Source organism: Tachypleus tridentatus, chromosome 7, assembly GCF_004210375.1.
Source record: "Tachypleus tridentatus isolate NWPU-2018 chromosome 7, ASM421037v1, whole genome shotgun sequence".
Lineage (NCBI taxonomy): Eukaryota > Metazoa > Arthropoda > Merostomata > Xiphosura > Limulidae > Tachypleus > Tachypleus tridentatus.
In genome coordinates, this window is record NC_134831.1 from 180,247,998 (window position 1) to 180,320,086 (window position 72,089).

At 35.2% G+C, this 72,089-nt stretch overlaps 1 long non-coding RNA gene across 2 annotated transcripts; it reads right to left on the bottom strand.

Annotated features, from left to right (window-relative positions):
* Positions 1-25,367: 25,367 nt before the first annotated feature.
* On the bottom strand, positions 25,368-46,384 carry LOC143258252 (uncharacterized). Of its 2 annotated transcripts, none has more exons than XR_013032230.1 (4): positions 46,042-46,384; positions 36,447-36,780; positions 34,250-34,425; positions 25,368-25,622 (listed from the first exon to the last, which is right to left on the bottom strand). It is a non-coding gene; the product is annotated as an uncharacterized LOC143258252 (long non-coding RNA). The 2 variants fall into 2 exon arrangements; XR_013032229.1 differs by having other exon boundaries at positions 25,368-25,625.
* Positions 46,385-72,089: the final 25,705 nt, after the last annotated feature.

Here is a 72,089-nt window from a genome sequence, read left to right on the forward strand (position 1 = left end):
TAATGAAAACATAAACCATAGCACGGTTGTAATTTGTTTTTCTTCTCTTTAAAAGTAGGAAAGGCATTTTCGACACAACTACAATCTTCGTGTTAACCATACATAAAAAACACTCTTTAGAGCTCAACTAGTTTCTGGCAAAACGTTAAGTATCGATTTACAGTCTACACGATTTCACACACAAAAAAGCAATCGTATAGAATGTGAAACAAATTCAAAACAATTACGCGCTAACTTATGCTACTTATAGTATGTGCCATAAGCCTTGTACTATTTTATTATGACAGACACAATTGATTATAATCACTCTTTGCCAGCAAAGAGGCGATCACGCTGTAACACTTAATATCCCATTTATTCATTACTGCTATGCCGATAACCTATTAAGCTTATAATGTATTTGTAGTGTGCTAATAATATCATTATTGTAAGATTTCCTAAAACACATAGTTGCATTGCACAAAAAATATATATAGGCCAGGTGGTTAGGGTGCTTGACTCGTAATCTGAGGGTCGCAGATTCGAATCCCCGTCGCACCAAACATGTTCGCCCTTTCAGCCGTGGGGCGGTATAATGTGACGGTCAATCCCACTATTCGTTGGTAAAAGAGTATCCCAAGAGTCGGCGGTGGGTAGTGATGACTAGCTGCCTTCCCTCTAGTCTTACACTGCCAAAATTAGGGACGGCTAGCGCAGATAGCCCTCATGTAGCTTTGCGCGAAATTCAAACACAAACCAGTATTGACTTTCTTGATGACGTATGAAGTTTATAATCCGTATTGAGAGTCAACAACGTTTAGTTTACTCATAACAACATTATTATTGAATACAAGTCAGTATTAGCTTCCTAAATACGAGCAAGCAGTATTATTTTCAATACATTTTTTCTATGCGAGGATTTTTGAATCGACTACCATAGGTAATAGGTAATAGTCTAATTGACTGCTACAGGTAATAGGTAATAGTCTAATTGACTACTACAGGTAATAGGTAATAGTCTAATTGACTACTATAGGTAATAGTCTAATTGACTACTACAGGTAATAGTCTAATTGACTACTACAGGTAATAGGTAATAGTCTAAATGACTACTGTAGGTAATAGGTAATAGTCTAATTGACTACTACAGGTAAGAGGTAATAGTCTAATTGACTGCTGCAAGTAATAGTCTAATTGACTACTACAGGTAATAGGTAATAGTCTAATTGACTGCTACAGGTAATAGGTAATAGTCTAATTGACTACTATAGTTAATAGGTAATAGTCTAATTGACTACTATAGGTAATAGTCTAATTGACTACTACAGGTATGACCAGGAATAATCTTTGCAGACATCTCTTTTTATGGAAATTTTAAGATCGACAAAACCTAAAGTATCTTTATAAACTTAATATATAATTATCCAGTGTTAAAAGTTTTATTAATCTGATTGTAAATAACTCTATGCTTGTTTGTTCTTGAACTTCGCACAAAGCCACATGGGAACTATCCGCGCTAGCCGTCCCTAATTTTACAATATAAGACAAGAGCGAAGGCATCTAGTCATCACCACCCACCGTCAACCTTTGGGCTACTCTTTTACCAACGAATAGTGGGACTTACTGTCACATGATAACGCCCCCACGGTTGAAAGGATGAGCATGTTTGGTGTGACGGGGATTCGAATCCACGACTCTCAGATTACGAGTCGAGTGTCTTAACACCTGGTCATGCCAGGCCCTCGAGGTACTTGTACTTACATTCCCTCGTACTTTTTATTCCTTTATAATAAATATTTCGAGTAAACTGTGTCCACCTAACGGATAAATTGAACAGTAACATTAAGCTTCCAGTAACAAACACTCTGTAAAGATCGTTTTATCTCCATTAAACTAGCAATATAGTACAAAGCGGTTCCCCCAAAGAGTTTTCAGATGAACACTCATCTGAAAAACAAAACCAAAACCTATACTGCATCAAAATGACGTGAACTCCAACTAAGCGCTTCCTTCTAGGCCTTTTATCTATTGATTAATATTAAAATTTCAGTTTAAACCAAACATCGGTTTTTATTCTTTATAAGGATCGATGAGGTCAGACGTGAGCCTGGGTGTCTCATTCAGCTTTTTTGGTGTTTCATTTATTTCGCAACTTACTTTCACGGGTGAAGCTGAGCGCTGATTGGTTCAATTAAGAAAGTACTAGTTTCAAATAAACTAATCCAAAGTGCTGCAGCTCCGCGTCACATTATATTTAGAGTTAACCAGATAGTAACACGATAAGACGCGAATTACCAACACAAAGAGTTATCATAGTATTATAAATTTAAAAAAAAAAACCATTAAAAAGTTGAACTTAATTCATAATATCTCTCCTTATAATGGCATCACCCACTGGCTCAGCGGAAAGTCTGAAGGCCTATTATGTTAAACTTCAGGTTTCGATTCCCGCGACAGGCACAGGAGAGAAAGATCGGCCATCGTTTAGCATTGTACTCATAAAAAAAGAAACAGAATGTTTATGAAATAAAGCGATAGAAATGATTTTATTTCACACACACAGAGACACACATAGATATTAAGCCTAATTACTTTTACAAATTCGTTTGGTTTGGTTTGCTTTGAATTTCGCGCCAAGCTTCACGAGGGCTATCTGCGTTAGCCGTCCCTTGTTTAGAAGTGTAAGGCTAGAGTGAATGCATCACCACTCACTTCCAACTCTTAGGCTACTCTTTTACTAACGAATATTGGGATTAACCGTCACATTATAACGCCACCAGTTGAAAGAGCGAGCATGTTTGGTGTAACGGGGATTCAAACCCGCGATCCTCAGATTACGAGTCAAGTGTCTTAACCACCTGGTCATGCCGGGGCCTACAAATTCGTAGACCCATATCATTGTTTAATTGACAGTCACCCAATAAAAGCAAGTGTGATGAAACAAAAACAAGCAAACAAAATCACTGTTATTTATGTTATTCGTGTTTGAATTTCAAGTCGAAATTACTTTAATTTAATAAAACATTCTTTCTCTTCTACCCTATGCATTCACTAAACTATAGATGTGTTTGAACAGGATAGGAGCGAACACTGTGAGAACACAGTTAAGTACATACATTATTTGTTTAAACTGTATGATCAGTGACAAACCCCTTTCATTATTTGCCTGAGGCAAATAGTTCAACGGCTATATATTTGACTGGCAATTTAATCATGTAAAAATAGAACTGTTCCAAAGAACTAGCATGTTTTCTGAAAACGTTTAAAAAAAAATCTGATTTTTTAATCTCCGCCAGAGGCAACATAACCTTGTTCTATCATGATATTTACATAAAACATTTATCTAAAGACCATGCAAATGATACAATTATTTGGGGAAAAATATATGAAATAAATCATAAGTTACAAGAAAGTAACCCTGTTTTACATTTATTTTCGAACATATATATAATATTACAACTTTATTTCAAGATTTTAATTATAATATTGTAAGTTTTGAGGAAGTAGGTAATTAGAACGTATATATACAAATAGTAAACAGAGTAGAACCATGAAGTAGTTAATTTTAATTTACATTTAGAAGTAGTAAACAGAACAGAACTATGAAGTAGTCAATTCGAATTTAAATTTAGAAGTTTTATTTTTGTAACAGATATACTCTTATACATTTAGTTTAATAACTATGTTTGTTGTTATGCATGTGGCTTATATTGTTGAATGTGTATTGTGTAGTTAATTCGAATTTATATTTAGAAGTTGTAAACAGAACAGAACCATGAAGTAGTTAATTAGAACGTACATTTACAAGTAGTAAACACAACAGAACCATAAAGTAGTTGATTCAAATTTATATTTACAAGTAGTAAACAGAACAGAACCATGAAGTAGTTAATTAGAATGTGTATTTACAATTAGAAAACAGAGCAGAACCATGAAGTAGTTTGTTAGAATTTATATTTACAAGTATAAAACAGAACAGAACAATGAAGTAGATAATTAGGATTTATATTTACAAGTAATAAACAGAACAGAACCTGAAGTAGTTAATTAGAACATATATTTACAAGTAGTAAACACAATATAACAATGAAGTAGTTAATTAGAATTTATATTTACAAGTAGTAAACACAACATAACAATGAAGTAGTTATTTATAATTTATAATTAGAAGTTGTAAACAAAACAGAACCATGAAGTAGTTAATTAGAATGTGTATTTACAAGTATAAAACAGAACAGAACCATGAAGTAGTTAATTAGAATTTATATTTACCAGTGTTAAACTGAACAGAACCATGAAGTAGTTAATTAGAATGCGTATTTACAATTAGAAAACAGAGCAGAACCATAAAGTAGTTAATTAGAATGTGTATTTACAAGTATAAAACAGAACAGAACCATGAAGTAGTTAATTAGAATTTATATTTACCAGTATTAAACTGAACAGAACCATGAAGTAGTTAATTAGAATGCGTATTTACAATTAGAAAACAGAGCAAAACCATGAAGTAGTTAAATAAAATTTATATTTACCAGTATTAAACTGAACAGAACAAAGAAGTAGTTAATTAGAATGCGTATTTACAATTAAAAAACAGAGCAGAACCATGAAGTAGTTAATTAGAATGTGTATTCACAAGTATAAAACAGAACAGAACCATGAAGTAGTTAATTAGAATTTATATTTAAAGTAACAAACAGAACAGAACAATGAAGTAGTTAATTAGAATTTATATTTAGAAGTAGTAAACAGAACAGAACAGTGGCGTAGTTTCTTGTTATTCAGCGAAAGGCTACACAATGGGTTATCTTCGCTCTGCCCATCGCGGATCTTATTACTTTAAGTTCGTAAACTGTTCATAGCAATATGAAACATAAATAAATAAGATTAAAAACTCGGTTTTAAGTTGAGATCTTGCGTTTATCTGATACCACTCCGAATTATTTACCTATTCTGCATTACACCCCACTGTTCTCTCACTCCTTTAAAACTGATTCACCAGGTTTCACTGTCCTGTTAAAGTCACAAACTCGACACTAAGAACTTTGCACAAACTCAAACGACAGTAGTAATTGTTGACGCTGACGTCTGCCTTGTACATCTCAGTTATTCCGATTTAGGCCCCGGCATGGCCATGTGGTTAGGGCGCTCGACTCGTAACATGAGGGTCACCGGTTCAAATCCCCATCACACCAAACATGTTTGCCCTTTCAGCCATGTAGGCGTTATATTGTGATAGTCAATCCAACTATTCGTTGGTAAAAGAGTAGCCCAAGAGTTGGCGGTGGGTGGTGATGACTAGCTGCCTTCCCTCAAGTCTTACACTGCAAAATTAGGGACGACTAGCGCAGATAGCCCTGGTGTAGCTTTGTGCGAAATTCAATGCAAACAAGCATTCTAATTTACCCACTTTCATGGAGACCTCTCTGCACAGACCTTGTGTATCGTCTTTTTAACAGTTCCTTTTCTGTTATTTTATGCTGTACTATCTTAACTTTACAAAAGGTTTTATGCCTTTTTATTTATTTCGGTTTCTAAAGACTTCGAACCAGGAAAACTGGAAACGATAATTATTGGTGATAATTTATAAGTTGCATATCTTAATCCTTCCCGTTTATTCGCACGTAGATATGGTATTTCGTGAGCACGTAGCTAATAGTATTTGATAAATAAATATATGTTTTTTCATATTAGCTTAACTGGACCAACCTAAGCCACCGAACTACATGTATACGCTTGATCTGTGACATAAGGTTTCAAACTTTATTTGAATTAACTTTTGCTGGCTATTTTCTTATTTAAACCTTTAGAATAGTAAACATTAATATAAACGATTTATTTATTTTTTGTAGCACGTCTGAGGATAATAAATTTAAACAAGTTGAAGTCTGCCAAACTAGATATCTCTCGCTCACATAGATATTTTAATTATCATTACTAGCTGAAATACTTGTTCAGCTCACGATGAAAATACAAAGGCATCCGGAGGTGACGAAGGGGGTCATTAAATCCGACCTCCTGTGTCATACCTTACAGAAGGGCCGCGGAATACAGCACGTGCATTTTGTACAGAGTGGTAGGCTTTTGTTATAAAAAACAAGCATCAAAAATTATTTCTGTGGTTCAGCTTCTGTCTGGCTGAGCAAAAAATTTTCTCTTCAGACGGAAACGAGATTCTACGGTGAAACATACATTAAAACATGATGGGCCGTTCACAGATGGATGACTCATGGAAAGTTCGTTGAGGGGGATGAGAGGCGCACGCGGCGATTGTTACAGAACAGCAAAAGACGCGCAGACCCTGCTTGGAGAGTTTGGGGAGGTCTAATTATACTTGCTGAATTTGGTGACAATTGGTCCAGCGATTTGCCAGTTATAAGCTAATATAAACAGACATGGACTTTTGTCAAATAATAGACAAAGTACATATAAAACAATTCGACTTTTTAATATAAAACAAAAGGTTTGAAAATACAATAACAACTGTCGTAACAACTATTTAGCAATTAAAAGTAATAACAATACACTTTGTTGACCCTACTGTGTTATCTACTGATTGGAAGTTTTAATTGTGAAGGGGATTCCATCCACGGCTTATGCAAGTTCATTCGTAGGTGAAGCATGCACTTTAACGACGCTCGTGATTTGATATATCATTCCCAGCATATTCAATAATTGCTGCGTATTTGTAGTACTAGGTTTCGCATAAGAGTCTGAGAAGACAAACCGAATCTAATTTATACTGTTAGAAGTGATCAGTAAATAAGGCATTCCGTATAGAAAATACGTAAAGTAAAATTCAGCACGTGAGCCGGATGGACTTTTTGAAATACATTTTTGCCGGAAATGCTTTCTCGCTTCATCTCAAATTCTGTTCTCTTATATAGCCATCGTATCTTCTACATATAATTACTTAGACTTGGAAAACAACAATGTTATGGACTTGGCATATATTTTATCACAGTCTGAAATTGATTAAATTTGTCCTACAATGTATAAACGTGTGCCGTATATGTGGTCACCCCTTCTTTCGTGTGTTTTTTTTTCTCCCTATTTTCCAAGGGCTTCATGAGAGAGGTTGAATTAACAAAGCCTTCCAAACGACGCCAGCCAAATGTAGACTTTGATCTAACAGCATCTCAATTATGTACAATTTTCTGGCTTGAATCAATAACAACGTGCGCTATCCCTAGCAGCTATCTAAACGCTGAACCGAAGAAGCGAAGCTTGGTGGTGGTAGTAACTTGTGAGGGAAAACTCTCGACTTCATTACACTGCAACTGCATGAGCCCGAGGCGGAAGTGATAACGAACTATCAAGAAAAGAAATATGCTTTCTGATCGTTCAACGGGAAGGGGCCGTGTGACTAGCGCTATAACAAGTAGCCAATTAAGCACGTGCGCTTTTGTTGAACGAAAACTATTAATGCTATAGTGCAGCAAGTTCGCTTTTAATTCCTCGTCAAGTCGGCAACTAGCTTCAGATCAAATAATCGATTTTGTGACAATGTGTGAACTAAGAGTAAAGTATTTCATTAGGACAGCCGGGTACTTTAGACCACACGGCAACTAATAAATATAACAACGGCTAAAGCTTTGATGCATAGGCCGAGGTAACATCAGCATCGGATCAGTAAATCTCCCACTGTAATGATTAGGACTGGCTTATTCACTTATCTGTCTCCAACTAACTAGTTTTTAAGTTATTGTAATTAGAATACAGTTTGCAATTAACTGACTCGTAAAGAAATAATCTGCCAGAACCTAAAGGTTAATAAAATCAGACTCAGATAGTGTCAGAAGACGTTCTGAAGATATGAATTTTCAATAAGACTTTAACAAATGTTAATTATTACGCATTAGAGAAGTGACAAGAAGGAAAGAAAAACAACACAGATTTAATACCAATTCTGAGTACGAAGAAAAAAGACTTCAGCTAAATATATATGTATTATTAAATTCGTTTATTAATCTGATGTTGTTGTTGTTTTCACACAAACCAATGTGTTTAAATATTCACACATCTACTTCGGGAAAGTTCTCTCAAAGGAACAATCATCTCCTTGTTGCTATCATGGTAAACTGTAGTATATAGAGAAGACTGGTGAATATCAACACACACGACAATTATACTTTAACACAGAGAACGGACGTGCTTTAATACAGAGAATTGATGTACTTTAATACAGACAAGTGTTGTACTTTAACACGGACAAGTGTTGTACTTTAACACAGAGAACTTATGTGCTTTAACACAGACAAGTGTTGTACTTTAATACAGAGAACTGATGTACTTTAACACAAAGAACTGATGTGCTTTAATACAGAGAATTGATGTACTTTAACGCAGAGAACTGATGTACTTTAATACAGACAAGTGTTGTACTTTAACACAGACAAGTGTTGTACTTTAATACAGAGAACTGATGTACTTTAACACAGAAAACTGATGTACTTTAACACATAGAACTGATGTACTTCAATACAGACAAGTGTTGTACTTTAATAGAGAATATGTTGAACATATGAATGATAAATTATCTTTAACAACATTTTAATATTTTGTTTTACATAATATTTAATTTATTTATTAATATTTGCTCCCTGGTTTGTTTTTTTTATACACCTGTCTGAGTGGGGATGAGAAGTTTTGGTCTGTTACGTATGTTCCCTGATGAGTCAGTGGTAGCTTTACGGACTCACATTTTTAAAATCTAGGATTTTATTACCCGCAGTGAAAACCAGAACGCAATAAAGAAAAACATTGTGTAACTTTAAGGTTCATTCGAAACAAACTATTAAACGTTATGACGATTCCATCACTAGATGGCGGGCCATATAAGATAAACGTCTGAAAAAGCTGTAATTGTGGTTTGTTTTGAATTTCGCGCAAAGCTATACAAGGGCTATCTGCACTAGCCGTCCCTAATTGAGCAGTGTAAGACTAGAGGGAAAACAGCTAGCCATCACTACCCACCGCCAACTCTTGGACTACTGTTTTACCAACGAATAGTGGGATTGACCGTCACATTATAACGCCCCCACAGCTGAAAGGGCAAGCATGTTTGGCGCGACGGGAATTCGAACCCGCGACCCTCAGATTACGAGTCGAGTGCCTTAACCACCTAGTCATGCTGGTCCAGGAAGATTATTACGCGTAGAAAAACGTGTGTGTAAGGCCAACGGCAACACCAGAATTGAAAACATGTTTACACCAATGTGCATGTCTGAACCAAACATGTAGCGATTCAAACACAAACTGCAAATAGCTTTTATTGTTCATATTCTCAAAGTTTTTTTCAAAATACTCGAAGATTTAATGTTTACGTCTCGATTTCCTGAAAACGTCCTCTGGTGTTATAAAACGTGTGATTTGTTATTTATATTAAGGCACTGATTGTTCGAATTCTAGTTCAGGTGTTGTGGTAAGTAGTAATCATAGATATATCAAAATGTTTTATAAAAATATTCTTTGATACGAAAACCGCCATGTTGTGTACTGTTAAAGAGTTAAGAATTTTATGCTGTTTATGTCATTATAGAATAAATATAGCGTATTTAATTAATTTTGTAAATGTAATGTCTATCAGAATTATTAACAATAACTTAACATATATTAAAATTCTACCAAAATATTGTCCAGTCTCTAAATATTCTCACCGTTTATTAATGTGTACCGTGTTTCTTGGTGTGACAAATCAGTCAGGTTTCTGTTTCTTTGTACCGTGAATCAGTAGCTAACCAGTGACAGACAGGCGGCAAAGATATTCGTTGTTTTGCTGTCACTTCGACACATTTGTCTGTCAGTCAAGCCTGGCTATTAATATTATTCTAAAAACTCTATGGAAACGAGCCATAATGCTCGGCCCTCAAGACCTGCATGGGTCTGTTAGACATTTGAGTATCAGATACAAAAGGAAAGACGTAATCGAATACACTAGTCACACTCATCAAGCTTCGAGAGCTTGTTTTATCATTATTCGTGGGAGTTCGTTAATGCGTTTGTGATTTTATCTAAGAGGTAACTGCCAGCAGACTAAAGATTTTTCAATCGTGATTAGAATACTTGTTCGCTGAAGAAAACTCTTAAGTGGGAACCTTTAAAACGGTTCTTTTGAAGTACATGACGTCCGCTCGGTCCTGGTCTGGTCGCCCATTAGCTAATCAAATATCTTAACGGTGCTATCTCACGCTTCACGTGATTCGACTTATTTGTCCTGGCTAATTCTTCACTGAATCTTACTTCGTTTTAGTTGGACCGTTATGAATGTTTTTATTTATTAAACACTAATATATTGCATTTATTTGCTCTGAGAAAGGAAGTCAACTGTCTTGAAGAGGGGGGGTTTCATTTGCTGTAAGCAGGAACTCTTTAAATTACAACAACGAGACCATAATGTGTGGCGTGTGTGTGGGGAGGGGGGCTAATAAAAGAGCTACTGGTGTTGTGAGTAGACACCGCGAGATAAAGAGCTCTCTCTCTCTTTCTCTCCTTTTTTTTTTTTTTTTTCAGACGGAAATGGAAGAGCAGAAAAGAAAACGTAATCTGGAGGCTTAGCAACAAACCCTAGCTGGTTGACTGAACACTTGCCAAAGACAACATTAAGACAAGTAATGAGTCCACTAGGGAAACAAACTAAACATAAACGTTCAAGGAGAACAGGTCGGTCTTAGAAGGAAACTATGAATCAAAGAGACAGTTTTGTGTCAAGATGTTGTCTTCTTGCGCTGGTGTGGTTTACCATAATCATCAGGGGACGACATTAGAAAAGACATCTTTATTTAAAACGATCTTAAAGAGCTGTTTCTAGAAATGAAAACGTGTGACAATAAATACGTGAAAAATGTAGGATATTTTCCCCCGTCCTCCAAAATATTTTCTATAAATTCAAATTGTAAAATATTTTAGAAACATTCCAGTGATATGCTGATTCGAAATTTATCAAGGACAAAGCTTACAATCAACAACAAGGGTAAAGTTTATAATCAAAGACAAGAATAAGCTTTACAATCAACAACATGGATAAGGTTTATAATCAACAACAAGGGTAAGTTTTATAATCAAAAACAAGGGTTAGGCTTACAATTAACAACAAAAGTATGGTTAATAATCAAAGATAAGGGTTAGGCTTACAATCAACAACAAGGATAAGGTTTATAATCAAAGATAAGGGTAAGTCTTATTTATATTCAACAACAAGGATAACGTTTAAGTTTATTATCAAAGATAATGGTGAGATTTATAATGAACAACAAGGGTAAGTCTTATAAGTAATTTTAACGTGCCAGACTGCAATGCCTGAGAACGAGATATGTCATTGGAAACGCTCTACTCTTCCAGCTACAGGATCCTCTCATGTGTTTAGTTGTACAGGTCCAACAGTGGCATTCTGTAACATGAGTGGATCCTGTAGCTGGAAGAGTAGAGCGTTTTCTGCACGTATTCTGCACGTGAAAGTGCCGACAGGTACTGCTGTTCGAAAATAGAAAGTGAGTCGTTGCCAGTTTCAACATATCTTAGACCGGCCATTTCTATGGGCAAAGGTCAGGTGGTTATATCATCTCTGTAGGATTTCTTTTTGGAAATCTCAGCCATTTGATATACAGAATCAAAACGTATAACACTCGCGCACGAAAAGTACGTATTTAAATTTCTTTAAGAAACTTGAACTCATAATGTAGTTCGCCCGAATAAACTTTGTGGTCGTTTATTATATCTTCACTACATCCACACGAAGGAACCATTTTTTTCTCGTAAACATATTTATATAAACTAATCAGTGTTGGGAGTTGAACATCAGCCCTGGAATAACTGCATCGATCAGTTTTATGTAAACGTAAGTTAATGTCTAACTACGTGTAACAATAACGGGTTCGAATTTACGTGCTGGAAATGTGGTCAAAAGATATAACAAAATCTTCAAATTTTTTTCCCCAAAATGACGTAGAAGGAAAGGAGGGAGGCTTTGCTTTGTTTTTGAATTTCGTGCAAAGCTACACCAGGGCTATCTGCGCTAGCCGTCCCTAATTTAGCAGTGAAAGATTACAGGGAAGGCAACTAGTCTTTGGTAAAATAGTAGCCCAAGAGTTGGCGATGGGTGGTGATGACTAGCTGCCTTCCCTTTAGTCTTAAACTGCTAAATTAGGGACGGCTAGTGCAGATAGCCCTTGTGTAGCTTCGCGCGAAATTAAAAAAACAACAAAGCTGTTAAAAGTTTCTGCCCTACTGTGCTGCTACCTGGTGGTGTTTGACGTTGCTAAAACACAAACCCTTAACTCATAATTTGTATGTTATTTTTTATTTAACGTAGTTTATTTTGATTAAACTGCAAGATTTTACCTGATTAAAAAACACTTTCTTCATAAGCATTGATAACTAATTTCATTAATTTTTATGTTAATTAAGGGGGCGTCTTTTTCACTTTCAAATCTATTTAATTCGTCTATTTGAAGCTGCGAATTTGAAATGGTCGACTTGTATTGCAAAACGTATGGATGTCAGATGCGCTTTGTGGAACAGATGGAAGGCCTATTTAAAAGGACAACAAATTACAGCATCAATCTTGTGCGAAGCAAACGCTTGAAGTCTGCTACATGGCGTCGGCTCGATTGACACTATAGTGGCTAAATAATGTTCCCGTTCCTCTCGGCTGTCAGAGGCCTTCTCTCTGGAAATCGATATCAACCAACCGCGAGGTTGGAACTCACTGTAATTACACTCGAGCTCTCGGCTTTCAACCGGACATATAGCCCGAACAGCCTTAACTCGCTGTTGTGGAAACTCTAGCAAAGCCAAGTCTGACTTGGGAAGGCGCTATTGAACAGAATTTGAGCTGGCTTCCTCGCTGATGTCGTTCTAGATAGCTTCCAGAATAGAAGTTCTGACGAGAAAAAAAAAAAAAGGCTTGCCGACGCATAAGTTCGTCTTAGCTGAAGTAGGTTGGCCAATGTTACTTTTTAACAACTAGCTGTTCTCTCTGTTTTGCGTATCTTCACCTCCATCGTAGAAAGACTTGAAAACACGTGCTTAGTGGTGCGAATTTCTAAGTTTCTTTTCAGTTTCTGTTATCTATACATATATGCAAAAACGGTACACTGTATGGCGGTTTTTACTCACGATTGTTCAATTATATGAAACTTTATAATCTAAACCTCCAGGTGCAATTTAAAATTTAATAAGTCGTCTCTTCTCACAATAGAATTCAGAAAACAAAGCATGCGAACCCGTTTAACGCTACAGGGAATTAAAAACCCAAAATTTGTGTGTTATCAGAAGAGAATTTTTTTTTGTTAAGCTTATGTGTTTATGTTAGATCTTGTAAAAAGAAATGAAAATTTGAAACATGAATTGTAAATTGGTCTATGTTCAGAAGTATTATCTTTGCTGAGGAACGTTGGATTTTCGAACACTTGAAATACGAATTCTCTTGGTGACAGTAAACACGACTTAATTATTTAGTAAAAAGTGTAAAATCCATGTTAAGGTTTAGAAACGTGAATGAAATACAATAATTCTAAAGGCAGACAGTTTTGTTATATAATAACATTAGGATCAGGATTTTTTTAAGTACTTCATGTAAATAAGGCAAGGAAGAGAAAACAAAACAAAACAATTTTTAATCTCCAAATAATAATAAAAAAATGTTTCTTTTCACCCTTTCACCGTTAGGGCTTCGACAGAGCTAGAAGTACATAGAAACAAAATCTATATGGTTATGAAATCACAACGTTGCAACGGTATCTCAAATATAAAATTGTTGGTTTCTTTTTATCGTTTGTAAAATAAAAACCTTAATTTCTATAAATTTATTATCACCGTTTATCTGTCCCTCTAGTGTGCAAACTTCTAAAAAAACAACAAAATACTTTCATGTAAACAAAGTTGTCAAAAGATTGCGTCTTTTTTTTTTTTCGTTTACGTGAGAAAAATTATATGGATTTAGTTATTTAAGTGAGGAATGTCGTATTTTGGTCGAAGCTGTACTTTAACAAATTTAATGTTGATAACAAAAACCGGTTTTGATAATCTGTTGTAAGTCAAACAATCTCAGTCTGAGTTTGTTTGTTTTGTTTTTTTCTAGCAGACGTTTATTCATCATGCTACTCAAGTTGAATTGAATGAGTGTACGAAACGTCACAGAAATGTGGTTGTTTACTGTTGTACTTACATGTTACAAGTCTTGACGTTATACGAATAAGTTTGTTTTTTTTTAATTTCGCGCAAAGCTACACGAGGGCTATCTGCGCTAGCCGTCCCTAATTTAGCAGTATAACACTAGAGCGAAGGTAACTAGTCATCACCACTCACCACCAACTCTTGGGCTACTCTTTTACCAACAAATAGTGGGATTGACCGTATCATTATAACGCCCCCACGGCTGAAAGAGCGAGTATGTTTGGTGTGACGGAGATTCGAACCTGTGACCTCGGATTACAAATCAAGTGTCTTAACCACCAGACCATGCCGGGGCCTCCAAATAAGTGAAGGAATCTTCCCACATAAAACTCCCGTCCTTTATTTTCAAATTATGGGCTAGAGGGAAGGACAGATAGTCAACGTTACCTGACGCCAATTATCGGAGCTACTCCAGTCGAGTAGTGGGACTGTGGTTCTTATAATGAACTCAAAATACAGAGCGTATTTTTGACAGCGGTATTTGAACCATAAATTCTGTAATTCCCAGATCAGGCATGCTAACAACTGAGCCATGTCCGACCCCTCATTCAATGCTGTGATTATTGTAATTCTATCATAATATATGTACATAGATAAACAAATAGAGAAATACAGTATAGATAAAAAATTGAGAAATACAGTATGGATAAACAAATAGAGAAATATAGTATGGATAAACAAATAGAGAAATGTAGTACTTTTTTTACTCAGGTTGGTGGTTAATATTATCGAGTGAACGACAAATTTCAAAATTCTATATTCTAACTACACCAGTACAACTGTGTGTAAACATATAAAGAAACAATGTACAGAACTGGAACTCCAGTTAAGTTTCTCACATGACAGTTCCTAAAAATAGAGCAACCATAAAATAGTTGAATGAATAAGACATATCGTACAACAGCAATACATATTACATTCATCCAATACACATTACCTTCAACACATCTCACACTCAATACACATTACATATTACAAAGCCCGGCATGGCCAGGTGGTTAAGGCACTCGACTCGTAATCTGAGGGTTGCGTGTTCGCATCCCCGCCGTGCTAAACATGCTCGCCCTTTTAGCCGTGGGGGGCGTTATAATGTGACGGTAAAAGAGTAGCCCAAGAGTTGACGGTGGGTGGTGAGGACTATCTGCCTTCCCTCTAGTCTTACACTGCTAAATTAGGGACGGCTAGCGTTGATAGCCCTCGTGTAGCTTTGCGCGAAATTCAAAATAAACCAAACCAATATATGTTATACACAATACCTTCAACGCATCTTACATTTGCCAAAATATACAATATATACGTTACACTAAACACACATTACATTCAGTACCTACTGAATATGCTCTTGACTGCCAAGTACTTTTTTACTAATTAACTTCACGGTATAGATTTTTGTCTTTATTCTAATATATCTCACATGGTCTGGTGGCTATAAGATTCGAATCCCATCACCAAACAAACTCGTCCTTTCAGTTGTGGGGGGAGGTATTATAAAGTTAGGGCTATCCCATTATTCATTGGTAAAGAGTAACCCAAGAGTTGTCGATGGGTGGTGATAACTAGCTGCCTTCCCTCTAGCCTATAACTTCTAAATCAGATACTGCTAGCGCAGATAGCCCTCGTGTAGCTTTACGTGAAATTCATCAAAAACAAACAAAAAAGTATGGAACGCTGGACTTTGACCGGAGTTAAGCCAGGAAAATATCTAGGTCATGGCCAGAAAGTAGTGTCCTGTTAATTTTAGGGGCACGAATAATAATACCACGAGCCCCAGCTTTCTACATTGAGTATTAATATGAACAATTGTGAAGGCGGTAAGTTTTGGTATAACACATAAAACCACCACCTAATGACCTTCAACAACAACAAACAAAAATAAAAATAGGATATCAGAGTTTCTTTGAAGTCAAATACAAAACTGTGTAATAGGTTCTCTCTGCTATGTCCACTATGGATATCGAAACCCGATTTCTTGTTTTGTAAGTCCGCATACATACCGCTGTTCCACTGAGAGGGGTGGGGGCGTAGTATGAAGGAGAGGCTGTGTCAGCTGGACAGTCTCTATATAAAACCAAACTGGACAGTCTCTATATAAGAGCAAACGAGTAAAAGAAATATTTCTAAATTTATATAAAACTTAGCGTTGTTGTCTCTCCCAGCGCCTGTGACCAAATAGAATACTGTTACCATTCAAAACACACACGCTTGAAAATTGTTGAATAATGAAGGCGCGCTTGAAACCTGGTTATTCTTGGTCAATTTCTAATAAAATTTAAATCGCCATGAGTACCTGTATTAACCACTTCTTAAGTTATTAGTCTATGAAAGTCTGAGTCTGCGCACGTGTATTTATTTTCTTAAAACTGGCGGAGCGCCGGATCGATTGTCACCAAACCTGGCATGTAATCCTTAGGAACTCCGAGGAGTGACACTGGTATTAGATCCCTCACCTCGTATTATACGTGGGGAAACCTGTCTCGTTCTCGTGCGTCGAACGAGTTCGTAAGCTAGTAAAGAAACAAAGTAATGGAATTCTTGCAAATATGGCTATCCTAATAACATTTTTAACTCTTTAACTGATTCACGTATGGAGTTTTTCTTCCTAATATTATAATCTGAGTTCATTTTTGTCCCTTTTACGACTGGTACGGTGGCATTTCAAGTTTTAGAAATGGCATTGTATTTAGTATTTAAAGGCACATTTTAAATGTTTTTTTGTTGTTATTTATTATTTGATTAATACTAACACTAACAATAGCGTTTTCACAGTACTTTTATTTCTAATTTTCCTAGCTGCGCGAAGGTAATTTACATATCGCTTCTACCGTGTTTATATTACACTACGTTTATTAAGTTAAAATTTTCGAATCACATTTCTCAGACCGAATGGGAAGGCGAGAAGAGCACACGTGGCGGTGCGCATGCGCATAGAACTATGATACGTTATACGTTGTCAGGTGAAGTCAATTTCTCATAATTTCTTAGCAAGTCACGCTTGTGGAGTATATAATGAAGTTCTGTAGCTGTCGGGCTCTTTCCAGAAAGGAACTTGGATGACTCTCTCTCTCTCTCTTAATGAGAAATTAAACTACAACTAAAGTGTCGTGTCATGATTCTGTCAACGTTTCCTGTCTTCCTCGCCAAAATAACTTGGCTGTCTTCTAATACACTAACAACTGGGCCTGGCATTATAACGTCGCTAATTCCTGATGCAAAAGTTTCCCTTAAAACGCCACGGGCGAAATCTGTCAGTTGCAAACTTGCACGGAAGAAGAAGACAGCCCAGAAGTCGGAAAAGTGTTAATTACGTTTATAGACGACATCTTTTGTTCCAAGCTTCCTTTGAAAGTTAAGCTCGTGCACGTAGTACCAATCCACGTAGGTAGGAGTAATGTGAACGTGATGTCGTGGGATAATTACATTGTGGAAAACTATACACTGCACGTGACTTTAAAGTTCTAATAATGTTATTCTGTCCTTTCGAAAGAACTTCCAACTCTCGTGAAAGACTAAAATCCAACAATGTAATTTTTCTGTTATGCTATACTGTGTTGTAATTTATTAATGTCATTATTGAACTTCCATATTGTTTGTTTTGAATTAAGTACAAAGCTACGCAATGGGGTCTCTGTGCTCTGCCCACCACGGGTATCGAAACCCGTTTTTTTAGCAGTGTAAGTCCACAAACGTTCCGCTGTGTCATTTGGGGAAGGTGAACTTCCATATATAAATTGAGATAATAAACAAAGATCTTCACATTTTACACCTAAACGACACTTTATACAACCGAAGGGTTAATTGTTGAAGCCAAAGAACCCCAGGGTTTAATCCTATCTGTTCCCCATTTAGAACTGCTGTCCAGAAGCGGAAAAACCAACCAGTAAACGCTTATGAATCTACTCTTTACAGAATAGCAAGGTTGTTGTCATACGGTGTGCATTGAGCGCATATCGCGGCTCGAACCTTGGACCTTCCGATTTGAAGTCAATCTAAGTATCTATACACCCTTCAGAGATCTTTAAATAACGTTACTGTTTGAAGCATATTTATAATAAGGCTGTATTGTCACAGCTACATAACGAAAAATGAGGTTTAATCGTGTTTTTTGGTTTTCTTTTCTCCAATGAAACGTGATTTCACTAAAACCTTTTGTAAAGAAACTTGTAATACATGTCATTTTCTAAGCCTCGCGAATTTATTCTCGATATAGGATTGACAGATTTTTATTGGCATAATATCGTTGATAGATAGTGTCGCCATCTGTTGGCAAACATGACGAACTAAAACGAACAATATAACATTTCTGAGCGTCATGTCTCCACCCTACGGTGTACGGACTTCTAATAGTAAAATTCGGGGTTCGATTTCACGTGGAGAACACAGAGGACATTATGTATCTATGCCCTTAAAAAAAAACAATAATTGAGCATCGTCTGACTTCCTCTTCGAGGACTACGTAATAAAATTTGTTTTTTTATTTATAGCAAGGTCCTCATCCCTAATTTTACCTTTGAACAGAGAGTCAACAGTACTTACCTGCTAAAGAATTGACTATCACATTTATAACGCACCCACAGCTTAAAGTGAGGGGAGGGGAATATTTGTAAAGTAGATTCGAACCAGGCTTTTCAGGTCCTAAATACAGAGCTTTATTACGGAAACAACACGCACCCAGAAATGTTTGTTTGTTTATAATGGAGCGAAGTTACATTAGGTTATCTGCTATGCCCACGACGAGAATCGAACCCTATATTTTAGCGTTGTAAGTCCATAACTTACCTCTGTCGCATCTGGAAGGCGTTGTAAAGTTTGATTCTTTGTATCTTAAGATCATTAAAATACTTCACATCAGCCTTTTATAGGTAAACAAGTGAAATTACCTGGAAGCTTGTGTTGTTTTCATACAATGATTAAAATAAATAAATAAATAAATAATCAATAAAAAATTATTATAATATGTTATGAAAATCCATAACTCGTAACTTACATGTTATTGATTCTCTAAAGTTAGTTTTAATAATATGGCACTAACCTAAGTCTCCGAAGCTGTTCTTACCTCGTGAGATATTATTAGAATTATGGACGAAAACGTTGCTCTCAACGATGGTACCCAACGTGACGAGTTAATGTGTTCTAATTATTATAGAATGTTACATTATCGGGTTAATGATTTGTTCTTCATCTGTGTAGATGATATGCTCTGGTCAGCAGTTGACAATAAACTTTATCAACACAATTAATTAATTATTTTAAATTATTTTGTCCCAGTGTTATCAGTAGTTATAATAATTAAAACGAATGAAATCGCTCACTGACAGCAGTGATTAGTAGAATTAAATGTCGTAGTGATGATATATGTCTTTAAATTTGTGTGTTTGTCTCAAATGTTAAGGTACAAGCACTTTGACACAAATAATTTAGAAAAATGAGCCTCAGAAATAGATTGACTGTCTTTGATCTGAGGTGTAACTATTCAAACGATTGGAATAAAACTGAAAATCAGGTCAACAGCGACCAAGGTTTTGCTGCCCGTAGTGACGTAGCATTTAAGATGATTAGTAGGGGTATGTGAATAAAACTATTCAGCTTTGCCCGGAACGACCATTGGAAGGCAACTTAGGGCGCAAATAAAGAAATACCCACTGCGATTTTCTATTATCAGCTTGGTGTCTTGTTCGATAGCTTGACATGTATTGGATTCCATCTCTTCCTGGTCAAAGCTATTTGGCTTCCAATCCTGTTTCCCTCCCAAATAGAATGATGAGATTTCATGGCGAGACCCTTCATCAAGACACAGGACGTTTTATTAGCTCTTTCCAAGGTGACACCAAACTCTAAACGACGCACATACAGTGAGACAAACGTCGAAAGCCGAATCCTCGCATTACCGCGAGAGAAGGCAATCAGTCCAAATCAGCAAAACTATTTCGTTCGTGAACTGTCGCTGTCTTCCTTATTTTTCCCAATCTCGTGGCGTTACGCCCTTTTCCTGTTCTGGCGTCCACTAATATTGGCTCTAATGGAGTCCTCCTCACGTCCACACCACAGGCCCGCCTTGAAGTTTGCGAGTTCCTAAGTTTCTGAAAGTGAATTATCTCTACGGCGAAAGTTGCTGTTATTCAGGGTAGCAGTCATTGGGTCATCACGTTGCAGTTTATGGGTTATTGATTTTTTTCATTGAAGGCATTACCGTCTCTGTACATATAATCGTGCACTCAAACAAGTTGAGCAGCTGCTCGTCGACTTTTAAGTTTTATCATTACATCGTAAACTCTTGGCTTATCAATAACATTACTTTCACCAATAAAACTTAAATGTCTTTTTTTTTTCTTGCGTTCCAACGTGGTCGGTCCCCGTCTGTTTTCATAATCCATAAGCCGTCTCGTTACGTATTGAAATGTATTGATTTAATTATTTACAATAGAACTGGACAACTCCAAAACGTTTCTTTTAAAGTAACTGGTTTTTAAATTTTGTTTTAACAGCTTCAAAACACGTGTTCACCGTGCATCGTTTTGCTTCTTTACCACTAGGTGTTGCAATAAAGCGCGCAGAAAACATTTCTTTTAAAGGATAATTATACTAAAATTAATCGAAACGATTGGATCGTTTTCTTTTAAAAGTTTCGGAGACAAACACGAAAATAATGTTTTTGTTAGTTAATAAGTTTGTTTATTGTCAGGTGTAAAGCCACACAATCAACTGTGTTGTACCTACCACGGGTATCGAAACCCGGTTTCAGCGTGTTTTTACGTGATATTCTGTGATATAAGTAACTTTTGCTGGTTACAGATTTGACTCTACAAATCAAATAACGTTTAAAATTATGGAACGACTCTGAAAATATTCATGAAACGAAGTACCATCATAAACGATAACCAAGTGTTAAAAATACTGATCACGTGGTCGGGTGACGTTTTGTTCCATGAACAGAAAAGGAAAAGAAAAATATATTAAAAAGTTTCCAGAGTCAATTAATTATCCAACAAGACCAAAATAAACAAATGCCGAACCCTGTCTTACATCGCGCTCTTACTTTTTATTATTTTTTTATTCGTTGACCAAGCGTTTGATAAAGAAGGAAGGGAACGTGACAAGGCTGCCCCCTACTGGCGCCAGCAGTTTTTATTTTTCTTCTACAAATACCTCCTTTTCTTCACCAAGTATGTGAGAAGCATCGTTAGCAAAGACACAAGGAGCGTTTAGTTTTCACCAGGGCCGATAAATAAATGACCTTTCGAAGCTTCGATTGAGTGACGACCCGAGAGGGAAGACTCATCCATCACAGGAGGAAGTTCAACCAACATTTCACTCAGCTACGATTCGGTCAGCGTAAACACTGCACTCGTGCTGCGCATTGAAAGCTCATAGTGTTACCTTACAGCGTGTAAATCTCATCGTTAGAAATATTCCACTCCAGTAGTTTGAAAATCCATGGACCGACACGGAGATTCAGAGAAAATCCCATATTTCAAATAACGAGACATCAAAAACCATTTGTCCGAAATGAACCATGTGTCACTGAGAGTGACGCATTTATGACAGAAATGTTCGGACATGATACAGACATTTGAAAACCTGACAACGGCGACTGCTTACCTCCAATCAGCATTTCGAAACTTTTGTTGTTGTTTTTTTTTTTTTTATGTCAGGCACAAATCTACACAAGGTACTTTCCATGTTATTCTAACCGCAAGTATCAAAACCCGATTTTTTCGCGTTATGTGTGATCGTTGCATTATAACGCCTCCACATTAGGAAAGGTTGATCATTATCTGTGATGGGATTCGAACTTGCAACCTGTACATTGCGAGTCGAGCACCCCTAACCACAAGATATGCCGCTGACCCATACAGTAAGTATCAGCTCTCTGAACAGTACCATCGATCCTAATCACGTATTGTTGAAAGAAGAATAGAAAAATATCTAAATATTAAAGCTAGTTTGCGAGAAGGCCCGGCATGGCCAAGCGTGTTAATGCGTGCGACTCGTAATCTGAGGGTCTCGGGTTAGAATCCCGGTCGCACTAAATATGCTCGCCCTTTCAGCCGTAGGAGCGTTATAATGTGACGGTCAATCCCACTATTCGTTGGTAAAAGAGTAGCCCAAGAGTTGGCGGTGGGTGGTGATGACTAGCTGCCTTCCCTCTAGTCTTACACTGCTAAATTAGGGACGGCTAGCACAGATAGCCCTCGAGTAGCTTTGTGCGAAATTAAAAAAAACCAGACAAACAGTTTGTGAGAAAAGCAGTTTAAGCGTAACATGGTTTATTGAAACATTATGTACCACACCCACACTTTACTCAATAAAATTTATTGTTCCTTACGTGCTTATAGTGAAACTAAGTTGTCTTACATGTACGTTGTACAATAAGGACATATTAAGTTAATTTGTGCAATAAAGAAAGACTAAGTTAAGATTTGCGATAAGGCCCATTATGTTTAAATTGTATAAGAAGGACAGATTAAGTGGTACGGTAAGAAACAAGTAAGTTGGAATGTTGCATATGTGAACGAAAGGGGTGAACCGAAAGTTAAGATGGGATGAGCTATTTAAATCTCAAATGAAGCTAAGTGAACAACATTTGAATTTAATATGACTAATGAGTGCAGAAGAAAAAAATAACTTGAACGAGAAGCTTCTGTGGTTTCCACAACACAACATTTTTTCGGCCTATTATAAGCATCTGAACATTAAGAAACTATCCTAAGTGAATTAGTTTTATCGTTTTTATTTGTTTGTTCGTTGAATTTCGCGTTATTTCAGGGTTATCTGCGTTAGCCGTCCCTAATTTAGAAGTGATAGACTAGAGGGAAGTCATCACCATACACCGCTAACTCTTGGGCTACCCTAATCGAATAGTGGGATTAGTCGTCAATTGCTGTACGTTTTTCTTCGTCGCCTGGGTTTTATAAACCCTAAACTGATCCCACACTAGCAGAGCTGGTTTCACAAGCCAGATACCCAGTCTCTTTTTCCCAAACTTTTTCAAGCCAACGTTTCACTCCATCTACCATTTCTGATGCATGTGAACAAAGATTTATTCTGGAATTTTATCCTTTGATAGAATTTTTTTATTTATAAGTCAAAAGTGGTGTGAGATTTGTTTCGTCAGCACATCATGACAGAACTGGTTTTTGTACTAAGCATATCCACGATCTCCCTCGGTGGGACATCGAAAGTCAGAGGGACATCGTCCATTTCCAACTTGACTTAGCTCATAAGTCGTTTGTTTCCTGGCATTTGTAACAAACTTGTTAAATTCTAGAATCTTGCTTTCATATTCATCTGCATTCTCTGGGCAATCTTTGTGCGAGTTCGCATGACCAGTCCAAGTCTTTTCATGAATTTGTAACACCAGCTTGGAGTTGATGCAAAGTCTTCCATCTCTTTTCGTGTGATCATAGTCCTGGTATCATTCGTCATAGTTTTTGTCGATACAGAGTTACCAAGTTTCTTTCCAATCACTTCCCAGTCCTTAATTTCTAGTTTTGACCATCTTGCTGGTTTCTTCCGAAGATTATAATTGCTCTTCTAAGTGGTCCTCAATTTGTCCTATTGTTTACTCCAGGCTCTGTTCATTTTCTCGGTAGACGGTTGGCTCAAATTTCCTCTCTGCAGCTCTGTCATCGTGTATTTCGGCGAAATCAACTACGCGTAATTAATAGCGAATAGGTTATGCATGTCTGTTATTAAAATAAAACTTGCTAGAAGCATTGTGACGAATCTTAAATTCAAACATTTATCGTTGTATGGTAGAAATAGTCCTATACAACTGCTTACCAGTTAAAATTGAAAACTAAAACAAAGTTATCTCAGTATCCTGCCGATCAAAATAGGTTCAGGTTTGGCCTAAGTTGAACACTGACCTTTGATGTATAGGATGCACGGTTCTTTTATGGTATTAAAAAAATTGCGCCGTATAAGTCGTAAAATATGGTAACTTTGATTACGTATATATGTTAGAGATTTCTTTTTAAGAGCATCAAAGGTAAAATTGAAAAGAGAATCTCTGACGTAGAGACCTAATATTCTCTTTTATTGTAGGCAGCAGAACCAACACCTTTTGTCCAACATTCAAAGGTCAATTCTGGACACTTCTTGTTATAGAAGTGCACGACCAATTAACGTAAACATTAGGCCTCTACGTCACAGATTCTCCTTGCTGTTTTACCTATGGTGAAATTTAAAAGAAATCTTTAATATGTAGAATCAACCGTTAAATACTTCATCCAGTGTATGATATGAAACAATGATATAGGCATAAGCTCCGACATTATTCAAACTAGCAGAAATACCCACCCTTTAAGCAGATATAACTGCTAGTTCCTTCAAAGGACTACTAAGGTCTACTGCCTTTCTTGGTGTTGTCTGACGGTTCTACAAAAATGTGTTCGTACTTGATATTAAATAACACTGTGTAACAAAATGTTTACTTTTTCTTGTTCCTGGGCAGAATGCTGTTTCCCAACTGCTTATGCTTAAAGTAAATGGAAAAGACGCATTTTTCTCTTTAAACTTTGTTTTTATGACCTGGGTTATAAAATTTTAAAATTTACCCATTTTTCCAGAACATTCCAGGTAGATTCAGTGCTGAATAGCTAATAGAAAATTTTCTCGAACTTACAAGAATTTTCAAGAACTTTCTATAATGTTGCAGGACTTACGAGAATTTTAAGAACCTTTTAGAATTTTCTAGAAGTTTCCATAGTAATATATATACAGGGGCTCACCACTCACCACTTCAGTTTAGTTCTAGCTGCCTAGGTGAACACATAGACCTAACTGATTTTATCAGAGATGGCATCAAGAAGCTGCAAGCTTTCTCCAGACACATTCTGCTATGTATGTGGCAAATTTATTAAAACATTGTTTGTTTGTTTTGAATTTCACGCGAAGCTACGCAAGGGATATCTGCGCTTATCAAGCAAGAGCGAAAAAGTACTGTGTGACAACATTTACTAAAATGTGTGAAGCCTACAAGACACATTTCAGCATGCCCGTCAGGGATCAAGACAAACCCTGGGTACCTCATTTTACCTGTGAGTACTGAAAACAAACTCAAGGTAAGACGGATAATTTTTACTTCCTTGAATAGTAAGATTTTATATTATACAAATTTTAGACCTTTTAAAATTTAAATCTTTTTTTAAATTTTCCTGTAGTATAGAAAAATATCACATATAAAATATTTTGCATGAACCTCTTACACATCAGTTGTGGATGAAATAAATTTATTCTTTATAATAATTTTATTTTGTTCTTTTGCAGGATGGTACAGAGGGGAAAAGGAGCCATGAAGTTCGCTATTCCAAGAATTTGGCGTGAACCCACTGACCACTCAAGCAATTGCTACTTCTGCATGGTGGGCCCTTCCAAACGTCGGGTTGACAAGAATGCATCTGCTATCATGTGTCCGGACCTTCCATCATTCGTTGCCCCAGTGTCACACTGCCCTAAGCTCCCTGTACCTACTCCGTCAGAGAGAAAGCAGCTATCTCTAAAAACTACTCACTTCTAAATGTTTTTCTATAACTTTAGTATAAATACATGTAAATCTTGATTCATATGTTGTTTTATTCAGACTTTACGTAAATGAAAATGTGCAAATTTGCCCGTTTTTACACAGAAAATAGGTTAATTTCTAAATTTCATTATCCAGATCACAAAAGCAAAATTTGAAGGGAATAATGGCCATTTTCTGTTCTTTTACAACATAAGTAATTAAGAAATAACACATAATATCCGGGAACAAAATTTATATTACATAGTGCATTTACGAGAGAAAAAAATATTTTATCGAAATTTTAGTATAAAAATAAGCTGTAATCACAGCGTTACATTATAGAGAAGATTTTATTTATATATTTCTTTATAGAAGCACTTACCTATGAAAGTGCTTTGTGTTTCTATTGCAACACTTAAAGGGTTTTAAATAAAGAAAAACAAATGGCTTTTTAATAATTTTGTACTTAAATCCTCTTTCATTTTGTTGTTAATTTTCATTAGTTAAACCTGAAACATATTTTTTAGTTATAAAAATATCATCCAGTTTTTATTACTGTGGTAGTTTCCGAGATATAAACCGCACACTCCATCACGACAAGATACCTAAATTATTTGATGTTACTTTATTGGTTATTTAAAATGACTTTGAAAACACCATTAACTACATAACTTTGCTCAATTTGTAGCGTGGGACACAGGTAACTTTTTTTTTTTTTTTTGAGTGAATCAGTTAACCCTAAAATCTGAACATGCAGTGAGCCAGATTTAGAAACGTAAAGTGAAGTGTTTTAGAACGTGTAGGTTGAACGTACACTACATTTTCGGAGCTCAGTTGGAGAGTTGTTTGTTTACTCTGACACTTCTGTGGTGACAAATTGTTTCGACCTACTCGATGATGTGTAATCTAACAAAGACACAGACAGGGAAACAAACCAAAAAACAACTGAAATTCCATTTCTATTGATTAAAATATACAGAATGGATAGTTTAACGGTGACAAGGAAGTCATTTAAGGCGTTTATTTATATGCTATATAAGCTATCATCTTATAATATTTTACATACCAGAGCTCCTGGATGACTAACAGAGAGCAAAGTGAGCATAACGTTTTTTGGAGTACATCAAAAATGGTTTTCTGTTGTTTTTTTTTATAAATACAGAATCCTGTTGAAACGATTTTGAGCAAAACAAGATACTTGCCAAGTAAAATAGACCTAAATACACATTTAAAAAAAAAAGCAAAATATATTGTTCAGTAAATAAACATTTTGTTTTCATAAATAGATTTGTCCCCTGTGGCACAGCGATAAGTCTACGGATTTACAACGGTAAAATCAGGGGTTCAATTCCCTTCGGTGGATACAGCAGATAGCCCGATGTGGCTTTGTTGTAAGAAAGCGTATAGTTCCCAACATACACATTATCAGATTTTAACACGTTGTTTAGTTTTCACGAATACCATATAAATATATTTATAGTTCCAAAGTCAACTCCCTTACAATTTCATGTCTGGGCCGGCATAGGCAATTGGTTAGGGACGCTCGACTCATAATCTGAGGGTCACGGATTCGAATCCCCGTCACATCAAACATGCTCGTATTTTCACTTAGGGGGTGTTATAATGTGACGGTCAATTCCTTAACCACTATTCGTTGGTTAAGGAGTAGCTCAAGAGTTGATGGTGGGTGGTGATGACTAGCTAGCTGACTTACACTGTTAAATTAGGAACGACTACAGCAGATAGCCCTCGTGTAGCTTTGCGCGAAATTCAAAACAAACAAACAAACCTATATGCCTATCTACGCTTATCAAATCACTAAGTTTGAGTATTGGTCAAGATTAATTCAGTAGATCTTTACATTAATTTTGACCTCAAGTCGACACGAGTTAACGATGTAAAAATAAAGGACATTTTGTAGTTTTTTTTTTTTACGTATTTCTTTTGAGGCTTACTGTGCGTGTGGATTGGCCAGGAACCAATAAATGTCCTCTTATAAAAAAAATAGACTTGTTACTGCATTATTCATTGCTTTTTTTTGTATTGCACACCCCTGAGTATTTTTCAGTGGATCCATGACACAACACAAACCTAAAATCCATATAAAAGCATCAATAATACCAATGATCTCTTATTTATATAGAAGTTTGTGCAACCTTTATAAAGACAGTTGTAATTTGCTTTAATGTTCGGGATCACAGCGTGATTTCCCTCATGACGTACAAAGAACAGCAGAATGAATTTGAGATGTATTATTAGCTTACAGTCAGGAGAAAAATAACAAAAATACTGAAAAAAGGCCCCTAGTTTTAGTTACGATTAATTAGCTGTAAAGTACTAACAGTGTTTGAGGCTGTCCTCTACCAGTGAGGTGAATATGTAGTATCATATGAAGCAAAATCTATGTTTTTGTTGTAACACTCATTTCAAAAATATGATTATATAAACCCAATTAATAGATAAATATGGAATTATTCGAACTAATTGCAAACGAATAGTTTGATGTGTGTGTATGTGTGTTTTTGTTTTGCTTTTTCTTCTGACACTCACACATTATTTGAAATCCTTTAACCAAAACGTTTTGAAACTCGAGAAGTTTATACCAGTGGTTAAAATAATAACACACTGTAAAAATATTATAATACAAAATCATGGCACCGTGCAAAAATATTATAATACAAAATCATAACAAAGTGTAAATATATTGCAATATAAAATCATAACACATTGTAAAAATATGGCAATAAAATCATGGGACAGTGTAAAATTATTATCATACAAAATTGTGCACAGTGTAAATATACAATAATATACAATTATGGCATACTGTAAAAATATGACAATATAAAATAATGGAACAGTGTTAAAATATTATAATATAAAATCATGTCACAGTGTAAAAATATTGTAATATAAAATCATAGCACGAGGTAAAAATTTATAATAGCAAATTATGGTAAAGATGAAAAATATTATAACATAAAATCATGGCACAATGTAAAAATATTATAATATCAAATTTTAACAAAGTATAAAATATTATAATATAAAATCATGAATCAGTATGAAAATATTATATTATAAAATTAGGAAACACTTTGAAAATATTATAACAAACTCATGGCAAAGTGTAAAAATACTATAATATAAAATCATGGTACTGTGCAAAAATATGACAATATAAAATTATGGCACCGTGTAAAAATATTATAATATAAAATTATGGAAAATGTAAAAATATGACAATATCAAATCATAATGCAGTGTAAATATGTTATAATATAAAATTATGGACACATGGCAGAGTGCAAAATATGAAAATATAAAGTTATTGTAATATAAAATGTCACATTATAAAAATATTGTAAAATATAAAATTAAAGAATATAAAATCACGGGTTAATGTAAAAATATTAGAATATAAAATCATGCTATAGTGTAAAATATTAGAACATAAAATTATGGCAAAGTGTAAAAATATTATAATATAAAATCAGGGCATTCTGTAAAAACATTATAACATAAAATAGGGAACGAGTAGAAATATTATAATATAAAATCATGGCGCAGTGTAAATATATTATTATAAAGAATTATGGCACAGTGTAAAAATTTTATAATAACAAATCATTACATAGTGTAAAAATATCATAACATGAAATTATGGACACAGCATAAAAATATGGCAATATAAAATCATGTCACACTGTAAAAATATTGTAATATAAAATTATGGCACAGTGTAAAATCATCAGAATATAAAATCATGCCACAGTGTGAAATATTATAATATAAAATCATCGCACAATGTAAAAATATTATGATATAATATTATGGTACAGTGTAAAAATATGACAATATAAAATAGTGGCACAGTGTAAAACGTTATGTTATGATATCATGACACAGTGTAAAACATTATAATATGAAATTACGGCACACTGTAAAAATATTGTAATATAAAATGATGCCACACCGTAAATATATTGTAATATAAAATTACGGAACAGTGTAAGAGTATCAGAATTTAAAATTATGGCTCACTGTAAAAATATTATAATACAAAATCATTGCATACTGTAAAAATATGACAATATAAAATGATGGTACAATGTAAAAATATTACATTATAAAATAATGGCACACTGTAAAAATATAGTATGAAGTCGTAACAGAGTGCGAAAATGTGACAACATAAGACGACAGCACAGTGTAAAAATATTATAATATAAAATCGTAGCTCAGTCTAAAAATCTTATAATGTAATATCATGGCACAGTGTAAAAATATTAAAATACAAAATTATGGACACAGTATAAACATATGGTAATATAAAATTATAGAAATAGTATAAAAATATGGTAATATAAAATCATGTCACACTGTAAAAATATTGTAATATAAAATTATGGCAGGGTATAAAAATATTAGAACACAAAATAATGGCACAGTGTAAAAATATCATAATATAAAATTATGGCGCAGTGTAAAAATATGACAATATCAAATCATGGCACACTGTAAAAATATGATCATATAAAATCATGGCACAGTGTACAAATATAACAATATAAATCACGGCACAGAGTAAAGTTATGACAATATGAGTCATAGGAGACTGTGAGAATATTATAATCTAAAATCATGGCATAGTGTGAAAATATAACAACATTAAATCACGGCACAGTTAAAAATATTATAATATAAAATTATAGTACAGTGTAAAAATATTATAAGATAAAATCGTGGCACAAGGTAAACATATTATGATATAAAACCAAAACACATTCTAAAAATATTATCATATAAAACTATAGCATAAAGTAAACATATGAAAATATAAAATCATGGCATAGGGTGAAAATATTATGATACAAAGTCATGGCATTATGCAAACATTTAATAGTACAAAATCATGGCATACTGTAAAAATATTATTATAAAGAATCATGGAACAGGGTAAAAATATTGTAATATAAAATCATGGTACAATTATAAAAGATATTATAATATAAAATCATGACGGAGTGTAAAAGTATGACAATATAAAATCATGGTACAGTGTAAAATTATGACGATATAAGTCACAATGTAAAAATATTGTAATGTAAAACCATGCCACAGTGATAGAATATTATAATTGTTTGTTTTGAATTTCACGCAAACTGCTAGCCGTCCCTGATTTAGCAGGGAAAGCACCTAGTCATTACCACCCACCGCCAACTCTTGGGCTACTCTTCTACCATCGAATAGTGGGACTGACCAGAGCTAAAAGAGAGAGTATGTTTGGTGCAACCAGGATTTGAACTCGCAACCCTCGCAGAAGGAGTCTTACGCCTTAACACACTCGGCCGGGACTAAATATTATAATATATAATCAAGAAAGAGTGTGAAAATACTATAATATAAAATTATGGTCTATTGTAAAAATATGACAATATAAAATCATGACACAGGGTAAAAATATAACATCATAAAATTGTGGTACAGTTTAAAAATCCTGTAATATAAAATCATAGCACAGTGTTAAAATATGACAATATAAGCCATGGTACACTGTAAAAATATTATATAAAATCATGGCATACTCTGAAAATATGACAATACATAATCATGGCACAGTGTAAAATATTACAATATCAAAGTATGGCATAGTGTAAAAATATTATAATATAAAATCATGGCATAATGTAAAAATATTACAGTATAAAATCTCAGCACAGTGTAAACATATTATCATAAAAAATTACAACACAGTATAAAAATATTATAGTATAATATCATGGAACAAAGCAAAAATATTATTAGAAAGAATCATTACATAGTGTAAAAATATTATATAAAATCACAAAACACGGTAAAAATATGACAATATAAAATCATGACACCGTGTAAAAATATAATAGTATAAAATTATGGCACACTGTAAAAATATTATAATAAAGAGTCATGACACAATGTAAAAATATTATAGCACAAAATCATGGCACATTGTGAAAATATTATTATAAAGAATCATGGTACAAAGTAAAATATTATAATATAAAATTATGGCGTATTGTAAAAATATGACAATATATAATCATAACACAGTGTAAAAATATGACAATATAAAATCATGGCACCGTGTAAAAATATTATGATATAAAATTATGGCACAACGTAAAAATATTAGGATAAAGAATCATGGCACGAGACAAAAATATTATAATATAAAATCGTGGCACAGTGTAAAAATATGACAATATAAAATCATAACACAGTGTAAAAATATGATAATATAAAATCATGGCATAGTGTAGAAATATTATAATATGAAATTGTGGCAAAGTGTAAAAATATTATAATATAATATCATGGCATATTGTAAAATTCTAACAATATAAAATCATTCCACAGTGTAAAAATATTGGCACATTGTAAAATTATAACAATATAAAATCATTCCACAGTGTAAAAATATTGTAATATAAAATCATGTATTTTTAAAGAAGTAATTACATTATATTTTCACACTGTGTTATGTGAAAATAAAATCATTGTATTATATTAAATCATAAGACCTTGTGAAGATATGATGTGATTAAATATAAGGATCAGAACTGCTACAGAACTTTAAAGATTTTAGTTACTTACCAATATTTAATTATATTTACAGAATGAATGATAAATTAGAAACTTGTTTCTTAAATCGCATTTAATCTATTAACGAATTTCCTCTTTATCCAAAATAAATGTTTGTTTCTTTGCTTATTTTAAAGTGCACAAAGTGTCTATGTCTGTAGTGTCCACCGCTGGTATCGAACCCTAGAATCTTATCCCTAATCACAGAAAAGTATAAAACCGATATTAAACAAGTAGCATTGGTTAATTGTATTCTCGAGTCTGTCGGATATTGATTAATTGTTGTCTTGAACTTGTCAGACATTGGTTGATTGTGCTCTTGAGCCTGTCAGACATTGGTTGATTGTATTCTTTTGTCTCTCAGACTATTGTCACGTCCACTAGTGAAGTGCATCATCGAACATGTAACATATTATAATGTAAAGTAATATTTTAGTACAAGAGTGCTATATCATAAAAATAATTTTCCGTAACATATTTATGAATGATTGTTCTGAAATATCAGATGACGCAAAGAATCAGACTAACTTTTTGAATACGGTATTTTGTAATTCGTGATGACGAGAAATCCACGTGAAGTTAAAATATATAATCAATGGGTATTAAAACTTTAATTAAAATATAGTACGGAACACCGTTTCCACCTTCTTTGGTGATCTTCAGATTAACCTGAAGATGATCAAAGATTTGTGTGTCTGTTTTTGATTTCGCTCAAAGCTACACGAGGGCTATCTGCGCTAGCCATCCCTAATTTAGCAGTGTAAGACGAGAGGGAAGACAGCTAGTCATCACCACCACCGCCAACTCTTTGGTTACTGTTTTACCAACGAATAGTGGGATTGACCGTAACTTTATAACGCCCCCACGGCTGAAAGGACGAACATGTTTGGTGGAACGGGGATTCGAACCTGCGATCCTCAGATGACCAAAGAAGGTCGAAACGTTATTCTGTACTTTATTTTATTTAAGGTTTTAATACCCATACCAGCCGTCTTTAGAATACAGTATTTCATAGTTCTGAAATTCCTATTACTATTTTATAATTACACAATTAATTCTGTTTCTCTTTCCTAAAGAAATTATTGTTACCTATTAATAAATAGAAAAGAGAAAAATAAATTTTGTTATTAAGGTATTTCATCCGAAGAAGAAAACGTGTATTATAAGTTGACTCGAAACCAAAACCTAAATTACTTATTGAGTTTCAATTGAAAGCTACACAAGAAAAAAAAAAGTAGTTCTTCCCTACTTCTTTAGGCGCCACTATGATTTATAGATGATGTCTTACCAAAAATGTAACGCGTGTAGAATTCCTGAAAAACGAAAATCGAAATGTTCATAACGTAAAACAAGTATCCACTTGTTCATACTCATGGGAGAATTAAAAAACCAAAAACAACAGAACAATCAACTTAAATGGAAAATTATTTAACGTTATGATAATTAAATCTGATGTATACTCTTAGTGCCCTTCCCACAATGTCTCAGAGGCAAGTCTGCAAGCTTACAACACTAAAATTCTGGTTTCGATATCCGTGATGAACAGGACCCAGCCAAACCATTGGCTTTTACCAACGAATAGTTGGAATGACTATAACATTATAATGCACCCCTGACTGAAATGACGAGCATGTTTGGTGTGACGGGGATTCGAACCCGCTACCCTGAGATTCGGAGTTGAGCACCTTAACCACCTGCCCATGGCTAAGCTCCACAGTTTTGACAACTTATTATTTTTTAAAGAAGTATGAATTGATACAGTTATTAAACAACCACAGAAAATAGTGCAGAAATCATTATTCAAATAAAACAGTGTTAAAACAATAAACAAATAAATAAAATAAAGAACAAGCTATTAAAATAAGTAATATTGTGTTTGTGATTATTTCCTATAAACCTGACTAGTGAGTAATTTAAATAAAATTAAAAATAATTACACTTCATCTCATTAATCTAACTAACACTAACTGCTATGTCTGTCATGTCCCAGCGCGCCTGTGGAGCCCTGGTATTGTGCGAAAGGCCTCTGCGGCACTGGATATGGCGGATGTAGTATTGGTGACGTATAATACATTCTCTGTTGCTTTGCCTTTTTTGTTAGAATTTCAAAAATAACCTGTTCTTCCTTTCAGCGGGAGTTAAATCTGAAAGATAAAATCAGGTTTCGATACTCACTGTGGTGACAACACAGACAGCCTATTGTGTAATTGTGTGCTTAATAACTGATAAAAATAGAACTTATTAATAACTGCATTATTACAAGTATGAAGAAGTCGATTTATTAGAAAAAGAAAAACATAGCATGGCAATATTTTAAAGGATCGCTGTCCAACATTAAACGACATTTATTATTTGATAGAAATGTCCCAATATTTAATACGTAAGAGCTAATCGCCCATAAACACGAGCTAAGAACAATATTCTAATACTTACAAGATTGCCAGCCGAAATGTACAGTTCATGATCGAATTTTCCTCACTATTAAAGTCCATTTTAAATATAATTTTGGCCTGGCATGGCCAAGCGCGTAATCCGAGGGTCGCAGGTTCGCGCCCGCGTCGCGCTAAACATGCTCGCCCTCCCCGCCGTAGGGGCGTATAAGTGACGGTCAATCCCACATTCGTTGGTAAAAGAGTAGCCCAAGAGTTGGCGGTGGGTGGTGATGACTAGCTGCCTTCCCTTTAGTCTTACACTGCTAAATTAGGGACGGCTAGCACAGATAGCCCTCGAGTAGCTTTGTGCGAAATTCCAAAACAAAAAAAAAAAAAAGAAAATATAATTTACAATCTCTGCCGAAAGAGGCGCAATTAAATCACGTTTCGTTTTTGATTAATATATAGAACACTAGAGGGCCTGCCTGACGTCATTAAAATATATAAACACCCTTACGATGCTATTATCAACTGTATAACGATATTGAATGTAAAGAAATATTATTATTACATTGACACTTTATACAGCCTGTTGGAACGTTATAATGTACAGTCAATCCCACTTTTCGTTGGTAAAAACTATCCAAGAATTCTCTATATTGTCTATCACTATTTTTTATCTCTAGATTCTTTATTTATTTCCTCAGAATTGTTTACAAACAATAAAAGCGTATAATATTATTTCAAGCACATTATGTCATCCACATCCATTGCCAACGACGCATTTCGCTCAATCCAGAGCTCATCAGGTCGGCTGGTAAACGATAAACACAGTATTGGTCAAAAATTTGTTTACATAAGCAACTTGCTACACTAATACCCTGTTTCTAACCTGGTGAAGCTTGATTATAATTAATTATACTTGTCATACGACACCAGTATTGGGTCTATTATAATTTTAAAACTGCATTATTTAGTCAGTTCTTTAGCGATTTTAAGCCTAAGAAAAGTTTGGTTTAGTTTTCGAATTTCGCGCAAAGCTACACGAGGGCTATCTGCACTAGCCGCCCCTAATTTAGTAATACTAAACTAGAGGGAAGGCAACTAGTCATCGCTACCAACTCTTGGGCTATTCTTTTACTAACGAAGAGTGGAATTGACCGTCACATTAGAACGCCCACACAGCGAAAAGGACAAACATGTTGGGTGGGACAAGGATTCGAACTCTCGACTCTCAGATAGGGAGTGAAGCTCCCTAACAGTCTGGGCATGTCTGCCTCCCAAAAACATTTGACGTCAGTTTAGGCCCTATAATAACATAATAAATTCATTTATAAATCGTATTAAGTACAATACATTTTAGTTCTAATTAAGCCAATACAAAAAAACAACAACAACAAAAAATAAACGTACAACGTAGTGTTAATTTATCTCTTAATCGAACGTAGGCCTAACCTTAGTTAAGATTTTATAAAGTAGACACACACGTATCGGTGTCTACAATTACATTTCCTTTTTACTATTCCATAAATCTCGTATTTAAAGAAATACTGTTGCAGTGAAGACACTATTGCGGTCTAAATAGTAGATGCAGAGAAATAATGCATTTGCTTTAAGGGCTATCTGTGCTCTGCCCACCATGGGTATCGAAACGTAAACACAACAGCACACCTGTGGAGAATGTGTACAGTCGTACTTCTAACTCTACAAGAAGCAATACGTTAATAAAACAATGACAAAGAAGAGGAGAGGATCTGTTAGCAGAAGGAACAATAGAAACAGGGAACTCTCACCATTTGAAAGAAATGTTGTTCAAGACACTGGAATAAAACAATGCTTCCAGGGTTTATTTCACACTGTACTCAACCAGGAAAATCTTTATTATGTTTGAAAGATATGCACATACAGGGATTTACGTGAAAGCTATTTTATGTTATTCGACAATAACCATCCACCATTTCTTTCCTGGAAAGTATTCGGTTGAAGAGCTGAGCTAGTTGGACAGTGAGATAAAAGCCACACGTGCTCACATTTCTCTCTTAGTTCGTTTAGAACAAATCTCTCTTTCAGTAAACAGGTTCTGTATCTCGTGCTAGTTTTCTTAGCAGTAAATCCTTTTTTTTAACACTAGAAATGAAAAGAGAAGTAAGTTTATGGAAGAATCATCGACCTAAAAGTGTCGTTACTAACATTCCGAAAATTTTGTTAAGATTAGAAGAAAACAGATCCTTTTAAAGAACTAGTTGGACATAGTTACAGATATCCAAAAACAGATATTAAACATGTCTTGAGAAACGTACAAAATCAGTAATTTCGTTAATAAAGTGATTTAGGAAATGTGAAATGGAAGAAAAAAGAAAGTTTTTCTTTTATTGAAATCTAAATAAACATGGCTGAAGCAGTATACACCTCAGCAGGTAAATAAATTAGGTTTATTTTCTAAAAATAGTTAAAGATATAATGTAATTCAGTGGATTATATCAGGGAATGAGAGGCATGTGCTCTCCGTGTTTACAGTTATTTTTTGTTGCTTTATTTTTGTACAAATTTGGCGAACGACACTGACGTGAATCTCCAAATAAGGTTATACAAACATTAGCCGCCATTACGTAATTGTCTTTTGATTGGTTGGTGGTAATACGATAGAGAAAAGTGGAATTTCGATAACCTGTTTTCTAGTGATAAACAGAATCGTTTAATAATATAATATTGTTTGCATATCTGGATTTCTAATTTAATTTTCACTGATTTAATAACGGCACGTGTCAACATCGTGCAGTGCTACTTTTATGTATGTCAAAATTTTGAGATATTCGTATTAAATTCGTACTAATTTGTGTTAAATTCGGTATTTCGTAAATATTTAAATAAGTTTAATCGTATCCTGTGGGACAGCGTAAGGTATTACAACACTAAGATCGGAGGTTCGATTCCTCGCGGTGGACACAGTAAATAGCCCAATATGGTTTTGCTCTAAAAGCCAACGAAACCTAGTTCAGTCAACACTTAATAATAGATAATCAGGCATACGTAACATTATAGTTTATGTAATGTAATACAGAGATCAATTTGTTTAAACATATGTAATTTATATAGAAACAAAATTAGAACATAAATAAATCATGGGTAACTGTAAGTGGACAAATAAACCAGAGACGAAACAGTAAAACTAAATTCACGCAGTATGCAAATAAAACAAAAGTATTGATTTAATAACTTAAAAAAATCATATAAGGGGACTCTGCACTTCCAGGTTTTGATGCGCAAAAAGATGCGCGGTTAGATCAAACTATTAATTCAAATAAGAGCAGTCCAAGCACTGGCGGAAGGTACTAATGACCGATGAAAGGAAATAATGTCACAAAAAAACGTCGCAATTTTGGCCAGAAAAAAAATGTCACATTTTATTTAAATATTATAAATAATTAAAGTATTAAAAAACAATATTTTAAATCAATTATTAACTGATAATACATAACTTCTAGACATATTAACCTCATGTAAAAAAGAGGAATTGACAATTTACCTCTCTGTTAAATAAAAATGCAGAAAAATGAATAAAATTTTATAAAGTACCTGTAAATATATATATTTGCTAGCTGTCAGTTCAAAATTAGGAAAGTTTGTTTCTAACTTTGCGCAAAGCTACACGGGGGCTGTCTGCGTTAGCCGTCCGTAATTTAGCAGTGTAAGACTAAAAGGAAGGCAGATAGTCACTAACACCCACCGCTAACTCTTGGGCTACTCTTTTATCAACGAATAGTAGGATTGACCGCCACATTATAATGCCTTCACGGCTGAAAGGACGAGCGTTGATGTGACGGTGATTCGAGCCCGCGACCCTCAGATTACGAGTCGAGTGCCTTAACCACCTGGCCATGCCGAGGCCTACGAAGTTAGGAAAGATTTTCGTTTGTTTATTTTTAGTTAAGCAAGAGTACACAATGGGCTACCTGTGGTGTGCCCACCATCGGTACCGAAAATAGGTTTCTAGCATTATTGGTCCGTTGTGACCCCGGAGGACTTGGAAAAGATTTGTGTATCTTTGCGCGAAATGTCTTAAAGAAAGACAAATATACAAATCATAACGTATAAGATCTGAGTAAAGGTTCGACATTTCCAAGCAAAACGTTTAACAGCGTGTGCTTAAAGATTACTGCTAATTATACTAGTTTTGTCTTCATGATGATCTACTGAAAAGTAGCCTCCGAAAGGGTGAGAAATTATTTCTTCTTCTTTCCATAGCCTGAACGAAAGTTTCGTTTTCAATTATTTCACCTATTTATTAAATGACGAGAAACCCACTTGGAATATAAACGCATCTCGGGGCAGCTGGTATGGGTATTAACACTTCAGGTTAACCTGAAGACGACCTAGGAAGGTCGAAACGTTGTCCTCTGCTTCTCAGTAAAAGTGTTAATACCCAAACCATCCGTTCTGAGATATAAAACGTTAACAAAACTTATACGAAAAATAAAATCTCCATATTTCAATTATGATTTTTAACTTTTGGGAAATTTTGTGAGGATACATCACGTGGAATTTTTTAAACGTTTATATCATGACGTCGTACATTTTTCTGATCCGTGGCTCAGACAGAAGCGATCCATCGTGAGATGAACATTTGAAATAATTCTCAAGTTTTCATAAGAGTGAGAGTTACTGTATTTAACCCGTGACTGCTGTCAATGCGAGCCGTACTCTGTATACAGCATACGTCCATTGAACTAAATGGAGCGCACCCTATACGGTGAATTAGCAACCAATGAGTTAAGGGGAGACAAGAGCATTTAAAACAAAAAGCAAATCACGTCTTTACACACATACAACAATCTTAATCTGACAGAAACACTTTCGCAATACATTTTCGTTTACTATCTGGAGCGAGTTGCTGGCTGAATTATTCAGTTTTCATTTCAGTTGAATGTACCTGTCCACGTTTCAAAATGTATTGATCTTCCTTCCTTTCAGGCCCGGCATGGCCAGGTGGGTTAAGGGGTGCGACTCGTAATCCGAGGGTCGCGGGTTCGCATCCCCCTCGCGCCAAACATGCTCGCCCTTTTAGCCGTGGGGGCGTTATAATGTGACGGTCAATCCCACTATTCGTTGGTAAAAGAGTAGCCCAAGAGTTGGCGGTGGGTGGTGATGACTAGCTTCATTCCCTCTAGTCTTACATTGCTAAATTAGGGACGGCTAACGCAGATAGCCCACGAGTAGCTTTGCGCGAAATTCAAAACAAACAAACAAACATTCTTCCCTTCAACTTGAACAGGACAGAGGTGATCGGGTTCTTGTATTATGGATGTCAAAACGTTCCTTAGAGAACTGGTTCAGAAATATTGTAACTATATTTGACGAAAAGCGGAAGACTTTCGAAACGTCGTCCTCTACACTTGTGTCTCTACAACAGGCAGTTGCCATCCATTCTACTGAGTTTTATCAATAGAGAAGACATTTTGACAAATTTAATTGTACTGCGTTAATCAGTCACTCCAAGTGGGTCAGTGGTAAAGTTATAGACTTTCAACGCTTAAAATATAGGGTTCGATTCCCACTGGTGGGTAGAGGGCAGGTAATTCATTATGTAGGCTTTTTCACTATGCAAAAGGAAGCACTGAATTTATACCTACCCTCTCTCAGGTGGTCCAACGGTAGGTTGCTAAATGCTAAAAAACATCTTTCAATACCCACTATGGACAAAACATATTAAGCCTATTGTATAGCTTTTCCCTTAACAACAAAAAAAAAAAGGGGGAAAATATTGTGAACATCACACAAGAACAATGAATAAAGTTTGTCAAAGTTAGTTGTACGACGTTATCTGTACTTGGGTGCATCAGAGGTAAGTTTAAAGTGTAAAATCCAGAGTTAGATTTCCGCGTTACACAGATTGCGGATAGGTCATTATATAGTACATAATTCCAAAACCAAAGCGATAAACTTCTTAGGACTTTCGAAACCGCTAGCGTTTCAAAAAAGTTAGTTTGTTATGTTTTCATTTCGTGTTATTCACCACGTGGAAGTCTTCGAATATGGAACGTTGCATCCAAGGATTCGATCCCCCTCGGTCGACACATTGGCTTTGCTATAACAAATCGCACAGGTACACATACCAGCAATGGAAAATAAATTCATAATAACGATGTTGTTTTGAATTAAGCACAAAGCTACTCAATGGACTATCTGTGCTCTGTCCACCACGGGTATCGAAACCCGGATTTTAGCGATGTAAGTCAGCCGACATACTGCTGAGCCACAGAGAGGCAATAATAATAATGAAGCTAACTTTAAATAAAAAATAAATAAGCGTTTTTGTTCCCTGCAAAATTAATGTCAAAATTCTCAATAAATTAGTTCACGTTTCAAACACGCTGTGATATCGTGCATAACTACAAAATTACAGTAGAACAACAACAACAACAAATAATCATATAACGCGTTCAAATTACGAAAAAAATCTAGGCGGTGATTGCAATTTTTCGATTTTCAAGGAAGAGAGATTGCATTTTAATGATCCACTAAGGTTACAAACCGCGGTAAGAAATTTTTTAAACCACCCCTCTGACAATTCCGATAACTGCGTGCTCGTGCTCGAGATGGCTTTTCGGATCTGAAGCTGACTGAATCATTCCGGTGATGGACTATTGTGCCATAGCCCAACTTATGATGGATGGTGAGCTGGATTCCATCTCTGCTTCGAGAAGTTAAACGTAAAAGTAATAGGGTGTTATTTGTCAACCTGACAAGCGCGTGGAACAGCTGACGAATTAGCTTCGTCGTGACATAAGATTCGCCTCGACTCGCAGCTCAAACGTCACCAGTTTTCCCTGTTATTCATTATTCCTGTTTTACTAACATATAGTTGTGCCAGTTGGAACTAAATTCTAATTTTTTCTTTTCTTATTTTTATTTTTTTTCTGTCAACTTGTTTCAAAAATATACGATTACGCATGATGCCTGATTTTTTCTACAATTCCACCCGTTTTTTAACACACCACCCTAAGATAACAAATAAATAGAATTTTAATATTATTTTCAGCCTAATCAAATAGGAATTCTAAACTTTCTTTTAGTTGTTTTTTTTTTCAGTTATTTTCAAGCATTTACTATTACCCTTTTTGAGTAATCTAAGCCTTCAAAGATCAACATTTTAGGTCAATTCAAAAGTTACATTCTGGGACCGTCAGAGTGTTTCAGTTTGAATCTTTTAAATCAATCTCGATTGCCATCTGCCTTGTTACTGTATTTTGTCCCCTTGGAGTTCACAAATACCGAATAACAACATTTATATATTAGTTAAATAACACCACATAACACAAATTTTGTTCCTGGATAATATGTGTTATTTCTTAATTGCTTATGTTGTAAAAGAATATAAAATGGCCATTATTCCCTTCAAACTTTGATTTTGTGACCTGGATAATGAAATTTAGAAATTAACTTATTTTCCATGTAAAAACGGACAAATCTGCAGATTTTAATTTACATAAGGTCTGAATAAAACATATTAATCAATATTTACATGTATTTATACTAGAGTTATACAAAAATGTTTAGAAGTTATTAGGTTTTCGAGATTTGCGACTGTAATGTAAATTACTTTCACGTATCAGCCCCCAGATATAGTCTCCCATCATGTTTTTGTTATACGCTACCAGAACACAATAATAATAATAATAATAATAAATTTATTAAGCAATAAATTAGACACAAAAAATCAAATATCAATATAAAACCATCAACAAAGAGTTAACTCGTCCTGTGATGGTTAAACACATAATAATGTAAAATCAAAACTTACAAAATCAATATAAAGTTCCCAGAATATTATCATCAGTATTTAAGATCCATTGTTTTAAGTATTTCTTTTGATTAACACGATTAATAGAAGATCTTATACTATAAGGAATAAAATTATGAATACGAGGTGCCAAATAAAGATATTGATGAAGTGTAACTGTTTTACGTGGTGTGGGTACATTAATTGGAAAAAAAGATTGAAGTCGTGTAAAATATGAAGTGACTTTAAAGGCCTATTAAAAGAAACATGCAATGTAGATAAAGCTAAAAAATATAAATAAAGTTTATCATATGAAAGAGGGGAGTTAAATTTACTGAAATCAGTATCAAGCCTATGAGTAAAAAATAAGAGAAAACACTTTTTTGCAACTTGTGAATAGGAATTAAAAAAGTCTTATATGTGCCACCCCAAATTGAAATACAATATTGTAAGAAAGATTGAAAGAGAGCATAATATACACTTAACAAAATATGATAAGGAGCACAATGACTAAGTTCAAAAATTAGCATAGAACTATATTTTAATTTATTAACTAAAGAATTAATATAAAATTGCCAATTTAATTTTCGATCTAAAATAATTCCTAAATATTTAACAGAGGAAACTTGAGTCAATTTGGGACACTTACAATTAGGGTAAGTATAACAATCACTAGAATGATAAAAATAGAAGGAAAAGCTGGAATGACACCATAAAGGTTAAACTGAAGAAGAAAAGATTTAGATATATTTAAGGATAAGTCATTACAGAAAAGCCAATTTTAATTTTATTAAGATCACTAGAAATAATGGCTTCATTAATTAGATTTGGCTTACTATAAACAACAGCAATATCATCGGCATAGGCTTGGATATCTCCAAAAACTGTTGGTAAAGAATATCATTTATATAAATGAGAAATAATAAAGGACCCAGAACAGAACCTTGTGGTACTCAACATTAATTGTAAGCCAATCACTATAATTATTATGGATACAAACTGATTGCTTTCTATTGTGAAAGTAAGAAAAAACCAATCAAAACAATGCCTCTAAAACCATAATAAGATAATTTATTTAACAATATTTTATGATTAACAGAATCAAAAGCTTTGGCTAAGTCAAGAAAAACAGCAATTGGATGAAGATCAGAATCTAAAGCTTCTGTAATACTTCCCACAAGTTTAGCAACAGCAACCTCCGTTCCAAGCCCAGGCCGAAAGCCAAATTGAGAAGGAGACAAAACTGAATGTCTATCAAGAAATGATAAAATTCTAATCTTCATAGATTTTTCAAATAGTTTAGAGAAATGTATTAATAAGGAAATAGGTCTATAATTCGTAAAATCAGAAATATTACCAGATTTATAAATAGGAATGACCAATGATAACTTTAAAGCATTAGGAAACTTCCCTTGAGTAAAAGATAAATTAATTAAAAAAAGTCAAAATTGGTGCAAAAGATTAGCATTAGCTTTCAAAATCTTAACCGAAACACCATCTACACCATTAGAAGCTGAATTTGATAAGGAGAAAATATTATTCATAGTTTCAGATACAGTAACAGGATATAGGTAACAAGAAGAAGAAGGAGCAGGAGGCATGCCCTGAGAACAAAATTTAGGATTGGAGCAAGTAGATTTAGCAACATTAACAAAAAAATAATTCAAATCAGATAAATCAGTAGTACCAAAATTACAAAATTTCTTATTATTTTTTTTTTAACATCAATAATAGAGTTAACAATATTCCAATTCTGTTTAATAGTTTTAGCATTCTTAAACAGGTTATGATAATAAGTCCATTTAGTCTTACGGGTCAACCTAACAACATAATTCCTTAAACACTTAAATCTAATCTTTAGATAAATATCATCAGGAAATTGATGTACTTTCTTTTTTAACTTATCTCTTTTAATCATTAACAAAACCAATTCACTGGTAATCCATGGCTTAATTTTTCTAAACTTTCGTGACACAGAAACAGTAGTAGTACAACTTTGAATACAATCAGTTAACACTTCAGCAAAATTATCATAAGCAACATTAACATCAGAACAATTCATAACACAGGACCAATCTGAAAAATTCAAACAAGAACTCAATTCATTAAACTTAATCTTTTGAACATTTGAGACATGTTCTAGATCCGATAAAATGTCTATACATAAAACAATTGGAAAATGATCGGTCAAAAAACTCTCAACAATATAAGAATAACAATTTTTAATAGTATTTCCACTAATTAAAAAATGATCAATACAAGAATTAGTAACATTGGTTATCCGTGTAGGAGAAGAAATAATAATACGAAGATTGTTCTCAGACAAAAACTTAAAATATGCATTTTATAACAAACATCATCAAATGCCAAAACATCTATATTAAAATCACCAACAAGTATATTAATATCATATTTGTATAAATTCAATTCTAATGAAAGCTCATCAATAAATTTCAATACAGGCAATCTAGGAGATCGATAAACAACAAAGAGATTAAATTTCTTATTTTGAATCATACAAAATAAAATTAAAGCATCAGACTTAATGTACTGCACTTCTTTTATCATAGTCAGTATCTCAAATTTAACAAAACTGCCACTCCACTAGCCTTATTTAGACCAGAAGATGAAGAATAAAAGGAGTAACCTGGAATCGAAAAGGAAACAAATCCATCCTCAACAAACCAAGTTTCAGAAAAAGCTATTATATGAATTTTAACAATGCTTGATTGTAAAAAACAAGAAATTGGTCAAAATTTTGAGTAAGACTTCGAATATTAACATGTATTAAATTTAAATGACCAACAGAAAAACATTTGGTAAATCAGAAAGAGAAGACAAAGTTGGTGTAACACCAACAATATCATCAAAATCATCAGCCATTGCAGTATTTATAAATTATTAAGATCAATCAAGCAACGTAAAACAATGGGCTGAGTAGTTTCTGATTTCCTAATAAGAATATTACCATTCGATACCCAAAGAAATTTATAGCCAAGATCTTTCTGTTTTCGTTTTGCTTGCATGAAAATATCACGATAATATGGGGAGAGATGTTCGTTAACATAAACTGGATAAGATTCATTACAGACCTTAATATCATTAGTATTAAGAGAGCGAAATTTAGTTTTCTTAAGTTTAAGCAGATCAAATTTAATTTGCTTACGACAAAAGCAAGGATTGAAGAGAAAAATAGGTCTTTTCTATTTACATTTAGACATAAGCAATTTGGAAATAACACTTTCTGCTTAGGAACAAGAAAATGTAAAACTTTTGTTACATAGTGTAATTTTTAAGGTTAGGCTTACGGACAATTGACTTCAATTACAAAACGGAACAATCAAATCTCACGCAATTTGTTATTTATTTAACGCCGTTGATACACTAATGTCTGAGCAAAAGTGTTAATTTATTTTTTTGTGACACTGATAAAGAGTGTAAGTGACATCAAATTTTACAATGACTGATATGACAGATAAATTTCTGTGACATTTGCAATGACGTCAGTCTTTTTTTTTTTCCTTTGTGAATTTAACAAGCGTTTCAATGCGTGCAGATGGCTAATCCTTATACATAACTTTAAAACAACCAACAAAAAAACAACTTACTTTCACATCAAGTAACCTCCCAAGCCAATACAGCCACGATGAGAACTATATTTACTAGTGGTACATTTAAGCTAATAGCGTCAATATGTTCTTTAAGATACCCAGATGGCAACTATTAGTAAGCCATAGACGTCAAACCACGTCACTTCAGAAGAACACAGCTTGTAGCCACCAGATCACATCCGTTCCGGTAAACAAGACGGAAAAACGAAGTGGCCGTTAGGGAGTTGTTTTTTTATTCACTTTTAGGTTCAATTCCAAGTAATAACAATCAGTTAATTGTCAATTTGAAGGAGTCGAGTTTCTTTTCTCTCTATCGCCTTCTTCGGACAACATAATTGTTTCTATTAGAGTAATAAGATATAAAAATATTAATAAATAAGTCACTGGTACGAAATAACTGGTCATATTAGCAGCTCTTAATCATTAACTGATACAACGTTTCACGCAAAGTTAAAAGCATTAAAGAGACAAAACTTAAATACTGAATAACAAATCGAAAGTTTGTTACTAATGAAATATGATCACGTACTAAATAATGTAACTGACTGTGGATAATTTACTAAAATAATCCAACAAATTGTAATTATAGGTGGCGTTATGTGAAGTGAAAACAAAATTAAAATAAAATAATATTACATAAAAAAATATTATCTTATAATTTATCCTATAATAACAACAATACGAAAAAAAAATAAAAACTTCAGATTTTACAATCCCCTCTCAGGTATAGTTGCTAACGAAAATTTACCAGAGATGTTTATTAATTATTGTTTGTTTTGAATTTCGCGCAAAGCTACACGAGTGCTATCTGCGCTAGCTGTCCCTAACTTAGCAGTGTAAGAATAGAGGGAAGACAGCTAGTCATCACCACCCACCGCCAACTCTTGGGCTACTCTTTTACCAATGAATAGTGGGATTTATCGTGACACTGTAACGCCCCCACGGGTAAAAGGGCGAGCATGTTTAGTGTGACGAAGATTCGAACCCGCGACTCTCGGATTACTAGTCGAGCGCGATATTGTACAATAATATAGTCACAAGTTTAAATTATATCACTGGTTATTAATAAAGATAAAAGTACAGTTACGTTATTGGAAGATTTATCACGGCTAACGAACCTTTGGATAAAGACTAGTTTGTTAATGTATTACTTGTGGAATCGTCTAAAGCCTTTGATACAATAGACCATAATTTGTTAATTTATAAATTACAAAATATATGAATAAGAGATAAAAAAGTTATGGTTTTGAAATTATATAAAAGTGATATTAAGTTGTACTAAAATCATAAATATTTATAGTTATCAGAACTAAATTTACTTCTACGTTTCAATACATTACATGTATTAACAACTGAAGCTAAGTCATTTCTGCTAGTAATTCTTCCTAACTGTTAGGATAAATCACATCAGGTGAACCACAATTACTCGTTTGTTATACATGTGGATTAATTTAGTAATATATAATGAATATAATCATATTTTAGCAACATATGATATGACAACAAATTTTAATAATATTTTGAAATGGCTGAGCTGAAACCGTTCAAACCATTTCAAACCGTTCGACTAAATATTGGTTTGAAAATATGGTTACAGTTAAACAATCACGTAATTGTACAACAATAGAAATGTAACACAATTTAAATATTTAGAAGTTATCAGAGATTCTAATTTTTGATGTAAATCACATGTAAAACATATATTTACTGATTCAAAATTTATGCACGTAAAATCTATAAACTTAACTTTAATGATCCGGTTTCAGTATGTCACTTGTGTTATAGATCTTTGTGAGAATACGTGGCTCGTTATACTACAATAATATACGGATCTATTTACAATTGTTGTCAAACAAATAATACTACACTTACAATATAGTATAGAAAAAATATTTTACCAATAATGAAAGGAAATAATGTGTTTGATTAACAAAGTCACGTAGCATTAAATCTAATATGTTTAAATTATACCAATACTATTATAATAAATCACTATTTGTTATTGCCTCTTAAAAATATAGTATATCATGACACAAATACGAGACAAAGAAAGATAAGTTATTATATATTAAGGAAGTAAAAAACAATTACGGAAAAATAAACGAAGTTATCATACATCAAGTTTTATTAAATACAATGCTAGGATATTTAATGGATATTAAAATATATATTAATTTTAAAATATTGATAAAAAGGGTTTTTAACATATAAATTTACTACAGTTCTTATACAACCAATATACTGAAGTTGAAAAACAGTATAGTAAAAAATATTTTACCAATAATAAAAGAAACAATGTGGTTGCTTAAGAAGGATATGCAACTTTAATTCTAAGCAATGTGTGTATGTTGTACCAATGCACTATTATAATAAAGCACTATTTTTTATTGCTCTTTAAAACTAGAATACATTACAGCGTAAAGTTGTTAGAGCAAATTCAATAATTATATTCCAGGTTATTTTCAAAGAACAATGGAAGGTAAATCATACTTGAAACATTCAAATGTTATTAATCTCTATATTTAGTACAACATAAACTCAGTGGAAGTGGTTGAGTTCAGCAAACAGTTAATGTTGTGTGTGTTCCCCTTTTACTTTAAGTAGCTACAGACAGACTTTTGATATGGTTGCAACAAACTGAATCAAAATATCTTTGGCATTTCACTCCAAATGTCTCAAAAACACTTCTATAAGTAACTTTTGATTTGTCAAGTTTAAGTTTCGATCTTTCAAATCCTAGATCTGCTCAATTGGGTTGAGATCAAGGGGTCTGTGGGGTTATTGAATCATTTGAATGACTCCAGCAGCTTCTTTCTTAGCTAAGTAATTTCTGGATGGGTGAAATGACTGTTTGGGGTCATTATCTTCTTGATAGTAGAATCCTTTACCAATAACATGCAAACCGCTGGGTATACCATGACGGATCAGTATCTGTTGGTACCTGATCAGTATCTGATGGTACCTGATCAGTATCTGATGGTGCCTGATCAGTATCTGATGGTGCCTGATCAGTATCTGATGGTACCTGATCAGTATCTGATGGTTCCTGATCAGTATCTGATGGTGCCTGATCAGTATCTGATGGTACCTGATCAGTATCTGATGGTTCCTGATCAGTATCTGATGGTACCTGATCAGTATCTGGTGGTACCTGATCAGTATCTGATGGTACCTGATCAGTATCTGATGGTGCCTGATCAGTATCTGATGGTTCCTGATCAGTATCTGATGGTACCTGATCAGTATCTGATGGTACCTGATCAGTATCTGATGGTTTCTGATCAGTATCTGATGGTATCTGATCAGTATCTTATGGTACCTGATCAGTATCTGATGGTTCCTGATCAGTATCTGATGGTACCTGATCAGTATCTGATGGTACCTGATCAGTATCTGATGGTGCCTGATCAGTATCTGATGGTTCCTGATCAGTATCTGATGGTACCTGATCAGTATCTGATGGTACCTGATCAGTATCTGATGGTGCCTGATCAGTATCTGATGGTTCCTGATCAGTATCTGATGGTTCCTGATCAGTATCTGATGGTACCATGACAGTATCTGATGGTACCTGATCAGTATCTGATGGTACCATGACAGTATCTGATGGTATCTGATCAGTATCTGATGGTACCATGACAGTATCTGATGGTACCTGATCAGTATCTGATGGTACCTGATCAGTATCTGATGGTTCCTGATCAGTATCTGATGGTACCTGATCAGTATCTGATGGTACCTGATCAGTATCTGATGGTTCCTGATCAGTATCTGATGGTACCTGATCAGTATCTGATGGTGCCTGATCAGTATCTGATGGTACCTGATCAGTATCTGATGGTACCATGACAGTATCTGATGGTACCTGATTAGTATCTGATGGTACCATGACAGTATCTGATGGTATCTGATCAGTATCTGATGGTATCTGATCAGTATCTGATGGTACCATGACAGTATCTGATGGTACCTGATCAGTATCTGATGGTACCTGATCAGTATCTGATGGTGCCTGATCAGTATCTGGTGGTACCTGATCAGTATCTGATGGTACCTGATCAGTATCTGATGGTACCTGATCAGTATCTGATGGTACCTGTGCCCATTATTGCATCCATTTTGCAAATAACTCCTGTCGCCTCAGCAGTAAAACACTTCCAAACCATTACATGCCTCCTCCATGCTTCATGGTAGGTGCTATGCATTGAGGTATCTCTCACCTTTCTTCTGCCGAAAGTACAGCTTACATTTTGAACCAAATATTTCAAACTTGGACTCATCTGTCCATTACACCCTTTTCCAATCATCAATAGTCCAGTTTTGTACTTTTTAAAAAATTCCAATCTCTTAACAATATTCGTAGATCAAAGTAAAGTTTGTTTGTTTTTTAAACTTTTACACGACCAGATATTCCATTCTTGTTGAGTCTTCTTGACATTGTAGATCTGGACACTTTTCTGTCATTGGATACATGGTCATTTATCTCATAGTCTGAGTAAAGATACTTAACATCAGTATCATTACGTTTAGGTGTTATGCCTCTTCCTTTCCTGCTTTCAAATTTACCTGTCCCAGTTTCATTATGTAGGGTGCACTTGACAGTGTTTAGAGAGCATCTCACGTCTGTAGCAATTTGTCGGAGAGTCTAACCAGCTTCTCGAAGATTTAATGCAAAGTATCTGTTCTACTGACAATTCTCTACACTTTTTGGACTGTGGTTCGGCAAAATATTGCTTTTTTATAAAGGTTTATTTGTGGAGTATTAATAAATTGATTTCTTCTACCATATACCTGTTCCATATGCTAGCTCTTTGCTAGCATCTTGTTTGTTTGTTTTTGAATTTTGCGCAAAGCAACATGAATTTTGCGCTAGCCGTCCCTAATTTAGCAGTGTAAGAATAATGGGAAGGCAGCTAGTCATCACCATCCACCGCCAACTCTTGGGCTGCTCTTTTACCAACGAATAGTGGGATTCACCGTCATATTATGCCTCCACGGCTGAAAGGGCGAGCATGTTTGGTGCGACGGGGATTCAAACCCGCGACCCTCAGATTACGAGTCGAACGCCCTGAACCCACCTGGCCATGCCAGGCCGCCATAGCTTCTTTCTATTTAGTTAAGACACTGCATTGGGTACTGTGACACTTATTTCAGACCCTAAATTTGATCAGTGTGCTCACTCAAGCAGAACCTTTAGGACATGCTCTTGGTAAAAGTAGATGGTTTTGAGTTGTCAACAGATATCAGTGGAACATTACCATGTTGTTGATATTTGCATTCTATAATGGTATGGAAGAATTAACCAAATAAAATGGAAAGAATGACAAAATATTATCTTGTGCTAACACTTTTTTGCACAGTGCTGTACGTCATGATACAAATACGAAACAAGAAGAGATAGGTTATTATGAATTACTAAGGTAGAAAAAAACAATTACAAAAATAAATTAAATTATAAAATGTTACGTTTTATATAATACAATTACAATATATGTAATGGATATTAAAACATGTACTAATGATAAAAAAATGGTTAATAGCATACAACTAATGTTGTTAACCAATATATATATTGACGAGACTTTGTAAAATGGCTTAGTTTTGAATTTCCCGCAAAGCTACATGAGAGCTATCTGCGCTGGTCGTCCCTAATTTATCAGTGTAAGACTAGAGGGAAGATAGCTAGTCATCACCACCTATCGCCAACTGTTGGGCTATTCTTTTACCAACGAATAGTGAGGACTGGTTGTAACATTATAACCCCACCATGGTTGATAGGGCGAGCATGTTTGGTGTGACGGGGATTCGAATCCGCAACTCTCGAATTACGAGTCGAGTGCATTAAACACCTGGCCATGCTGGCCCTTCTAAAATGGACGGCAACGGCTTGTTGTGGTGACACAAGTGTAGAGGACGACGTTTCGAATGTCTTCCGTTTTTATTCTTCAAGTATATATACAGTTAAAATATATGCAAGTTATGTATTATATTATGATATTATTGTGTTTTATAAGTACTGTGTCATGACTTTTAAATAGTATAGTTTATACCAATGAATTTCAACTTTGCGGGATGTGATATGAATGTATCATATTGCATTATTATGTAGCCATACAAAAACGCATAAAAATATTAGATTTAAAACTGAATTATGTTCAGTGAAGTTAAGAAATTGTACTTTTTGCTTTGCAAACGTCTATCTTTGGGTTTGTTTGTTTTTCTATCGTTTGATCTTTGTCATAATTAAAATTGTTTTCTATAGTTAAGTAAAACTTTTCCAACAATTTTGATATCAGAAGATGACATATTCACCTCCAGGAGGCGAATAAGAGTGTCGTTAGGTGAAAATATGCGCCACTTTTTCAAGATTGTAGTAAAGCTGAGTACCATGTCTGGCAAATAAGCTCATCATTAATCTAAATAAGGTGAACTGAACAAAGAAGTAATAACAATAATAGGATTAAAAAAGGTAATATGGCTGAACAAAGAAAGATAAAAACAATAAGAAAATATTTAAATGATTTACATTTTACAATGGTTTATATAACTAAAGAAATCAACTGACTAGATAGATTAGTTAGGCCTAAAAAATTAAGTGTACGTACAATGAGTAAACATTTCAATCACACACTCGATATTATATAAGTCACTTAACAGATTCCATCGAAACGGACCATTTCTGCTTCATTGCGCAGATAGCTCTCGCGTAGCGTTGCGCAAAATTCAAAACAACCTGTCTCAGCGATTAGTTAAGCCTAAAAAATAAATTTATATAATATTTAAATATGCCAGACATATGTAACTTTGTACAAAGAAACGAATGGTTTATCTACGTATAGTCATCTTACAATTGTTCTTAGCTATGATAAACTGTTTGATTTGATTTTCTTTTATTTGTTTCATTCGTTTAGAATATAAAGCACCAGATGTGTCTCATGTTTATTTGTTTTTAGTTGTTGTTGAAGCATTTAACTCCAGTTACGGCATAAAATAAATTCAGAGTGTTTTTCTTTTTTTTCCATTTTGAAAATTCGAAGGTTCGCTTGATGAGGACCAAAACTTTAATTCATTCTGCCATCAAAAGTTGGCTTACCATAACCTGCCAAAACACAATATCATATTAGCAAACCACTGTTTTTGATCAGTTTAATAAATGTACATACTGTATAAAGATATTGTCCAGCAAGACGTAGTATTTAACGATTATATTTACACAGGAGATGCAACGATAATGGACAACAGATAAAGTTTACACCTGTAATGAGATATCGTCCAGAAAAAAACGTAATAAGGCCCGGCATGGCCAGATGGTTAGGGCGATCGGCTAGTAATCTGAACGTCACAGTTTTCAATTTCCGTCACATTAAACATACTCGCCCTTTACCTCGTGAGGGCGTTATAATGTTACAATCAATCCCACTATTCGTTGGTAAAAGAGTAATCCAAGAATTGGTAGTGGGTGGTGATGACTAGTTGTCTTCCCTCTAGTCTTGCACTGCTAAATTAGGGACGGCCAATGCAGATAGCCCTCGTGTAGCTTTGCGCGAAATTCAACAAACAAACGACGAAAACGTAATAATTAACGTTTACACAAAAGGTGCAGTAATAACAGATAACGAATGATTGTTTGTATGTGTTTTTTTTAACTTCGCGCAAAGTTATTCAGGGCTATCTGCGCTAGACGTCCTTAATTTAGCAGTGTAAGACTAGAGTGTAGACAGCTAGTCATCACCACTCGCCACCAACTCTTGGGCTACTCTTTTACCAACGAACAGTAGTATTGATAACGTCAATTTATAACGCCCCCACGGCTGAAAGGGTGAGCATGTTTGGTGTGACTGGGAGATAGCGAATGAAGTCGACAGATAGTTTTACATGGTACTAAATGAATAAGTAAATGGACTATTGGCAGATAAACAGAAAAACAGCGATGCGTAAATAGACAGATAAACAGATTTAGAAATATCGGTGCATTTTAAGAATCAATTGCGCAGATATGGACACCAGAAATGTATTGCTCTCGTACTGTTGCCCTGGGAGGCGTTTCACAACTGTTTTAAATTCGTACGATCTAATCGTATTCTTAATGTTCCATACAGTAGAGTTTCCCTTTTATTCAAGAGTTGGCATTTTTCGGTTGTTCGCTCTTTTCTACGCGTAGGATAAAGTCATGTTGCTATTTATTGCTGAGAGCGATTTTTACGTCTTTTACACTAGTCTGCTGTGTTTTATGAACATCGTGTACGAGAGATAAACTTTGATATATCGACCCTAACCAAAGAAAACCTAGCCCCCGGCAGAGTGTTTTTACTGCAATACTACGTACCAGAGGGTTTGAGAAATATCCAGTCACCGCTTCTCTGAAGCAGACTTATTCTCCACTAAATCATACGCTTGGGAAATAGAGCACTGAATCAACAATTTTAGTTTATTAGCGACTAAAGGGTTCTTGTATTTGCAGACAGACCGGAACGTACATTTCGTATTCGAAATATTAATCTTAGCAAACGGAACGTCGTTCGGCTAGCGGTATATGTTTCCTTTTGTTGATGCCTCGTCACTTTGTAAACCATTTGTCAAGAAAATGGCACGTAATACGTTAGTCTTAACGTATATTCTCCGACCATATTTTTTTTGTAACACGTTTTAACTCTCGTGTTACTAAGATATGAAGGATACATACATGTTCGTCGAATGTGATTTCTGTGTGCTTTTTTTTATTGTTGTAAGCAAAATATCTGTAAAATGTAAAGTAATAAAAAAAACCCAGTGATTAATTTATTTTAACCAAACACCAGAGGGCGCTGGACCAAAGTGTTAATACGAAATGCAATATTTCGTATGCAAAACCCATGTGATCAGATGGGTTAAAAAACGTGACATGGCTTTTCTGCTATTGTATCCTGATTTGACACTATCATTACTACAACAGTGAAACCAACTGTACCTATTATATATTGACTCTTCACGTTCGAGAGTCCGAATCCCGGTCACACCAAAAATGCTCGCCCTTTCAGCCCTGTGGGATTGACGGTTAATCACACTATTCGTTGGTAAAAATATTAGCCCAAGAGTTGAGAATATGAACAATAAAAACTATATAATTGCATTTTGTGTTTGAATCGTTACATGTTTGGTTCAGACATGCACATTGGTGTAAACATGTTTTCAATTCTGGTGTTGTCGTTGGCCTTACACACACGTTTTTCTACGTGTAATAATCTTCCTGGCTTGGCATGGCCAGGTGGTTAAGGCACTCGACTCGTACGTAACTGTGGGTTGCGGGTTCGAATTCCCGTTGCACCAAACATGCTTGTCCTTTCAGCTGTGGGGGCGTTATAATGTGACGGTCAATCCCAGTATTCGTTAGTCAAAGAGTAGCCCAAGAGTTGGCGGTGGGTGGTGATGACTAGCTGCCTTATCTCTTCTAGTTTTACACTGCTAAATTAGGGACGGCTATCATAGATAGCCCTCGTGTATCTTTGCGCAAAACACAAAAACAAGGAAACAAACAAAAAAGCTGTGGACTTTTGGAAAAAATACGTTACGTAAAGAAGAAATATATAAAAATATATTTCACCTGAACTCTTAACGCGAATGATAAGTAACCGAAAATGGAGGTTTTGTAATCAACTTTCAGTACTTTCCACCTATCTTTCTATCTTCCAATGAGAGATATTATTTGTTTATTGATCTCTTGTCTTTCTCTTTCTTTAAAGTTTCGAAGATTTTTGTGGAGGTAACTTTCCCCCGGAGACATGCCTTAGACATTTGTAAGAAGTCTTGCGCAATTGATCAGTTACCTAAACATCATACGCTTTGGTCCGGAAATATTAACTTTATTACAACTAATACCTTTATTTATATCATTAATTAATTAACAACCAAGAATTCCTAGGAGGCAACGCGTTTTCGAAAATCTTTCGTTCTAGTCGAGAGCAGTAAAGAAAGAAAACTTTATCCAACCAATTTTGAAGTAATTAGGTTTTCGTGCGTGCGTGCGCGTGTGTAGGAATGCACACGCAGGTTCTGTACAAATCCATAACAATGAGATTTAAATCCACACCGCTTCTTTACGAACACACCAACTCAGATTCCGCCGAACGAAATAAGAAAATGATCAACTCAGTCCTAATTACCATGAACTGAATGTCGCCATATATTCATTGTCAAAGCATCTAACAGCTTTCTAGAAAATCAATAACAGTATTTAGTAGGGTATCATCATGGAGTCCATTCAGCCCCGGGCGTACTGTCGATCAATATGCTTCTCTCCAGCAACTGACGCGATGACAACTCACATTAATTGTATTAAACAGAAGACACGATAGTATGATTAATTACGTGTAGATCCCTAGGAAACAGTTACATCTTTTCCACGATATTGGTTGTGGAGAACTTCAACTACTTATTTCCAAATCAATTTCAAGTCTTTTTGTTCCTTTTTCCTTTCATTGTTTTTAATCCCATATAAATCTTTTTCGTGTTCTTCTTTTCCTACTTATAGCAAATTCTGACGGAGGATTTTCAACGATTTCGTTTCAGAAGCCTTAGGACCTTGAGTACGTTCATCCTTTAAAAGCAAAAATGGACAAGGATGAAAAATCCATGAAATGAAAAAAGAGTAAATATGAAACTACGGAAATGGGTTATAGAAACAGATCATGAAACTAAATATTATTTAATAAAATTCCAGAAAACAACACCAACAAAAATCTAAAAAAAAACAAACGGGAATGTTTAATGTATTGTAACTGCTTGAAATTTCTGTTGCTGTATATAAATGCATATATATATATATATATACTAGTGGCACAGCGGTATGTCCGTGGACTTACATCGCAAGAATCCAAGTTTCGATACTCGTGAAGGGCAGAGCACAGATAGTCCATCATTGAATCACTTGTATGTTATTAGAGGCCCTGTGGAAATAATTTAAAAACACTCATGAACTTCAGTGAGTAAATAAGTTGTAAGTACGGGTTAAAAAGCCGGAAGGGGTCCAGTAACCCCTGGATAATTGTAGAGTTAAAATCTTAGGTGGGTAAAATTATGTCCTCGAAATTATTTGTCTGGTCAAATGCTGACTAAATTATTGATTCTTAATTTATATAGTGTTTTCTTTCTTGATAAAGTAATCTATCCGGATCAAGTGATAAAAGGTGGAGCGTATTGTAACTGGGTTAGACAACAAAGGAAGGGAATGTTGTATCTGGATAAGATAACAAAAGTGGATAGTATTGTATCCGGATTATATAAAGAAGGTTAGCATTACTGTATCTGAGTCAAGTAATAAACGTGAAAAGTATTGTATCCGGATTAGATAACAAAGGTAGACAGTGTTGTGTCCTAATTAAATAAAGAAATAGGCAGTATTGTATCCGGATTAGATAACAAAGGTGGACAGTGTTGTATCCTAATTAAATAAAGAAATATGCAGTATTGTATCCGGATTAAATAACAAAAGTGTGCAGTGTTGTATCCTAATTAAATAAAGAAGTGGACAGTATTGTATCCGGATTAATTAAGAAAGATGGGCAGTACTGTATCCGGATCAAATAACAAAGGTGGGCAGTACTGTAATCTCATTTGGTTTATCATCTATGGTATTAGCTTAACGCCTCCGTTTTCCTTGCCCTTTATATCACTCTTTGATCATCACCACTACATTTCTGTTCCCACTTGGCTTTCATTTGTTTGGAAATCAAACCAAACCATCCTCGAATATTCTTTAGTTTTAAACTGTTTTGTAATATTTTCCGTTTCTGTCTTTGCTCCTAAACACAACGTCATACATTCTTTATGAAATTCACAGAGGTTTGCTTCGATGATCTCTTCGTAAGAGCTCTAGACAAGTTAATGAATATGACAACTGTATTGTTTATAGCTTCTCCGAGCCAAAGGTTAGTTTTCTTGAAAGTAATATTCTTGCCACATTCTTCCTCGGTACCTGAATAAGTTGGATCAGCATTTTCCATTGATATCTAAAGAAAACGGAAGTTGTACATTCTCAATAGCTTTTACAATACCACTCCGTTTATAAGTTTGCTCGTTTTGAGAATTTTGAGCAGAGCTACACGAAATGCGCACAGCTGTTGATCGTTTTTGTAGAGTGACCTTGGTCACAAAGCTCAGAGAGCGTATTTTGTCTTTTATCTCAGATGTGGAGAGTGCTTTGGAGATGTATAACGAGATTTGAACCTTCAACCCTAAGACTCGTGGTTTAGGCAGTTTTCAACCCATTCTTAACATTGAGGAGTTCAAATTAAGTCAGACGTAATATACTTGTTTATGCGTTGTAGTGTTTCGCTTAAAGTTCTCGAAATAATGCGTTAATTCCTATATGATATTCAATTATAGCTTGTTTACATTTAAGCACAAAGCTACACAATGAGCTCGCTGTGATCTGTCTACCACGGGTGTCGAAACCAGGCTTCTAGCTTTGTAAGTCTGCAGACATACAGCTGTATCACTGGGTGGCATCAACTATAGAGTGTTCCCCAGTGGAACTGTGATAAATATACGGACATAGGCAGCCAAAATATGAGGTTCGATTCCCCAAGGTGGTCACAGTAGATAGCCCAATGTGTCTAAATAAACAAAGAGAAATGTAGAGCGCAACACACGTCGTGTTCTTTGTTTACTTAGGGCAGACTCGTTTTTTCATTCACTGTCAGACTTGTTACAACTCTCACCCCTACCCCCAACGGCTTAGTATTAAGTCTGAAGGCTGATAATGCTAGAAATCAGGTGTCAATATCCATCATGGGCACAGCACAAATAGCCTATTTTGTAGCTTTGGTTTTAACTGAAAATAAACAATATAACAATCTTTGTATATTATCAACCCGAAGCAAAATTGGTTGAGAAAAAAAACACTGATTTTTTCATGTACAATAAATAGAAAATTCGAACAGCTTTTACGATTAATTTCAGAGTTAATATTATTCTGGTTTAAATATTTTCGTGTGTTGTTTAGATCATGTGTTATTATGGATATTGTAATCGACATAATCGTAGACCCGTGTAATGTGATTCGTAAAAACAAAACTCTTTGTTATTTTAAGGACTAAAATTCACATGATAAAAAGGAATGCTTCTTTTGCTTTTTTGTTTTCTGTATTTAATTTTTGGGAACTTGGAAACACAAATCCGTAAAAGATACTGACAACAAACTGATCTAAAATTTCTTGTTTTCCTGGATGTATTTTTATTACTTCTATTTCTTAGTTTGTTTTGAATTTCGCGCAAACCTATACGAGGGCTATCTGCGCTATCTGTCTCTAATTTAGCAGTGTAAGACTAGAGGGAAGGCAGCTAGTCATCACCACCCACCGCCAACTCTTGGGCTATTCCTTTACCAACGAATAATGGGATTTACCGTCACTATATAACGCCTCCATGGCTGAAAGGGCGAGCATGTTTGGTATGACGGGGATTCGAATCGCGATCCTCGGATTATGAGTCGAGTACCTTAACCATCTTGTAATGCAGGACCTCGATTTCGTAGATTTCCCCAGATAGGATAACGGCAAGTTTACGAGCTGACGACGCAATAACTGGGGCTTCGAATCTCCAGTGGACACGGCAGATAGCCCAATGTGTTTTTGAAAAATAGAAACAACAAAGCAACGAATAAAGTAGTCTGTGATAATTTCGTGAAGAAAGAAAGAAATAATAAAAAGTATTGTGGTAGCGCATTATCGGCTGTAGATTTTATTCTATAACAAAACCTTGTACGCCGCTTGTACAGCGGTGAGTCTACGGATTTACGACGCAAAAATCAGAGGTTCGATTCCCCTCGGTGGACTCAGCAGATAGTCCGATGTGGCTTTGGTACAAAACAACACACACACAAAGAAAACCTTATATATACTTTTAAAATATTCAAATCCCCATCGGGTGTGGCCACAACGCCTTTACGCAACGCAATGTTTGATACGTTGTGTTACGTTTTTTTTTTATGCCTTGTGAGAGAGGCTTAACTAAATAGTTCCTACGCTTACGAGCACAAAATGGAGCTATTTGAAAACTTACAAATCGTTGGTTGATACAAGGGAACCCGTGAATCAATAAGCATTTAACAAACCATTTGCTGAGACCTGTGTAACAGTCTTCCATTTCATCAGATCAATAACATTTCCCTGGGTTCATTTTTTTCTCTCTCTTACGAATAAAGACACGAGGAGCTCACGGGAGTGTAACGTAATCACGTACTTCGATTTAAGGTAATTTAGAAGGAATATTTCTCTTCTCTCATGCTGTGGTTCTTTCGGATATGGCACGCTTATCAGGAGAAGCTATGTTTGTGACTTTCGGTTGTAAAGATAAAAAAAAGAGTTGTAACTCAACGCATGCCCTCCAACGGCTTACAACTCTCAGAGATCGGGTTTCGATACCCGTGGTAGGTAGAGCACAGATAGCCCAGTGTGTTGTTTTGTGCTTAGCTGTAAGCAAATAAAACATTTAGCGAAAAAGGTTTAACGGGTAAAATCATATTCAAGTCTGAAGAAATGAGTCTGAGATTAAAATATTATTTAAATCACTAGATTAACCGAAGCGTGAGTAGTGTAACTGTAAGGTGATAAATAAAAAGTATTGTTTCAACTGACGTATTCAAATTGTGTTAGCTATGACAATTAGGCTACACAGTATCAACTATTAAAATCGGGTGAAGTATGTATCTGATTAGAATATTGAAGAATCATCGCATCTTCCGATGGTTAGAACGTTCGACACGCAATCTGTGAGTCGTGGTTTCGAATCCCGTTACCGAACGTGATTGTTCTACGAGCCGCGAGAACGTTATGATGTGACGGTCAATTCAAGTTTTCGTTGATAAACAGAGTAGACCTAGAGTTGGCGGTAGGTGTTGTTGACTAGCTGCCTTCTCTCTAGTCTATCGCTTCTAAATTATTGATGGCCTCTATTTGCTTTCAGCGAAGTTCAAAACAGAACAAACGTTTTTAGGTTGCTCGTTACTCAAAAAAAAATTCGAAAGGTTTGTTGTTCTGAACTTCGCGCAAAGCTACACGAAGGCTATCTGCGCTAGCCGTCCCTAATTTAGCAATGTAAAACTAGAGGGAAGGCAACTAGTCATCACCTCCCACCGTCAATTCTTGGGCTACTCTTTTACCAACGAATAATGGGATTGACCGACACCTTATAACGCCCCCACGGCTGACAGGGAGAGCATGTTTGTTGTTACGGGGATTCAAACCTCCGATCCTAAAATTACGAGTCAAGTACCCTAACCAAGTGGCCATGCCGGTGCCTCCGAATGAGTGAACAACATCTTAAGGAGTCTCCCCACATACAATTCCCGTCCTTTATTTTCAAGTTATGGGCTAGAGGGAATGGACAGACAGTCAACGTCACCCGACGGTAACTATCAGAACTACTCCAATCAAATATTGAAACTTAACTGAGTGCTTTAACCACCTGGCCATGCCGGGCCGTGATTCAAAAGGTAGCACACGCAACCCGTTTTTTTTAGTATATAATATTGTGCAACAACACCCAAATTTGTAAGATGACACTTAGAACAAAAAAGAAAAAATGAATAAGATACTTTATTGAAATTGTTTGCATTTATTTTCGCCTAACAAACGCAAAAACTCTATCCCTTACGCTGAGCATTAACGTTAAAATAAAGCGACCTCTTGCTGCAAAAAATAGTAACGATACATAACACAGCAGTTCACTGAACAGTTAATGGTACCTCTGAACGCTCAGGGGAACCTTTCGAAAGCGTTCGGGTTACAGAGTTTTTATTTCGCTTCTGTCTCTCTATTCGTTCGTTTATCTGTCTGTTATTGTTTCTGTGTTCATTTATCCTCTAATTATTATCCATCTGTCTGTTCTTTTTCTCTGTGTATCTACAAAACATTCGCCAGTCAACCTGTTTAAAAATGTCAAATTCTCGTAAGGGATTTAATTGTCGTGCCTAGTTCTGCTGACATTCAATTGTATTTAAATTGTTTGCTATAAATGTTTAAACAAACTCTGCTTTATGAAGACAATGAAGAGGGCCAAAAATCCGTGAACAGGTTTTGAAAGAAAGACCAGTTGTCAGAATTGTAAGTACCACGTACGAGTTTAACTGACAATGTCATAAAGATATAGACAGAAAGCTGTGGTAGGAAACAGTAATAGGCCTCGCTAAGCCTGTCTCTACGGTTAGAACAGGTAATAAAATACGTCGGTTTCTTAGATACCAGTTGACCAACGAGAAAAATATCGATCCAGTATGTCTCGCTTATACAACTAATGACGTGAAGCGTTTCCAAGGTAGCGTTTCAACAATGTTTCTGTTAGACTTGTACATATAGCCTGCGTATATAAATTGTGTGTTCCACTTTTATTGTTTAACAACGTGTGTGTGTTACATTAGGTATACTGGAGAAAACTAATTTACCATTTTTTTAACGTATTGGATAAACAGTTTAAGCGCTGTTCATGTAGAGTCCTGCCAGGCAGTGTTACTTCTATCTGTATGGTAGCTGGCCCGGCATGGCCTAGCGCGTAAGGCGTGCGACTCGTAATCCGAGGGTCGCGGGTTCGCGCCCCCGTCGCGCTAAACATGCTCGCCCTCCCAGCCGTGGGGTGTGAGTCCTATTCGTTGGTAAGGCAGTGTTACTTCTATCTGTATGGTAGCTAGAATCAGATTAATTAAGAAACAATAACCATAAAAGCAATGCAAGCATATACGTTCTATATAAGAGTCCAAAACGTGAAATACACATAGAAATGAGGCTTTCTGGTTAGAACAATCGTAAATGTCTGAAACAAAGTGCAAATTGTACTTAATAAAAACGCATTACATGTGCTAAAATATCGGTTTAAAGTACGTCGCTACAGTTTGTTTGTTTTGAATATCGCGCAAAGCTACTCGAGGACTATCTGCGCTAGCCGTCCCTAATTTAGCAGTGTAAGACTAGAGGGAAGGCAGCTAGTCATCACCACCCACCGCCAACTCTTTGGCTACTCTTTTACCAGCAAATAGTGGGAATGACCGTCACATTATAACGCCCCCACAGCTGAAAGGGCGAGCATGTTTGGTGCGACAGGGATTCGAACCCGCGACCCTCAGATTACGAGTCGAACGCCTTAACGCGCTTGGTCATGCCGGGCCACGTCGCTACAGTTGCGAGCCTACACGATGGTTTCTTAGATGGCAACAAACTTAACACCTATATATTTGATTCACGGAAAATTCTAGATTGTTTGACATTCCAACGCCACCATAATAGAATTTTGACTGGAAAATAAGTCACAGCTGTTTCAGAAGAACTGTTAAAGTCAAACGACAAAACATTTCAAAGAAAGAAGCCTCAAAATATTTGGTATGGTTTGTTTTGAATTTCGCGCAAAGCTACACGAGGGCTATCGGCGCTAGCCGTCCCTAATTTAGCAGTGTAAGGCTAGAGGGAAGGCAGCTCGTCATCACCACCCACCGCCAACTCTTGGGCTACCCTTTTACCAACAGTGGGATTGACCGTTACATTATAACGCTCCCATGCCTGAAAGGCAAGCATGTTTGGTGCGACGGGGATTTAAATTCGCGTCTCTCGGATTACGTACGAGTCGAGTGCCTCAAAATGTCTCCACAAAGACATAAAAGCACAGAGAACGTTTAGGTCAATAAGAGGCTCCATAAATACACTCCAAGACACTTTTTTTGAGAAAAATGAGAACTATCTATGGTTACGAAAGAAAACCTTCTAATCCAAAATGTTATCGCAATAATTCTAGGTATATCTCCTGGTATCGTCAAGAAGATGAAAAACAGAGTTGAAATTGAAAAATACAGCTCGAAAACAGAGAGCTTCCACAAGAAAAACAAGCAAAACCATTGAAATCTAACACCTGCCAACTTGAATAAATGCTGTACTTTTGATCTCTTGTGAACCAAAGCCCACGAAAAGGAATGAAAAATTCGTCAAGACGTGTGTCTTAAGACTTGCATCACCATCTTTCGCATAATCTTGTTACAATGAAAATTGCCACAATCAGTAATTCTCACTATGTAAATATTCCCAATTTATATTGAGATATATTTATGAATAAATGGAAATCTTACAAAATGTTATGTGTACACCAAGTCTGTGCTGTCTTAATAGTTTATATACAATAATACTGTTTACTTTGAATTTTGAAAATACGTTCACTTGCTTTGTTAAATTCTGTTTCATTAGACTATCGTAACATTAAGATGCGTTTCTAGAATCTTGTAAAATTAATAATAAAATTTCCTTTATCTATGTATCTATAAACTGTCTGTACATTTATTTATATATCTGCCCTTCTAACGTTTACTTTATTTTGATGTAAACTAAACGTTTATTTTTCCGTCTATCTGTTTATTTGTTCTATATTTCACTTGGTCTTAAATCACATGTTTACAATATAAACATTAAACATCACCTTATTGTTTCTGTTTAACAACATGTATGAGACTGCCCCCAGTGACACAGTAGCATGTCTGCGGACTTACAACGCTGGTCCAGCATGGCCAGGTAGTTAGGTTGCTCGACTCGTAATCTGAGGGTCGCGGAGTCGACTCCCTGTCACGCCAAACATGCTCGCTCTTTGCGTTATGATGGGGCGTTATAATGTTATAGTTAATCCCACTATTCTTTGGTAAAAAAAGTAGCCCAAGAGTTGGCGGTGGTTGGTAATGACTAGCTACCTTCCCTCTAGTCTTACATTGCTAAATTATGGACGGCTAGCGCGGATAGCCCTCGTGTAGCTTTGCGCGAAACTACAAAAACAAACAAAGAACCCTAGAATCCTGGTTTCGATACCCGTAGTCGCAAGAGCTTTTTGCTCAGTTAGAAACAGTTTTAATGTTAACAATATGAGATCACGTGGATAACTGGGCAACTTTTTGGACCATCCTTGCTTCCTCGTGCAACATATTTAACTATTTAATCCGGGACTTTATGACGCTAAAAATCGAGTTTCAATACCCTCCGTGGCCCCACTCTGCGCTTGACAACAAACAAACGCATTCTGAACATTTCCTATACTAAATAGCCAAAGGAATAATTATATATCCTTTTATTATTATTATTATTATTATTAAACGTGATCATTAATGAGCGAAATGTTTATCTTCATTTTTAGTGGTGGATTGGCACGTATATATATATTTATTTATTTATTGTAGATATACTAGTGCGCATGTGCATCTCTTTACCTAATATAGTACTTTTATAAGCAAACATCGAAGCTAGTTTTATTAAGTATCTCCAGTTTGATCTATGGGAAAACAAAAAGAATTTTCAGCGGTTTAAACTTTTTCTGTGCAGAATTTTGTGTCTCTTTTCCATTTGACATCGCTCAGAGTTAAAAGATTTATGCCCTCAGACGCATAGTTTCGTGCGGTGAAAAGCTGGTGGTTGTTAACAGAGAATAAATTGTCTTTCGTAAATAATTTCATTGGTGTTTTGAATAACCGAAAATGAAAGCGTTGTCGCTATTATAGATCTTTGCGTTCCATAAAACGACGTAACAGCTGTTATATTACCGGTACTTCAAACTCGTCATGGCTCTAATGCGTGTTTGATGGTTAAGACCGCTCAATATCGTCAAGAATGTCGACTATGTCTTTCACGTGGTCTGCGCGCGTGGAGTTTAATAATCTTTCCCTGTCTGTCGAACGACAATATCATCCCTCCCTCCCTACACACACACGATCTGACAGTGTTCTCTCCTATATTACTGAAGAGCTGTCAGTTATGGTATAAAGACACTAAGGTATTCCTTTTGTGATAGAGTATAGAGAGATAAAAATGTTCTTATCTTCTGTCTCGTTTCCTAAAACATAAATTTTCTTGATTGGAAGTTGAATGTGTGGGGGTGGGAAGATGAGGAGAGGGTACAAAAAATATTTAAGCGCAACTTATTTTGAAAGGAAATCAACCACTTGAGAATACAAATGGAATTTTAAACTTCTTTTATTTATATTTTATTAGGGCTATAAAACTTGTCAAGCCATCCATGAGAGCTTTTTGACGCATCGCTTTACTTACGTGATTTTACCTACAACCAATGTAAAGCAATAACTCAACAGTATCAAACTTTCTTTACCGACTAAAACTAAAGTCGCACGACCAGAGATGATGCATGATGTGTAAATTACAAGTCATTTAAGAGACGATGATTGACCTTAAGTCATTGAAGAGACAACGATTAACTTTTGATACAACTTGAGTCATTGAAGAGACGATGATTGACTTTTTATAACTCTTGAGTCATTCAAGAGAAGATGATTGACTTTTGATAATGCTTGAGTCATTCAAGAGAAGATGATTGTCTTTTGATAATGCTTGAGTCATTCAAGAGAAGTTGATTGACGTTTGATAATGCTTGAGTCATTCAAGAGAATATGATTGACGTTTGATAATGCTTGAGTCATTCAAGAGAAGATGATTGACTTTTGATAATGCTTCACAAACAACATCCATCTTCAACAACATTGAATTAAACCCTCCAGTTTTCTGTACCTTAAATTGGTGCATCCTTTGAGTTATTGGAGTCACCTCTATAGCCAATACTGCTATGCTTTGTCCACCAGGAGGAGCTACTTTAGGGAATGACTGAGTGGAGGTTTTAAAACCTGTCTCTATTAGTAATGCCACATTTGGGCTCTGGTAAAATGTGTCGTTTTACATTAATATTGTTGTTGTGTTTCTTATATTAAGTTATTACAGAAGCCACTGTTTTAAAGAACGTCTTAACATGGATTTTAAGGTATGTCTTTGTGCCAATGGTTACTTTTGCGTTCAATAGAGAATGAATATACTTACATTGTTCCTTTAGTTATTTGTTTCTTATATTAGTTTTTTTTTTGGTTAACACCGACTGTGTAACTCTGACCGCCATATATGTATTTTTCGTAATGGATAACACTAAAACGATTTGATTCAACACGTAAATAAATAGTAATGTGATGTAACACACCTTTCCTGGAATTATGCGAGTAAACATAATTTGATTTTGTTGCCCTAACAAACCTGAAGGAAAATAAGCATGATATTTTTTTGAATTATTTACGAAGAATGAAGCCAGGTGTAAAAATCTCATTAATGACAGGGCCTGGCATGGCCAAGCGCGTAAGGCGTGCGACTCGTAATCTGAGGGTCGCAGGTTCGCGCCCGCGTCGCGCCAAACATGCTCGCCCTCCCAGCCGTGGGGGCGTTATAATGTTAGGTCAATCCCACTATTCGTTGGTAAAAGAGTAGTTCAAGAGTTGGCGGTGGTTGGTGATGACTAGCTGCCTTCCCTCTAGTCTTACACTGCTAAATTAGGGACGGCTAGCACAGATAGCCCTCGAGTAGCTTTGTGCGAAATTCCAAAAAACCAAACCAGACCAAACCATTAATGACAGAATATGAATTGGACAGTTCTTAAGAAAACTGTTGACTTAGAAGTGCTTAATCAGGCGGACAATTAGGGTTAATAAAGCGAGTGTATCTTCTTTATTACCAGAAATAGTTGGGATGCCGTCAGGCAAACGAGGAATTATTTTAAACCAGAAGCAAAAAATAAAATGAATTTGTGTAGACGACTTTGGTTTGATTTCAATTTCGCGCAAAGCTACACGAGGGCTATCTGCGCTAGCCGTCCCTAATTTAGCAGTGTAAGACAAGAGGGAAGGCAACTAGTCCTCACCACCCACCGCCAACTATTGAACTATTCCTTTGGCAACGAATAGTGGGATTGACCGTAAAATTATAACGCCCCCACGGCTGAAAGGGCAAGCATATTTTGTGTGACGAGGATTCGAACGAATTTGTGTAGAAACAACACGATTAAGCACATATAAAAAACACAATTTTCCCTTACTTCAGTCTGAATACTTATAATGCTAGAAACCTGCTTTCGATACCCGTGGTGAGAAGAGTACAGATAACCAATTGTGTACAGCTATGTGCTTAGCTTGAAAAAACAAAGAAGTACCGCGTGAGTAAACATCTAGTGACAAAGAGTTCATTAAAAAACTCACTTGGAAAATAAAAAAAAACAATATCTAACTTCCCCTCTTTCATGAAATCACAATTTTGGGTAGAAGGACTTAGTCTAACAACCAATGTGAGAGAAGAGAGACAGTTAATCCAAAGCAGTTCACTAGGCAACTTGACACCACAATCGATCTTGCTGGGCACGCGGTGACTTGGGACTTAAGATTCCTTCAAGTCAATATCACCTTTACAGTATAATTCCCTCCATTTGGATCAGTGACAAAACCAGCGCTTTGACTGCTTGTGATCAGACTCTCACAGATGAGAAAGAAAAAGAACACGAGCTGCTAGACATTCCTGAGAACAAAGTGTCTAGTGACCTGGGCTCATAGGAAGTGACTTCGTCTCTACTAAAAATGTCATTATTTGTGTTACTGAATTTGTCACATAAGATCAAGGAAAACATCTTTGATTGATTATGTTCTACATTTTTCCCGATAGGACTGTCAAGTATCTTCTCACGTATAGATCGATGTGACACAAAAACGACACTTTTACGTAATAAATAAACCTTTTTTGTTGTTGTTGTTGTCCTGCTTAACTTCTTTGCCGATTAACTCGGAGCTACATTTCTGAAGTGGACAGACTGTGTTAAGACTGGTTAGTTCGTGTTCTGTTCCCTGTTTTTCACTTCATGAAATGTGTTGTATCTTAGCTTGCTCTTCATACAAGCAATTACCTTCTAACTTGACTAATTGACCATGAAGCTTGGTATTTTACTTACGAGTTAAATTAGAAGTAAACATTGAACAAACTACACAGTGAAATCGAACTGTAGTATACATATTAACGAAACTCAAATTAACGTTATCCCATTTTTTTTTCAACCAGCAATGTTTTTTAGAAACTTTAAGATATATGGAATTCTGTAATAAGTCTACGTAAATTAAACTTAAGGAAGTTCGAAACTATTATAAAAAGGGAATTAGAGATACATATTAAGTTTCAGAAACTGTAAAATTAATGGTAACTTCTCTTGACAAATCTGCGGTGAGTCCTCGCAGATAGCACGGTATAAGTTTTCCTTAGCAAAACACAAACCTTTGACAAGTCCTCTCGTGGCTCTTGTAAATGTATCTCATACATAACGAATTTTAAATTCAAGTAACGTAAAATGTATAACAAACAGATATCAACCATATTAAAATAAAACGAGAAATAAAATCATAATGCCATGACCGTTTCAAACGTATTATTACAGTTTCGTACTTCAAAGCAAAATCGAACAAATCACGTACATACTTAAAAAGAAAGACGTTCATAAAAAGAAACCATCTGTAATTTTATATATACAGTGGGGTGGGCGTGTCTGGTGATTAGTTTTCATGGGTGCGTTATAGGATTGACAGTCAGATCCCAGTATTCGATTACAGTATCTCAAGAATTGGTGTTGGGTACTAGTTAAAATTGGGGACCAGTCCACCACTCGCTTGGCGCGTCACTTATATCATAATTTAATGTAATAATCTCGTCCAGCTACTAAATTAATTTGTAAATTTTATTCGATCCAATATCTTCTTTTGTAATTTATGTTAGAATATGAATTAACATCACGTAAACTTTATTATTATTACTTGTAGTTTACGTCAAGTTCAGTTTTCTTATCATGTTTAGCTATAAAGTCTATTTCACGTTGTAGGCCTAAGCTGTAATCATACAAAGTTGTCAGTGTTCTTTTTATTTTGCAATTCATATTAAAGTTCACTGATATCATACTGTTCAGTTGTAAACTATATCTGTTATTAATTTTATAGAGCAAAGTTATCACCACAACCCGATATTATCACGGTCAAGTCCAAAGTTTATTTATAATTCAAGTTTTTGAGCCGAATTTATCAAAATTTACAAATATTTACCAACTTTTTTTAATGTGTTTTGTTTTTTGACATTCATATTATTATCTCGTCGTTTCCAGAAATATTATAATTTTAATCCATCACTTGTGTATGTGTATGATTCATATGTGTATTCAGTATTATTATCTTAAAGTTGACCCATGAAAGTGTTATAATGAATTTTGGTACGTTAGAACACATTTTTCATCATTTTTCGTTTTACTATTTACAACACCAAACATGCTGGCCCTTTCGGCCGTGTGGGCGTTATAATGTAACGGTCAATCCCAGTATTCGTTGGTAATAGAGTAGCCCCAGAGTTGGCGGTGGGTGGTGATGATTAGCTGACTTCCCTCCAGTATTACACTGCAAAATTACGGATGGCTAGCGCAGCTAGCCCTCGAGTATCTTTGCGAGAAATTCAAGACAAACCAAACCAAACTATTTACAAAAGTTCCAGCTCAGAACTTTTATGAACCTTGATATGATTGGATAATGTACGACCAATAAAAGATCTCTTTATTAACGTCAATTCTGATGCGCCACAATATATTGTTTGTTTGAAGTTAAGCACAAAGCTTCACGATTGGTAGTGTGTGGTCTGCTTATCACGGATATCGAAACCCGAATTTTAGCGTTGTAGGTCTGCAGGCATAAATGCCACTTTTGAAACAAAAACGTGAAACTTCACAAAGATAAACGCAACCAGTGCACCCCTTAAAGGAATTTATCTTGGTAAATAATTTTCATGGTGCTTTATAAACAGTGATTACATATCTCTCCTACTAGTTGAGTAAACAAGTCAGATAGCGTTAAATGAACCTTATCCTCTCATCTGTAGCTACAAAGACTGTTCACTTCGTCATCAAAACACTGCTTCCCCAAACTCGAGTCGAGTGCTTTGTAAATAGACCCGAACTAGATATCTTTTAATTTAGTGCTGTGTGTCTCGATAAAAGAACTTTCTTATGATTTTACGCTAAATAAAGCAATATACAGCTCTAACCGGTAAACGTTAACCTTTTCTCCATTATCAGACAATGAGCTTACCTAACCACCCACGTATATCTGTACACAGACAAACAGCCGAGACACAGGATAGCTATAGAGTAACTTGTAATGTAACGTTGCCCGCAGTGCTTAAGCACGTGATCTATTTAAAGTAGAATTTTCTGTAAAACTGTTTACGAGATATCACAGGCTATGCTCGATACTGAGCGATCTCATACAAGTCCATTATTTACATATTATAGAACCGGGGTGGGACTTTCCCGAGTAATGAACTAGCTATTCTAACAGTGTGGAGAATAAAGCTAATTAACCCGGAAAACCGAAATGATTTATTGCCGAGGACATCTGTATTTCGAGTTACAGATCTGTGTTTATTGTAAATAATCATTTTCAACACCAAGACACTCGTGAGAAAACTAAGTACTAGTCGCCTGTTGTCATTCTTTCCACCGCTTCTGTCAGATGTGAACGTTTATAACTGTTACGTCACGCTTCCTGGACCATATGTGTTTGACTAAGTCACGAAGTCAGTCTGGAGATCGATAGCTTTGCCTTCTATACAAGAACTTCAGGTTTATCAGCATATAGACTGTTTGTAACTACACAAACCTCTTAAACAGAGCAATGAACCTCGAGCTCTGTTGAAGGAAGAGTGAATGTATTTAAGATAAATCTTTCATGGACAATTATTGTAGGCTAATGAACTTATGTACAAGTTGATATTGTAGGCTGAATAGTCACAAGCAAACAAAGTAGAGGCTTGATATAATATCAACCATCTTACGAATTAGTGTTGTGAGTTATTATACCACTGTAAAGGCTGATATTGCAATAATCACTTTAACTATTGATTTGTTAAATTAATCAACTCTTATATAAAATAACCACAATGGGAGTTGTTACCACGGGCTAAAACTAAAAAGTCCCTCACTGGGAAAGCAGTAAATCTACGGATTTACAGTGTTAAAATCAGGGTTTCGATTCCCCTCGGTCGACACAGCAGATAGCCCAATGTGGCTTTATTAAAAGAAAAAACACAAACATACACAAAACTAATAACTTTCAGTTGTTTTTCCTTTGTACTGCAAGTTACAGGAACTCATTCAACTTTCAGTTGTTTTTCCTTTGTACTCCAAGTTACAGGAACTCATTCAACTTTCAGTTGTTTTTC